Source organism: Cheilinus undulatus, linkage group 6 (assembly GCF_018320785.1).
Source record: "Cheilinus undulatus linkage group 6, ASM1832078v1, whole genome shotgun sequence".
NCBI lineage: Eukaryota > Metazoa > Chordata > Actinopteri > Labriformes > Labridae > Cheilinus > Cheilinus undulatus.
Genome location: NC_054870.1, coordinates 42,826,059 through 42,887,006, shown reverse-complemented (window position 1 = coordinate 42,887,006; position 60,948 = coordinate 42,826,059). Strand labels below are relative to the sequence as shown.

The 60,948-nt window shown below is 39.7% G+C and overlaps 2 protein-coding genes across 3 annotated transcripts; one reads left to right on the top strand and one right to left on the bottom strand.

Moving 5' to 3' along the window:
- The first annotated feature begins 707 nt into the window (after positions 1–707).
- Positions 708–14,139, top strand: msh6 (mutS homolog 6 (E. coli)). Its single transcript, XM_041790132.1, has 10 exons — positions 708–1,090; positions 3,275–3,480; positions 3,570–3,748; positions 5,020–7,588; positions 9,311–9,594; positions 9,687–9,804; positions 10,051–10,140; positions 10,254–10,408; positions 12,439–12,638; positions 14,002–14,139. The coding sequence occupies exons 1-10, from the start codon at positions 834–836 to the stop codon at positions 14,081–14,083; spliced, it is 4,140 nt and encodes a 1,379-aa protein (XP_041646066.1). The 5' UTR covers positions 708–833; the 3' UTR covers positions 14,084–14,139.
- A 7-nt stretch (positions 14,140–14,146) lies between these two features.
- On the bottom strand, positions 14,147–37,161 carry fbxo11a (F-box protein 11a). 2 transcript variants are annotated; one of them, XM_041790133.1, is made up of 22 exons: positions 36,839–37,161; positions 30,916–31,040; positions 30,717–30,798; positions 29,243–29,387; positions 28,133–28,262; positions 26,091–26,174; positions 25,879–26,011; positions 25,687–25,793; positions 25,433–25,544; positions 23,524–23,630; positions 23,185–23,322; positions 22,868–23,085; positions 22,079–22,259; positions 21,817–21,939; positions 21,063–21,148; positions 20,898–20,974; positions 20,406–20,549; positions 18,335–18,445; positions 18,098–18,205; positions 17,897–18,005; positions 17,712–17,810; positions 14,147–15,708 (listed from the first exon to the last, which is right to left on the bottom strand). In XM_041790133.1, exons 1-22 carry the CDS (start codon positions 36,930–36,932, stop codon positions 15,579–15,581), a joined length of 2,643 nt encoding a protein of 880 aa, XP_041646067.1. In that variant the 5' UTR covers positions 36,933–37,161; the 3' UTR covers positions 14,147–15,578. The 2 variants fall into 2 exon arrangements, with proteins under 2 accessions (XP_041646067.1, XP_041646068.1); XM_041790134.1 differs by having other exon boundaries at positions 29,243–29,384.
- Between the last annotated feature and the right edge of the window lie 23,787 nt (positions 37,162–60,948).

Here is a 60,948-nt window from a genome sequence, read left to right as displayed (position 1 = left end):
TCCAGACATCGTCTCTTTCAGGGAAGGCCCTGCGTATTTCAGGAGGACAATGCTAAACTACATACCACATCCATCTCAACGGCATGGTTTCACAGTAGTAGAGTCCAGGTGCTGAACTAGCCTGCCTGTGGTACAGACCTTTCACCAACAGAAAACATTTGGAGAATCATGAAAAGAAAAACCCAGCAAAGAGGACCGAAGACTGCTGAACAGCTGGAATCCTACATCAGAGTAGAGTGGGATAACATCCTCCTCCCAGAATTCCAGCAACTGTGTCCTTTCTTCCCAGACGTTTACACACTTTTTTTTTTAACAGAGGATGCTCTACAATGGCAAACATGGCCTTACTCCTAATTTGTTGAGATGTGCTGTTGCCATCTAATTCAAAATAAGCTAATATATTTCATTAAATGGTAAAATGTCTCACTTTCAACATCTGATATGTTGTTCATGTTCTACTGTGCATCAACTTCTGAAAGTAGTACAACGCTGCAGGATGTTAACGGTAGAAAAAAATGGCACCACTTGCAGTTCCTTATATTTTTGTATCCTCTGTATTACAAATAAAGTTGAGATAAAAAATAAAACACTTAGCGCCAAGAAAGGCCACCTGACCACACGTAACGTCCGTATTGAAGCACACTGCCCGGTGATTGGTGGAGCGTCTTGTCCCCGCCCACCACGTTCCTTGCGTCTCTTTCCCGCGAACAGGATGCGCTCGCGCCGTGTGGCTGTGGTGCTGAGTGCCAGGTGACGCAGGGAGGCAGAGAGAGCTAGTACACAGACGTTAGCCCAGATTCAACGGTTAAAAATCAACTTTTACATTCGCTAACATGGCGAAACAAAGCTCCCTCTTCAACTTCTTCACCAAGTCTCCTCCGCCGGTGTCCAAGCCGAAGCCGAGCCCTTCTCCGGCCGAGGCAGACCTGCCTTCCGCGGTGGAAAAGTCCAACTCCTCTCCGAAGGAAGAAGCTAAACAGACTCAGCAACAACAGCCAGCCGTGACCAAGAAACCGAAAAGTAATTCCAGCAATGCTAAAGGAGGATTTAAGAAGCTATTTGGAGATAAAGCACCTCCAGCTAAACAGAGGTGAGTTAGCTATTTTGATGTTGGGAGCTGTGTAATTCCTGGAGAGACGTTTGTACACTTTAATTCCTGCTGTAGAGGGAAGTGTGCAAGGCCACCAACTGAATTACCTTAATAAGACAACTCTATTAGTTTGTTGACAGATGCATTGATGTAATTTCTTGATGATACAGTCAATCTATAAATAAAATAAGTATCTTAAAACTTGTGACACCTTGCAGACCATGCTGCACGAGGTTTTGGTTCTTGCTAATGTCTCCAGGTGAGCAGTGTGCTATAATAATGCGTGACAGTGACCAACCTTGAATGATTAAACGAATGTATTTATCATAAGAGAAGCTGTCTGGAGTTGTTCCCATGTGAGCTGCTGTGGTTGCTTATTTCAGTGAAAGCTCTTACGAAGAGCTTTTACTTTGTATTGGATTTGGGCCCCCCTGTGGTCAACGAGGGGCAAGTATTTCTTGATTATATCTTGCTCAAGTATAAGAGGTGTTGTCCTTTAGTAGTCCGAAATGTCACGTTGCCAGAATTTTGATATGATCCTAGTAAAACTTGTTTGCATACAACGGCAACAAAAAAGAGGGCCAGGCACCAAATACTGGGTAATTTCTTGTTTTTAATAATCAGACAATGCAAACTGAGTGCTAAAATCAGATCCAGCCTCGCACAGCCCTGAACAGGATAAGAGGTGTAGATCATGGATTTCCAGACTCTCCATCCTGTAAAGATAACAATGCAAGGAGCTGGGAACCCAAACTGTCTCTTGGGGGTGGACAAAGCATATAATGTTGTGCATGTGCACAGCTGTGCACGATCACTAATCAGCCTTTCCAAACTAGGGATGCACAACATTGGATTTTATCCTATTTGCAGGTTAGTGTTAGCTGATGCCCATATCAGGGCATCAGGATCCACCACCACCTCTTTATGAGAACTCAGTCACTACCCAAATAATTAAAGAAAGGTCAACCAGACATGGAACAAAGGATGATTGAACAGAGATGGGATAAAAATAAACATGTAAAGAAAAAAAATTATTCAGCATCACGGAAAACCTAAACCATGGCTGTACTGTTTGTCCACTCAGGACTTCAGTACATCATAGACATATTTGTCAATTTTTTTTCTCTAGCACACATTCGCAACCCACTATGAAAAGCTTTGCATCCCACCTTTTGGTCCAGATCCACAAGTTGAGAACCACTGCTTTAAAATGTAAGGAATGATGATAAATAAATGAAAAGACTTGAGGTGATGGCGGTCTATTGGTCCAGCCTAAAACTCCTCTGACTTGTTCTCACAGGCAATATTTACAACTGATAAAGGCAGATTTTTATTGCCAAAATATCAGCAGAAATGTTCAGATCTGCCAATACCAATATTATATGCGTCCCTACTCCTCTAACACTTTCATAAGAACAAGAAAAGAAACACAACAGCCCTAAAACAATACCTAGATTATGTGGGTGCACAGTATCATTGGCATGGTATTGGTATCTGCAAATATTTGATTAAAGAGTGTTTATTTGTGTCAGCAGATATGAAAATTTCAGTTTATATTTACTACCGATATATTTGCGGTGAATGTCAGCCTAATCTGCTGTAAAATGCTGCAGCCAGACTACTTAACAAGTCTCCAAAAACGTCACGTATAACACCATTTCTGTAAACTCTCCACTGGCTTCTGGTACGTTTCAGAATCCATTTGAAGATTCTTGTCTTGTCTTTGAAAGCCCTGCATGGATAGGCACAAGCCTGCCTGACAGACTTAGAACCAAAGGAGACTGTGTGTTTGTGTGGTTTGCCTTTTTTAATCTGTTTTGTGTTGTGTGATGTTCCATTTTTTATCGTGCCTTGTATCATTGCCTGTGTTTGTTTTATCATCTTTGTAAAGCACTATGTTTACATTGTCATTGTAAAGTTATGATTGTTATTGTTAAAGATAAGTCTTAGGTATGAATAAGTTTGTCTAACTTCAGGCAGCTGAACTGCACCATGTTAAGTCTTTTTCTTCATTCAGCCTGATACAATATCGCCATGTTGTTTGCATTCATCTAAATTGGTCTTAAACATGTTGAAGTTTAACTTAATTTCTTTGTTTTACTGCACTAATTTGCATTGGTGAAATAAAATACTGGATTCCTTAAATGTAGATGTGAAAACAAATTTGTTTATACCTTCCTGCAGCAGCCCCTCATGCTCATTTAATGCTGGGGCTCTTGTGTGGACCAAACTGGAGGGACACCCCTGGTGGCCGTGCATGGTCGTACCTCAGCCTCTGACGGGGCAGCAGATGAGAGGCCGGGGGCGGGACCAGCGCCTGCATGTCCATTTCTTTGATGAACCCCCAACAAGAGGATGGGTCAGCACCAAATACGTCAGAGAGTACCAAGGTTTACAACAAATTCTTCCCTCTCATTTATTATTATGCTATTATGATGTGCTTCTTCTAAAAATGTTTTGTTTTTTTTTTGTTTCACAGGCTCTAACCATAGTGATTCTAAACCAGGAGGAGTCTTTTTCTGTGGCAAACCTGTGATCCGCCGGGCGATGGAGCTCGCTGATGCAGTTATGTCTGACAGCCCTGAAAAAAGAATGAAGATGCCGATCTGTATGGAGCCTTCTGATGAGGAAGAGGATGAGGAGGATGAAGAAATGGAGGTGACATTGTGATCATATTTAATTACTTTGTTGACAATATGCCAATTCTGATCAAATTCATTTAAACTTCCAATAGTTCCAAAAATCTGTGTTCGGCAATTATATTCCTCTGAGGTTTGTGCTTTAGGATTGAAGCAAAATTTGCTTGTACAAAATGATTCTTGTTGTGAGAAGAATCATTAAAACACTGTTTGGAAAAAAATCAATACGTTTTTCTTAACAGTCATAAGACCAACGTTATGTATACCACAAGAAGAGGCACTTGTTATTTTAAGTTAAATAACATTTGATCCATAAATCATAGCCACTTACTTTTTCCCTTTTGGAAGCCCTCCTTATTGATGTTCTGATGATGTTACCCATGCCATCATAGCTCTCAGGGATTCTTTTCTAGCAAGTCTGACTTTCCAAACATTTAAAGATGAGATCCACACTAGGAATTCGGACACTGAATGTCTTTTTTTTTATCAGTTTTTGAATTTGTTTTTCAATCATTCCTGCATTCCTATAGTATAAGCCACCAGGTATTTCCTGCAGGTGGTTACAACCGATGGCCGGCTGTTCCATCGTTACATCATGCTCTGTAAAAGCTGTGCATGCTGCAGCACTTTGAAACTTGATGAGACAGCCTAAGCAGTTTATTATGGCGAGAAAGAGACACAGAGAGCCTGTGATGTGTCCCTCTGTGACACTGTGGACAGGAACTGCTTTGAGTAATGACTCCAGCAGCACAAAACTCCCAAGGACTTCAGGATTATGAATCAAATTAAACAAAGATGTAAGACTTTTTACTTGATTAAGATAAGAAAAAACTCCGGCTGTTGCTCCAAGTACTTGGCAGATTTACAACATTGGGTTCTGCTGCTGCAGGAGTGCAATCCTCATTTTCCACTCCAAATAGCTGTAAAAAAAAAAAAAAAACTCACTGACACTCCTTAGCCGGTTCTGTTTGATAAAAATAGTAATCCAGTGTTCAAATCTGACTTTAAATTGGTAAGATGTAAGCAAATTAATCAGCTTAATGAGGCAACATAAGGTTATGTTAAGAGTTCAAAGTCAACTCAGTAAAATAAGTATTAGGCAGAAGCAAATTTAAAAAACATCATCATAGACATTAACATAAAATTCTGAATATCCCTCTATGTGACCACCAATATTTCAGTGTTGTAAAAATTTAAATACCTTACAGGGTTTTTGTCTTAAATCACCTATTCAGATGACATGTTTTTATGTCTTACGTCTCCTTGTTTGTGTTTTGTTTCCTTTTTTAGCTTGATAAGTCAACGCTGTCTGACGAAGAGCTCAGTGATGAGGATGAGTATAAAAACGAGGCCAAAAAATCTCCCAAAGTCGGCCGCCGTTCGTCTCGTGCTGCCAAAGAAAAAGGAAACAAGGCCAAACGCCGCCGCATCATTGTAGCCTCAGACAGCGAAGGATCAGACGAGGACTTCAAACCAGATCAAGCTGCATCCAGCAGTGAGGATGAAGAGGAGGAGGGCGTGGTGAGCAGTGAAGAGGAGGAGGCAGAGAGCATGGAAGAGTCGGAAGCCGATAGTCCTGTTAAACCAGCAAAGCGCAAGCGTCCTGCTGAAAAGTCCACAAAGGCAAAAGCACCCTCGATTCCAGCTATTACACCAAAAAGAGCTCCTGCAGCCGTCACAGCTGACACAAAATCTCGTCTGTCAGCCTTCTCTGCTCCTGACACCTTCGAGAGCCAGACGAATGGATCAGGAACAAGCGGAGGAGCAACGATCTGGGACCATGAGAAGCTGGATTGGCTGCAGGATGGCAGGAGGAAAGATGGCAACAGGCGCAGACAGTCAGAGGATGATTATGATCCCACAAGCTTATACGTGCCTGAAGACTTTCTGAACAGAAACACTCCTGGGATGCGTCGCTGGTGGCAGCTCAAGTCTACGATGTTTGATACTGTCGTTTTCTACAAGGTGGGCAAGTTTTACGAGCTCTACCACATGGACGCAGTGATTGGAGTAAATGAGCTGGGACTGACGTTTATGAAGGGCACATGGGCACACTCGGGCTTTCCTGAGATCGGCTTTGCCCGTTTCTCAGACGTGCTGGTTCAGAAAGGTTACAAGGTGGCTCGTGTGGAGCAGACGGAGACCCCTGAGATGATGGAAGCCCGCTGTAAGACGATGTTAAAACCCACAAAGTTTGACAAGGTTGTGAGGCGAGAGGTGTGCAGGATTATCACAAAGGGAACCCAGACGTACAGTGTGCTGGATGGTGCTCCCTCTGAGAGCCAGAGCAAGTTCCTGCTGAGTCTGAAGGAAAAAGCTGAAGAAGAAAGCTCTGGTCGCTGCCGCACGTACGGGGTCTGTTTTGTCGACACCTCTGTGGGGTACTTCCATGTTGGTCAGTTCCCAGATGATCGTCACTGCTCTCGTTTGCGCACCCTGATTGCACACTTTGCTCCTGCAGAAGTGCTCTTTGAAAAGGGGAACCTATCTGTTGAAACACGTAAAATACTCAAAGCTTCTCTGTCATCTGCACTCCAGGAAGGACTGAACGCAGGCACTCAGTTCTGGGACGCTCAGAAGACTCTTAAAACTTTCTCCGAAGAGGATTACTTCAGAGAGACGGCTGGGAAAGATCAGGAGAAGGGGAACAGTTTTCTTCCTACTCTTCTTAAAAAGATGACGTCTGAAAGTGACTCTCTGGGTTTAACTCCTAAAGAAGGCTACGAGCTGGCTCTGTCAGCGCTGGGCAGCTGCATTTTCTACCTGAAGAAATGTCTGGTCGATCAAGAACTACTCTCCATGGCTAACTTTGAAGAGTACATCCCTGTTGATGTGGAATTGGAGAAAGCTGCAGGACCTGCTAGTTTCTTTGCCCAGACTCGTCAGCGCATGGTCCTAGATGGAGTGACTCTAGCAAACTTGGAGATCTTTCAGAATGGCTCAGGAGGAACAGAAGGGACACTGCTGGAGAGATTGGACACCTGCTCTACTCCATTTGGTAAGAGGCTGCTGAAGCAGTGGCTCTGTGCTCCTCTGTGTAACCCCACATCCATAAATGATAGACTGGACGCAGTGGAGGACTTCATGGGATCACCAGCTCAGGCTACAGAGGTGTCAGACCTGCTCAAGAAGCTCCCAGATTTGGAGCGCCTTCTAAGTAAAATCCACAGCATTGGCACTCCTCTGAAGGGCCAGGATCACCCCGACAGCAGAGCCGTTCTCTATGAGGAGGTCACCTACAGTAAGCGCAAGATTGCAGACTTCCTCTCAGCACTGGAAGGATTCAAAACAATGCAGGAGATCATTTCTGTTCTCACTCCTGTAGCAGAGGAGTCTCGATCCACACTGCTCCGCCAAGTTGTCACATTAAAAAATGAAAAAGGCGGCCTTTTCCCCGACCTCACTGCTGAGCTGAGACGCTGGGAAACCGCCTTTGACCACCAGAAAGCTCGCACAACAGGCGTCATAACCCCTAAAACTGGCTTTGACCCAGAGTATGACCATGCTCTGACTGCTATCAAAAGCTGTGAGCGTGAGCTGCAGGAATACTTGGACAGGCAGAAGAAGAGACTGGGTTGTAAAAACATGGCTTACTGGGGGACTGGAAAGAACCGCTACCAGATGGAGGTGCCAGACAGCGTCTCAGAGAGGAATATTCCTGAGGAGTACGAGGTGAAGTCCACAAAGAAGGGGTGGAAGCGTTACGTGACAAAGGAGAGCGAGCGGCTGTTTGCAGAGCTGCAGGGATTTGAGGAGAAGAGAGACGCCGCCCTGAGAGACTGCATGAGAAGACTTTTCTACAACTTTGACAAAAACTACAAAGACTGGAAGACAGGGGTGGAGTGCATGGCAGTGCTGGGTAAATACTCTCCTTTTATTCCTTCAAGTGAGCAATATTTTATCCACCATGCATACAGTCTGTCTAGACATACAATCAAATGACTAGTTTTGTTTTTCTGGTACTTGCTGGGGTTTTTTCTCGTTGTTCTGAGTAGAGACAGGTGTCTGCTCTGAATTCATTTCCTGCAGATGTTCCCATATATCTCCATAATGTGAGCTATGTGATTGTTGGCTGTGTCTGAGCTCTTCAGAGAAAATTTTCCCTCATTTAGTGTCTTTTTCATCCCAGGCTTAGCTTGATTGACGCTTACAAGTTTGATTCAGCTGTCCGGAAATTTTCGTCTTTTTTTAATTCATGATTTATAGGTTAAACCTTAGAAACATTTTCTGTGGTAAATGGTATTACTGCTAGGTATTAAAAAACCACATTATTCAGGTTTTAACAAGCACTAGTAGCCAGCGAGCACGGGCCACAGCTATCATTGCACACACCTCTACTCATGCTTTGCTACCTTTATAAAATGCTGGAGTCGTTGCCACACACTACAGCATTTGTAGCCCGAGCTAATTGCAATGCCCGTCTCCGGTCATATTTTGATTATCATGATGACCATTGGCAATAACCGTACTTTAATATCATGGTAAAAAAAAGTGTTCTTACAGCATGCTACGAAGGTTTTTTAACTGAGGTGAATGGGATAAAGATGTTTATGGGTCAGCCTAAGAGATGTAAAACACATCAGAGAGGAGAAGGCATTCCTGTGTCCCCTCTCTCTCGCTTGCATGCATCACTGACTGACTGTCTATCAGTGGCAGAGACACAGACGAAGACAAGTAGGCCTAAAGAGCATGTTAGCCATAGGATAATCAATTTATAAGCTCAGAACACTTCAGCATTATGAATCAATTTAAACCAAAACACACCAGCCTACCTTCAACTGTCAGCTTGACATTTTAAAAAACACTCAGGCTGTAGGAGAAGCATACACTCGCTGGCTTTAGCTTTTCCTTTTCTGCTCCGAAAGTCCATGAAAAACATTCCCAAACTTTAGAGCAGCTCGCTTTACTTAAAAATATTTATCCAATGTAAAAAGTCATTAAAACGGCAGAAAAGAAGTTAACTGGCTTACTTAACGAGCCAACCTTGTTGTAATATGATGCATTCAAGGACGGTAGGATTGTCTGATTGTAGAATAAAGTGTATGAAAAGTCATGATGTGTTCACGTGTCACAACAAGAAATGTAATTTAGCTTTTTGAAGACCTTTTCAACAATCTTCTAATCTTATACCACTTCTGTCTTGTCTTTGTCTTTCCACCAAACAAAAGAAAGGTCTCAGTAGTGGTAGTGATAAGGATCCAGATTGATGAGGAACCTTGGGTTGATTTATGTTGTCATCACTTGTTGACCAGGGTGATCTTGATCGGGCAAAAGCTCTTGGACCAAACAACCAACCCAAATACAAGCTGTCAGCCCTAAAAGAGACAAAAAAATTACATAGACAATGAAAAAAAAAGTACAAAAAGAAAAAATCTGTTTTGCAGGCAGCATAGAAAAGGTCTGTTGTCATTCCATCTCAGAAATGTGTGATGCTTGTTGCAGCTTTGTTAATCTGTTAATTTCCTCCACCAGTTTTAATCTCAAAGATCCCATCAGCCAGCTTCTAGTTCATCCCATCATTTGTTTTAATTTTTGACCAATTTTTTTCTGTACAGTTTTTATGTTTTTTGTTTTATTTCAGACGTGCTCCTGGCTCTGTCTCGATACAGCCAGGGTGGAGACGGGCCAATGGCGAGGCCACAGGTGGTTCTCCCTGAGGGTGAGGACCAGGCAGCACCCTTCATTGACCTCACAGGATCCCGACACCCTTGTGTCACAAAGACCTTTTTTGGCGATGATTTCATTCCTAACGACATTTACATTGGCTGTCCTGGAAGCAGCGAGAACAAGGAGGAAAACATTACCGCCTCATGTGTCCTAGTAACCGGACCAAACATGGGAGGAAAGTCTACTCTCATGAGACAGGTGAGTCATTTTTAGATCCACATTTTATTGATATTTTAGATTTTGTTTGGGGAATTTTAAGCTTTTCTACTAATGTTGCATTTTTCTTATAGTGTGGACTGGTGATCATCCTCGCTCAGCTCGGGTGTTACGTTCCAGCTGAGAGCCTTCGTTTCTCTCCAGTCGACAGGGTCTTCACTCGGCTGGGAGCCTCAGATCGTATCATGGCAGGTACATGAGCTACGTTTGCTATAGTAAAGGGGTATCGTTGTAGTCTGTAACCTTCTTTGGCTTCTGTTCATTTCTTCCTGGTTCATAAGTGGTTAGCAGTAAATGGCTGTGTTAACACTGAGACACAGGTACTGGCTGTAACTTCAGGGAGTTAAAATACTATCAGAACATCTGTTTATGTGACACTGACTTATTCCTCTACCTCATGGATAATGCTTTTATTATTATCCTATAAATCTTGTGTAGGAGAGAGTACCTTCTTTGTGGAGCTGAGTGAGACAGCCAGCATCCTTCACCACGCCACCAAACACTCCCTTGTGCTCCTGGATGAATTGGGTGAGTCTGTGCTGGTTTAAATGATAGTCATAATGTTACTGTGTATCTTAGGATTTTTCTCAGCATTGTTCTGTTTCTGCTGTGTTTTCATGTCGTTTCCTCTCCTTTTCTAGGACGGGGCACAGCCACATATGATGGCACAGCGATCGCCAGCGCTGTCGTGAAGGAGCTTGCTGAGAAAGTCTGCTGCCGCACGCTCTTCTCCACACATTACCACTCCCTGGTGGAAGACTATGCCAACAACCCTGCCGTGCGACTCGGACACATGGTGAGTACAACAATGCCAAGAACTCACAATACTGCTGTGTATAGACCCAAAGTTAAAATCTGTATGAGCTTGTGTTTGAGAGTAATCTTTAAAATGATGTTGAATTACTGCTTACGTTGTTTTTGTTTGTTTTTTTAAGTTTAGTGTAATCAAGGTAAATTAATTTTTTTGGATTCTTTGGTTTCCAGGAGTAAAATCTTTGTTTTTGTTCATTATCCTGTTTCAAACAGCACTTTGGGGAACTTTTTGGGGCATTCTTCTCATAAAAATTAGCTAATTTTGGTGCAAAAACTGCCAAATTCCCAAATAAAACAAAAATAATAGTTCACTGTCAAGGTTGTGCTGTAGCAACGCCGCTACATACTTGTGCTTTGGCGTGTCCTCGTCAGTCTGCAGTACTCCTAAACTGACTAAGCGCCCCTTAGCAGTCTGATTTTCATGCCAGTTCCCAGCCTCGCTGCCACATTTCCTGCTTGTTTGTGTACAGGCAGACCATGGCAACTGAAACAGCGCTCATTATACCAGAGTTGGAGCAGATAAGTATTGAGCAGCAGTTGTCTTAATTGCAGTTATTGGAATTAAAAAAAGACATTGGGGGAGGTGGAAAGTTTGGTAGATGAACCAGCTGAGGCCGAAAAGTCTCATTCAGCCACTCAAAGACAAGAATGAGAAAATGTGAGCTTGATTATTTAGGGTAGCGGTTTGTATTAAAAGCATAAACCTAGATTTAAGCATAATCTACTGTGATAAATCTAAGTCCTGATGGAAAAGGTTTAGACTTTTTTTGCACTCACCTTCAATAAGGTAACAGTTTTCTGGCTCTGTATTCCAAAGCAGCAAGTTTGCACTGTCAGTAAGGAGCTGCAAGTTAAATCATTTTCAGTGAAGCATTATATCTGTTAATGGTTCTGCAAAGAGTGCAAAGACAAACTCATGACAATTTCACTCATGACAGAGAGTAACTTCTCCAGTCTGCATACAGAGCTTCTGCACAGCTGCTTCCTTGGGGGGCCTGATTTTGGGTGCATGCTCCACCACAACCTGCAGCTTAGGGTGTCTTTCTGCGGTCAAAAGCTGTATGCAACTAATTTTGTCAGTTGTGCCAGAGTTAGCTGTTAAACCAAAATATTCGACAATTTATCATTGCTTTATTTTAGTTCGATATTATACAAAGTTAGGCCTGATGTAGCCATATTTTTAACTGTAAAACAGGACAATCATACATGACAACAATCAGGGAAACAGAAACTGTCCACCAGCGTGCCCTCACAGCTTGTGAGGTGCTGCACTGAACACTCACCTTTCATACGGCATCCATCAGCTCACTTCTCTACTCAGTAAATTTCAGTTTCCCTTTGTAAGTACATCTAGTACTTTAATTTCAAAGTTGAAGATGTGGAAGCATGATGCTGAGCGGAGTGAAGGTTTTGTATATGTGGTAGAGAAGTTAGGACTCAGCATCCCTACTGGTAAATGATGTTGATGTAAATGCGTATTTCCTTAAGAAAAGCTAGTAAAGCTAGCATCCACTGACTCTATGTTAGTGCACAGCCTCTAAAATATTGATTTTTCTCTTAAATATAAAATTTTGTGTTCAGTTTCAGATTAATAGCAATGATCCTAGTTTACTGGACTTTTATTTCTTTTTCTTTCATTTTTTTTTTTTTTTTTGCTTCAGTGAGGATGTGTGGATAATCAGTTCCTGGTTAGGAGGGTCATTTTGAGACTTTGTTGAGGTTTTCATCATGCTACTGCTTCGTCATTGTTGTTTGTACAATAACCCTGCCCAAAACAAACCAAAGTGCAGAGATTCAACAGACTAAATTCACACCAGCTTTAGTTCCTCTGACTAGATGATCCACAGTTCACCTCTAGAGGGCAGCCTTTCTCCTGTAGCAGGGTAAATAACTAAAGGACTTTAGTGATTGACAGTGCAGGAAATCCCAACTTTTCTGATGTTTTTGTGTATTCCTTTATCATGTTTAGAGACCTAGTGTGAAGTTTTATGTTCCTGTTTTGTCCCTTTCCAGGCATGCATGGTGGAGAACGAATGCGAGGATCCAAGTCAAGAGACCATCACGTTCCTCTACAAGTTCATCTCCGGCGCCTGTCCCAAGAGTTACGGCTTCAACGCTGCTCGACTCGCCAGCCTACCTGAGGAGGTCATCCAATCAGGACACAAGAAGGCTCGAGAGTTTGAGAAGAGCACCATCAGCCTCCGTCTTTTCAAGTATGTTTAAAGACAGTGCCTAGAAAAATATACATCCCCTTTGATGTTTTGCCCTTTTATTGATTTTATAAATCGATCATGGTCAATATAATTTGGCTTTTCTAACAAAAAAAACCCAATCCTCTTTAACGTCAAAGTGAAAACAGATTTCTACAAAGTAATGTCAATTAAACAAAAAACCTGCAATGTGAGTGCATAAATATCCACTCCCTACATGTCAGTATTTAGTAGGGTTAGTAGCCTCAGTTAGGTTTGCACGTCTTGAAACTGAAATTTTACACCAGTCTTCTTAGCAAAACTGCTGAAGTCTCAGTCTGGTTGCACACAGATTGGGCATGAACAGCCCTGTTCAAGTCCAGCCACAAATTCTCTGTTGGATTGAGTTGTGGGCTTTGACTTGTCCATTCCAGAACATTCACTTTGCTGTCTTTCAACCATGTCTGTGGAGCTTTCTCTGTATGTTTCAGGTCATTGTCTTGCTGGAAGATGAATCTTTTCCCAAGGTGTAGTTCTCTTGCAGACTGAATAAGATTGTCCTCCAGGATTTTCCTGTGTTTAGCTGCATTTATTTTACTCTCTACCTTTACACGCCTTTAAGGGCCAGCTGCTGACAATCATCCCCAAAGCATGATGCTGCCACATGCCTTTTGGTGAACTCTAGTCAAGATTTGACGAGTTTTCCTCAACAGTGGCTTTCTCTTTGCCACTCTCCCAATAAGCTATGGCTGGTGAAGAACCTAATCAACAGATGCTGTATGCATTGTCTCTCCCATCTCAGCGGCCGAAGCTTGTAACTCCCTCAGATTAGTCCTAGGTATCTTGGTGACCTCGCTCACTAGTCTCCTCCTTGCTCAGTGACTGTGAGGATGACCTGATCTAGGCAGATTTACACGTGTCATATTCATTCCAATTTTTGATGATGGATTTAATTGAACTCTGGGGGATGTTCAGTGCATTGGAATTTTTTTTGAATCCATCCCCTTACTAATACTTTTCAACAACCTTTTCTCTGAGTTGCTTGGAGTGTTATTTTGTCTTCATGGTGTAATGGTAGCCAGGAATACTGAATTCGGTCAGTCACTTTAAAGAGGGAGAATATTTAAGCAGTCACTTATTTTACATGACATTTTTGTTAGATTGACATTACTTTGTAGAAATCTGCTTTCACTTTGACATTAAAGAGGGTTTTTTGTGTATTTTTTGTTAAAAATATATTCACAATTTCTTTTTTTTTTTAAATCAATGAAAGGATGAAACATCCAAGGGGGTGAATACTGTTAATAGGCATTGTCTATGGTAAATAACACCTAAAAAAAGGATTTAAGGTTGGTATTAATGCGTTGTGATCTTTCTTCTCATGCAGGAAGCTGTGCCAGTTTGCTGAAGACACCACTCTGGGAAAAACCCACTTTTCTTCTCTGGTTCAGATGCTCAACACACTGTAGTTTGTACCCAAACCCTTTGGTTCTGCTGATTTTGTTTTCTCAGCACTTGAAAAAACACTACTGTTATGATCTAATAAAGTTTATTTTTAAAAAATGACAATGTTTCATCTAGGAAATTAAACCCTTTTAATTCACGCTAGCGCCTACATAACGGTTATTGAATACTTCACAATATATTAAGTCTAGATGTTATGATACATGCATACATTTCAGTCTGTATGAGAACCCACAATCACCAGTACACATGAATGGGGAGGAGGGGAGGGGGCAATGAAACCATATAGCGCTGTATATAGATACTTGTCTCAGCTTCAGTAGAGTAAAAGCATTTTTAAATTCTCCAGCAACATTGGCATTAAAAAAAAAATACACATCAACATTACAGGTGCTTTCACAAAACTTTGTTCTGTTTTCTTTCAGAAATACTTAAATTGAAATAAGTTTTAATGGTATAAAAAAATACAAGTAAAAAGGCAGTGTCTTAATTGAAATAAAATGGGTTCAACTTTCCTTTAAACACCAAACTAATGCTTGATTTTGCACAACTTACCCATAAGCCTGCAATGTAAATCGGCTTTAATGAGACAAATAAGAACAGAAATTATGCATAGATAATATAAAACACTAAAAAGTCACTGTAACTGCATAAATAGACACATTTATGGTCCTATTCCAAACAGAAAATGCTGACAAAGTCCTGTGAAAGCACATTCAGCATCTCTTATTTTCTATATTGCAAATGTAAATGAGTCAACATTGCTGGAGAAAGTGTTTTAGTGTTTTCCTCTCTTTTCTCTGATCTCTTTCACAGAAAGAAGTTAGATACTGCGACATGTATAATTACAGCAATTCTAGGGTATAATAACCAAAAAAATTTAAACACATTTAATAAAATAAAGACATTCAAGTACAGTAAGATTTTTGCATGAAAATACAAAACTACACAAAAAGCATTAAAATCAAATCTCAACAGTTGTCTTGAGGGGGAAAAAAAAAGCTGAAGTGCTAGGTCGTTTTTGTCGCACGCTTGCGTACGAGCTTGTTGGTTGCTCAGTGATGGAAGCATTGTTGAATTTGGGGCTTTTTTTTGCCTCAACATGAATAAATTGTGCCTCTTGTGACTGAGCGTCCATCCGTCTGTCCACGGTGGGTCTGTACATGACTGCGGGATCGTCCTCTTCTTTAAAAGCAGGCGAGCCTCGGCGGCTTTTTTGTCTCTTACTCACAAAACCAACACACCCACAAACCCTGAGTCAGCTGCTCGTCCAGCTCCGTCCCACTGCTGTCGTCTTTTTTTTTTTGTCAAATAACCGAGGGAAAGGAAAAAGCGAGGCATCCTTAATCAGGCCTTTTTTCTCTAAATGTCTCCTCTGAGCATATCCACGTCTTTTTAAAGTCACTGTATATGCTCTGTGAAAGTGAATCTGTTTGAGTTTCCTCCACTGCACATCCTAAAGTGTCTCGTGTTCGTTACTGCAGGAGCACAAACTGCAGCTCAGTTGTGCTGCAGCGTGTTGGACTCTATAGGAGGAGCCGAGTCATACAGTGTGTCCGTGTCGTGAGTCGGCTCTCCAGCTAACGTGCAAGGATTTGACAGCGTCCCTGCACCACAGTCACAGAAGAATCTGCAGGAAGGGAGAGGAGAGTTTTTTGATTAAACTCACAGAAAAGGTACAAACATAGAAAGCATTATACTTCTGCAGGTCATAGTATTAAAAAAAGACAAGTTCTTCTATAAACTTGGTCATGCAGCAGCAGTATTAAAGGTGGATGGTATGCTTACACCAAAGACAGTTCTGAGCAGTGAAGCTGCAAGTATGCAATATGTAATCAATAAAGTGAGTTTTTTAGTCACGCAAGGTCTCCTTCAATGTGTGATGGTGACAGAGGTGGAAAGTAACTAAATAGATTTACTCAGGTTAGTGTAATTGAGTAGCTTTTTAAGGTCCTTGTACTTTGAGTATATTTTGAAATGAATAATTTTACTTAAATACAGGTGCATCTAAAAAATAAACCATGAAAAAAATCATTTTTTTCCTCTGATTTAATTCAATATTCTAGATAAATCTCATACAAAATAAAATATTTCAAGAAAAAAAAATCCACTATCTCAAAATATTAGAATGCCACAAAACATCAGTCCAAGAAAAGATTTAACATATGGAACTGTTGACTTTCTGGACAAGTATGCTCATTTATGCACTTAGTGGTTGGTTGGCGCTCCTTTGGCACAAGTTACTGCATTTATGCAATGTGGCATGGAGGCGCCCAGCCTGTGGCACTGCTGGGGTGTTATGAAGCCCAGGTTGCTCTGCTAGCAGCCTTCAGCTCGTCTGCATTTTTGAGTCTAGTATCTCTTCCTCTTGCCATTTCCCCAGAGATTCTCTGCAGGGTTCAGGTCAGACCAGTTGGCTGGAAAATCAAACTGAGTAACACCATGGTCAGCAAACCAGTTTTCTGGTAGTCCTGCTGGAAAAGGAAATTAGTATCTATAAAGCTTCTCAGCAGATGGAAGCATTAAGTGCTCTAAAATCTCTTGGTACATGGCTGACAGCGTTGACTCTGGACTCGATAAAGCACGCTGAACCAACAGCAGCAAATGACATGGTACCCCAAACCATCAATGACTGTGGAGACTGAAAACACTGGACTTCAAGCCCCTTGAACTCTGTGCATCTCTGATCATCCTTCAGACTACAGGACCTTGATTTCCAAATGAAATTAAAAATGTACTTTCATGAGGGGTGCAGATGGCCTGGCGGTTAAAGGCACGCATGTCCCATGCAGGCAGGTAACCCAGGTTCAAGTCTGGACTGTGGCTACTTTGCCAGATGTCTGACCCCACTCTCTCATCCTTATTTCCAACTCTATCCACTTTCCTTCCCTGTCAATGAAAGTCTAAAAATTTGCTTCATCTGGAAACAGGACTTAGGACCATTGAGCAATGATCAAGGAATTTTTCTCCATAGTCCAGGGGAGACATTTCTGATGTCTGTGGTTCAGGATTGGCTCGACACTGGGAAAACAGCACATTAGAGCTCTAAGCTCAACATTAAAACAAAAATGTCTTGAAAAGGTTTCACTTTGAATGAGACTGATCTAGAATTTATACAATTTATAAAAATTTTGCGTTTTCTGTTTGTTTTTAATCTTCTGTAAAACACATTGAGTTTACACCTGTATGAAATATGCTATACAAATAAAGTTGAATTGAATTAAAAATAAAAAATGGTCTTTTACATTATGTATTTTTTTTAAGATCCTCCTGTATTTAATCTAGGGATGCATAATACTGGATTATGGTGATAACCTATATGGTGATACTAACATTCATTTTGGCTGATACTATCAATGTAGTTCAAATGTAAAACTTCACTCCTTAAAACCAATTAAAAGTTTAATTGAGGATTAAAAAGACAATTTCAGCTGATGTAGGTATGTTGGTCCTACACATACCTCCAGAAACATATCTGTAAATATGGCTGATATTTACAGCTGATATCTCAGCTGAAATATTTACATCCAAATATTCAATGTCTAACTTTTTAATCATAATTTGTGTTGCTATCATACCCACAGTATTTTGCAGCACTAATGTAAGTGTAATGAAAACTGAGTCAACACTGACCTATCATGTCTGATGAACTCCACGTCGTGTCCTTGGTGACACTTCTTGATGCAGTTCACACAGATGGCGTTTCGGTCTGTCGTGTTACAGGTGTGACACCTGTGGGAGCCAAAAAGGTGAGTTTATTACAGATCACAGAAGAGACAAAATGCTTTCAGTCTCCTTTATGATAAACATTAAATTACCTGTAGAAATCGTGCATTGGGTAGCTGGTGTAACTTGAAATCTTGTACAGGCACTGACCTCTGCTCACAGCTTTCTCAATGGCATCCTGATTGTTCAGAATTTTGTTATCTGGAAGAAAGAGCACGAATCTGTTAGTTGTGGCATTAATTTTTATACAGGAAGTCCAGTTTTGATCGTGAGGATCTGTGACCTAAGCGCACCTTTCATTGTAACGTTGACACCGGATGCAAGAAACAATCCTCCAAAGCGATTGTTGAAGATCTGATTGCCCTCGAGAGTCGCTGTGGCATGATTGGTGATCTCAATACCTGAAGGGGGGATAAAATTAGTTTGTACTCCTGATGTTTACTCTAACTACTCTTACACAGGCATATCTGAAAGAACACAACTTCAAATGACTAATGAATACATTCTTCCAGTTCACATCTCTCCTCTACCTGCAGCAAAGCCGTCAAATATCCTGTTTTTCCTCAGGACCGGGTGGCTGTTGGTGCTGATGAGGACTCCTGCCTGGGCGTTTCTAAAGATGTCGTTTTCTTCTAACAAACCTGAAGATGGAAAATCAGACTTTTAAGACCATAAACTACAAGTATGTAAATCAAACCAAAAAGATACACCAAGTGTTTTTGTAAAGGACAGACCAATCCAACAATCATTTCAAGACTTTCTGGACTCAGGTTATGACCATTAACAGGACTTGTGGGCCAATAAAACTCTAGTAAAGCTCTTAGCATTCTTTGGCTTTATGGTAGCACAGAATAGTTCTACAAACGTGAACAGTAGTGGGTTTGCACTCCAAAGCCTCTGAGAACAGCCTGCCCTTTCAGCAATGACCTTCTGTGGCTTACCCTCCTTGTGAAGGATACCAGTGGTTGTCTTCTGGACGACTGTCAAGTCAGCAGTCTTTCCCATGAATGTGGTTGTGTGCACTAAACCAGAGCTAAGATACGGCTCAGGAAACCAAATTGGACTTTTCCACAATATTCTAATATTTTGAGATTGTGGACTTTAGATTTTCATGAGCTGTTAGTGGTAATCATTCAGAGTAAAACAAATCAAGTCTTGGAATGTTTCTCTTTATATGAGATAAATCTAGAAATTATGGAAGTTTAATTTTTTCAATTAAATCACAGCAAAAAATTAACTTTTGCATGATATTCTAATTTTTAAGATGCACCAGTATGTGCTCTAGGAAGAGTGTTTAGGTTAAGCCTGTTGATCTAAATGTCATCCGCACTTCCCAAAAGTGTTCCCTCTGCAAAATTGTACACTTTCTCTCTTGATACGCCAACTTTCATGGTTCCTTCAAGCGCAAAAACTTTTTTTTAAGATATTCCAACTTATGTTTACTAATTTGCTATTAATCCAGACAGGTGTCTTTATGCCTGAATTGAAAATGTGCACAAAGATTTGGTGGATGGAAAGCCCACTCATCTTCAGAGGGGGCTGTAAAACTCACCAAGATGTGCCAGAAAAATTACAGAAGAGTGAGATTGAATCATTCCACTTATAAAACAAGTATTACTTCCTTTGTATTTTATATATGTCTGACATATTCAAACAAAGCCTCTGCACTGAAAGTTTAAAAAAGAAAAGTAGGCTAACCAACCACCAATTCTGAATTAATGATGCTTTTTCAAATAATCAGTGTCTCAAATGTTGCATTTATCCATTTGTCAAAGTTTTAAAACAAAATGGACAAAACCAATCAGTTCTGTTGATGGGACAAAACGATATAAACAAGTTTTGTTTATAAGAAAAGTCCACAGATTTCCAAATTAATTACTGTGACAAGTTTTCCCCCTAAAGATGTTGATTAATGAAGAGGCTTCTGGCAAGGACAAAGGACCATTTAGAGTTTAGCTAAGTTCATTACTGGAGCGAAATCTACAACAATAAACACATGCCTTTAATTACTGTGCAGTAATTGGCTAATACAGAAGCACACAACTCTAGAAACACTTGACAAGCCCACAGCAGCAGAAGAGACCCAAACCTCCTCATGTCATGTTGATATAGTACTATTACAAGTGATGGAATAAACTTCATTAAAAATGGGTTTCAGAGTTATTTCTTCATGACTGTGCCCTTAAAAGAAAGCTATAAAATACTTACAGAGCTAATCAGACAGTTTTCTGCAACATCTGGGATCTTTACAGATGTTAGAGGGGTCAAACTTAGCCCAGACAATGGAAGTTTAAGAAAGCAGCTCGCTTTAAATATCAAAATGAGTCACAGATTTTAGAATAAAAGTACTTAATCTGAAGGATACGATTCATAACATGTTTTTTGTGCAGCGTCTTCAATGGGCTAGGGTCTACATTATATGTTGAAATTCAGCATTATGTGAGAGTGTTATTAGTTTTGACTTGGCAATTTTGTCATGCATTATGTTGTGTATGAATACAACATGAACATAAAGTTGTGTTTTTATACGTGACTATCATCAGACAAGTGTAGTATATTTAGAAATTTACTTGTTAAAATAAAACAAAGTTGATAAGTTACCTCTTCCTCCGTTGAATATACAGATGCCACCGTCTCGCCCGTCATGGATCTTATTCCTCCGTAGGGTCGGGTTACTGTCCGTCTTTATCCACACTCCTGCCATGGCGTTGTCAAAGATCTCATTGTCCTCAATGAAGCCTAAGCCTGCAACACAGAACATGCATAATGATTAATGAGGACAGAAGACTCCAGCAATGCTTGCAGTTTCGAGAACGACTTTATCACAGCAACACATGTCAGCTCATGGCCTTCATCAGGGTCATCAAAAAACACACTTAACTGTAAGGACTATTTTCATCCTCCGTTAACCTTGAAAGTTGGCAAAGTTGTAGGAAACCCTACTTTAGTTTAGTGATTATTACAGCAAATACCAACAGCTGATTTCTTGGTTAAAAAATGCATAATCAAATGCCTAACAGCTGTCTAGGAAAACTTCACAAAAAAAGGCAGTCTAGACTAAATCAAAGCAAAAATGTTTCCAATGCCTCTCACCTGAGTTGTAAACCAAAATGCCGCCGTTCTGCCCACCCCAGATCTTGTTCCGCCTGATCTTGGGATTGCTGCCGGTCCTGTCAAAAAGAGCACACAGAGCATAGCTTTATCCACTGCTTCAAAGTTGCATTAAATAGTTGAATACTAAAGTCATTCTGCACAAACCTTATCTGAACTCCAGAGTACATGTGATTGTAGATATCGTTGTCTTCCAGCACACCATGGCCATTGTCGTAGAAGTAGACTCCAACCTATTAAAAAAAGGTGCAAATACATTAGTGTTCTGTTCTTCCTGATGTCAAAATGCACACTTTCAGTCTGGCATTTCATTTGGCAAACATATCAGTCTTGCGACAGAAAAATAAAATTGTTACTTTATGCAATTAGATAACAGCAGTTTCTGTTATAAGCATTATTTAGATTGGAGGATTCTCACTAGGGTGCAAAAACACCTACAGAGAAGCGAAAGTTAAGAAAGCACAAAAAAGACCAACACCAGACTACAGCTGAAAGACATTCACTTAACGTGCAGCATGGCTCAGCTACAAGGCGTGCATGAATGCATGACTGAGGTTATCAAAAGTAATACTTTTTAATGCCTTGTGTTTTACAACAGCCGAAAAAAAACCCCCAAATCTTCAGGCTTATATTTAACCAAAAGCTGCATAACTAGTTAGAGACAGTAACGTCTAAATTGCACAAATGCAATGCAATTTAGATAAGACTGTGTGCAGAAGTTCAGAAAGTTTAGCAATAGTGTGCTGCCAAGTTCTGGCAACTATCAAAGAAATTTTAAAGTATTAGTTGCCTAGAACTTCTGTTTTGTTCTGTTATCATGACATCTTTACATCTGGTGGACATGTTTATGGGATTTTTTAAACTTAGCATTTATTTCTCATCCATAAACTTGTAACCTTACCTGCTTCCCGCTGTGTATCCTGTTCCTCCGCAGCACTGGCGTACTGCCCGTCGTCACCCACACACCCGCCAGCGTGTTGCTGTACACCTCGTTCTCCTCTATGACACCCTGCCCTTTTTCATGCTGCATGGAGAGAAGGAAGAACATGCTATGTTTGCAAATGACTCGAGAGTGCATGATATGTGGAATATTCTGAGGTGTAAGACTGTTTTTGTGAAAGAAAGTGATGTGATGTCATGAATAAGTTTATGAAAATACTGACCACATAAATGCCACCATGCTGTCCGTCATGGATCTTGTTGTGTCTGACGATGGGGCAGCTGTTTGTCCTGATCTGGATTCCTGCCAGGGCGTTTCCGTAGATGTCGTTTCCTTCAATGAGGCCTCGACCATCACCGAAAATGTAAACGCCACCTTGGTTGCCATTAAAAATTGCATTGCCCCTGTAATTAGACAATCAAAAATGTTATAGAAATGATGCAGCTGTGTAGGGAACAGTGCAGAACAACAGCCTTTTCAAGCATGCAGAAAATACAAAAATTACAGATATTTGGTTGAGCTGCGTGTACAAAAGGGCCAAATTTTTCATCCAAATTTATCCACACTTTCCTACCAGCACTCTAGCAAAATTTCCACATGAATGCTAGAACCAAACAAAAATGCATCAGGAAATATTGAGGACAATTCACTGCAAGCACTTTGATGTGGTGATGATGCGTTCATCCTGTCTGCCTAGCAACAGGTTCAGTCTTTGGCCAACGGGCATGTCATGAAGCTGTTATTACTCTCTGTTTTCCATTGTTTTTCCCCATTCTTTAGCTGATATAGTGAATACTTCCAAATTCACATTGCATTTATATAAGGCGAGAAACTGTCATCAGACTTCATTGCCTTGTCTGCCATGTAAAAATGTCCCACTTCAAAAGAAACCTGTGCAAAACAGCAACTAATGAAGATTTCTGAGGTTGATTTTTAGAAAATAAATATTTCAAGGAATGTTTGTTAAAAAAATGACACCCAGCTTAGTATTGTTAAAACTCTCTCTACTGACCTTATTGTTGGATCACTGTTCGATGTTATCCACACCCCGGCAAAGTTATTTGCATAGATCTTGTTTTCGATGAACTGGCCTCGACCCTTTTCGTGCACGTAGATGCCTCCCGTCTGACCGTGATGGATCTCACATCTAACCACTGTTGGGTTGGCGTACGCCTTCACCTCAAAGCCGGCGATACGGTTCCTATGGATGTTACAGCTCTCAAAGTAACCCTGATAATGTAAAGAGTAGCACAAAATTATCTCACATGGCATTGCAATGACACTCTTACCAGAGCTTTCAAAAATTAACCGCTTTAAACCGTAGCTTACCATGCCGTGGTCAAATGTGAACACACCCACGTCTCTGCCGTGGTGGATGTGATTACGTCTGATGATCGGGTTGCCATGGTTTTTCACCCAGATCCCTGCTAGAGCGTTGTTTGAGATCTCGTTGTCTTCATATATTCCCTAAACAATGAAAAATGCAAAAGTTTAAGACTGAACTTAATGTCCACTATCTTCACATTTTGTCAGAATTATTTCAGCCTTACATGTAAAAAGTAAGGCTCCCTGCACTAGATTGACATCTTTTTACTTTAAACATTTGCTAAAATGTGCCGTTGAGTGTAAATGTAATGCTCAAAAAGCATCAGATGAGATGTTGATTACCTGTGCATGGTCTGTGATGTAAAGACCAACATTTTCACAGTCGCTAATGTTGCAGTGCTTGATCGTGGGACAAGCACCCTGGCCGCTGACACACACCGCTGACCCAACTGAAACAGACAGCAAGAAGATTTATTAGTGCAACATCAGTCAAAATAAGGGATGCACAATATCGGTATCTGCGGATATCAAAATTTCAGCCCAAATGTGCAAATGATGTTTAGGCTGTAAAAATCTGCCTTCATTGGCTGTAAATATCAGCTGTACTAACAAACAGGTAAGAGGAGTTGCAGGCTGTGCCAACAGACCTACATCAGCTGAAGTCTCTTCTTTATTCATCATCATTCCTTATACTTAAAAGTGTTTTAAGGACCAAAATTTGTTAATATCCATTTGAGCTAATTAAAAGTCATAAAATGCAGATTTTTATCAGTTTGGGTCAAATGTCAGAAATAACGCCAGCATTGATGTGTATTATCATTGTTCAGTCAGATACTTCAGTGTACAGCTGAAAAAAATGTTACAGTGTTCACTACTTCTTTAAATATTGTGTTTTAAGGACTTCGGTTTTGGGTCTGAGCTAAATTTGAATATCGGTATTGGCTCAAATTATTTGTAAATATCGGCAAATTGGATATCACCAAAAATCTAATATTGTGTAGGCATGGGAAGTATCCGTTTTTTAATACTGTCAAACCTCTAAATTTGAACTGTGTATACAGTATTACTGCCAGGTGTCTAAAACCACATTGTACAAGCACTTGCCAATGTGCCCGCATAAGCACGGCAAGCAGAGCTTGCACCTCTGCAGACGCTTCATTCCTTTAACAATGCTTTGAGTCTTGAAAAAGGACTCTGATTACTGGGACACTGGAGGTGATTTACAGTTAAAGCATTATTTCCACACTTTACAGGTAAACTGAGTTACATCGAACTTCCATACTCTTTCTTTCCTCCCTTTCTCCCTGTGCATTATTGCTCCTATGCATTACCACCCCCCGTTCAAAGTAAATATGAATATAATAATTTACGACCATCATTGGACAGGATTTGGGAATATAAATTAATGTTTCCTGTGCTTTTAAACAGAGAAAGTGGACCTTAAATATTTGTTTTCGCATTATGCAAAAATGGCAGCAGCAAAACGAACAAAATATGTTCACGCTCTACTGAAATAAAATGAGTATAGGACTACATGAATTGCATGAAGTCCAAGGTATTTTGTGCCTTCCATTTAGACTGGAGAGAAGGAAGGATGTGCTGAAATGCAGCTGTACCTAAATAAACCACCAAATCTTTGTCTTGATTTAGTTCCGTAGGTATCAGACGTGTTGGCACTGGTGCCATGTTTGTATTGGATTCCAGTACTTATTCCTGTGTTAAACTTAGACTCACGTGAATGATAAACAGATGTTACTCTGGGATATTATGGAGAAAGAAAGGAAGGTGTGCATGTCTGCAATGTAGACGCTACAAGAGAAAGAAAGTCTTGGCTGCAACTCACTGAATGCCACCAACTCAGTACATGGGAATTATTGAGAAACTGGCACCAGCTCCTGCTGACATTTAACGCTATCAGATGATGACTGCTGCTAGGTTTTCAGAATGGAGAATGGTGGATAAAGCTACACTTGTTTTGATTCCTATCATTACTAAAACCCTCCAGGAATTAAAAGGAGACTAATTAAATCACTTTATCCCCTGCCCTTTCTTTGTGCTCTGTTTTTATGCAGTTTAACATGTAGAAGAGGAAAATACCCTCAGTAAGTTTGGGCCATGCACTTGAAATTACACACTTTAAACTGTTTACATGGCATCATCATACAGACATGAAACAGAGCAGTAATTTATCTTTTCTCTTTTCCTGTTCTTTTAAAGCTAGGAAACACTAATAAAGGAGGAGCAGCATTACCTGTACACGTGCTGCGTATGATGCAGTGGTCAATGATGGGGCTGCAGTTAACTGTAATCTCCAAGCAGTGGTGTGCGTTGTGGTGCTGAGCAGATTTATCATCAGGATTGAACTGTATGAGACAAAACAAAAAACAGTTCTTAGTGTTTATGTCAGCCATGATTAAATTAAAGCAAAGAAGAAAAATAAGGTTATCTTCAATAACATGGATTTATGTTTGGCCTTTATGAAATATAATAAGAGGATAATCTTACCCTAATGGTCATGTATCCAACATAAGCGTCTTCAGACCCCTCCATGAACACAAACGTAGAGTCTCTGGTGTTCTCAATGATGACTTTCTCTGCTACTTTCCCAGGAGCTACAAAATAAAACCAAAGACTACATCAGTAAGGATTTGGCATGGATGCATTTAAAGTGAAAGGGTTGCGGCAGATGAAACATACCAGCTCCGATCATTGTGATCGGCGACTCAATGTAGATCCATTCATCTGTGTAAATACCAGAGTGGACGAATATCAGGCCGTCAAAGTGAGGCTCCTGACCACCTCCGAGAGCGTCCTCAATGGTGTCATAATACTGTACAAAAGTCACAAATCAGGTTAATGACTGGAGCATTAATGTAGTAGGAAATAAAAGACAGAAACTGCTGACTTACAAACATGTTATCTCTCCCTTTGTATCTGGCAGGATTACTGTAGAAGTGCTCTGCAAAGCCTGGCTTCACATGTGCTCCTTTATACTGAAAAGAAACAATAACATGAATATTAACAAGCCAACTAATAATCTTAGACAACAAGGAGATGCACTTTAAACAAGACTGCACAAAAAGTCAGGAAAAGAAACCATCGTGGAGATCAATAAATCACAAAGGAATACAATTTTAACAAAAAGCTCTTTGTTTGCCTGTTTGAATGTCACCATGATGGCCTGTGGTGTTGCCCTTTCACATGACATTAGCTCTCTGTAAACCAGATGCTTAAAGCTGCAAATTGAAAACACTGATGTAAAGATTAAAAGGAAGCAGAGAGGGTCTGCTTCAGTGAACCCCAAATGCGGGCGCGTTGGGGAGGTCTGGCAAACCAGTGCCAATTAGTGCTTCTGTGCAATGTGATGTGACGTCTGCACGCTGTTAGGACATGAACTGACGTCTCGGCTTTGACTCGGCCACTTCAGAACATTCACCTTGATGTCTTAAACCGTTACTGTGTAGCTTTTGCTGTATGCCTCGAGTCACTGTCATGATGTAAAATAAATCTAAAATAATTCTCTTGCAGACTGAATAAGATTGTCTTCCAGGATTTTCCTATATTTTGCCACATTCGTTTACTCTCTACAAGCTTTTCAGGACTGGCTGCTGAGAAGCATCCCCACAGCATGATGCTGCCACCACCATGCTTCACAGTAGGGGTGATGTGTTTGTGGTGATGTGCAGTTTTTGATGTCTGCCAAATCATGCGTTTTGTCTGGTGGCGAAAAAGAAACGTTTTATTCTGACAACACCAAAATGTTTCTTCCACTTGAACATGTAGTCTCCCACATGCCTTTTGGGAACTCTAGTCAAGATTTAATTTGAGTTTTCTTCGACAGTGGCTTTCTCTTTGCCATTCTCCGATAAAGCTTTGACTAGTGAAGAACTCGGGAAACAGTTGTATGCACAGTTTCTCCCATCTCAGCTGACGAAGCTTGTAACTCCATTAGAGTAGTCATAGGAGTCTAGGTGGCCTTCTCACTAATCTCCCTCTTGCACAGTCACTCAGTTTGTGAGGACGGCCTGATCTAGGCAGATTCACACGTGGTATAATCCTCCCATTTCTTGATTATGGATTTAACTGAACTCTAGGGGATGTTCAGTGCCTTGGAATTGTTTTGAATCCGTCCCCTGACTAATACTTTTCAACAGCCTTTTCTCTGAGTGGCCTGGAGTGTTCTTTTGTCTTCATGGAGTAATGGTAGCCAGGAATACTGACTAACCAATGACTGGTCCTTCCAGACACGGGTGTCTTTATTCTTCAATCACTTGAGACACATTCACTGCACTCAGGGGATCCCCATTTCACTAATTGTAAGACAACTACCACCAGTTGGTTGGACCTCTGTTGAATTAGTTCAGGGTGTCACTTTAAATGGAGTGAATATTTATGTAGTAACATCACATATTTTTGTTTGATTTGCATTAATCTGTAGAGATCTGTTTTCACTCTGACAGTTTATTGTTAGATAAAATTGTCATGAAAGCCAAGTCTTATAGACTAAAATTTATTTACAAAATCAATAAAAAGTCAAAACATCTAAGAGGTGAATACATTTTATAGGCACTGTATATATTGGTGTCTGTATAGGCCAAGAAAGTTTGAAATATTTCCATGTAGGATATCGACTTTGTGATGCAGTGACATTACAACCCTTGACCTGATAATCACAACACAACTTGAACCTTAAAATATACTAATTGGAGAACCAGTATTTTCTCTGTCTCCTCACTACATCTTTTAAAGTTGAAGAAATCATCACAACTGAAGGGGAAACATTATTATCTACCCTCATATACCTTGTCCTAAGAATCCATGTTCACATTATACAAGTCTACTTTTTAGACCTGTATAACCATAACAACAGTTAAAGAATGTAAGAATTATGTGTCTGTGTTTAAGACATTATACAAAATATCATTCAGTAAGTTCCCATGAGTTTTTTTACCAGCTGCTGAAAGCTCTCTTTCCATGGGTTTGGCTGCTCATAGTCCTCTGGGTTTATCTGGTAAAATTTCCCCGCCTCAGGGTGCATCATGGGTCGTGTGTATTCAAACACTTCCATGTACAGCCTTTTCCTGAAAGACAAAAGCAACACAATGACTGGAGCATTAATGTAGTAGGAAATAAAAGAAGTAAAATAAAAAAAGAGGATGTACTTGCCACATTTTTTGGTAATAAAAGAAGCACTGGGGTAATTCTTTCTATGCAAGAATGTCAAAGATTTGTGGGTTTCAACTTTTTAAAAGTCAGAATTTCTTGTTTATACGGACTTGTCTATGGTCTTTTTAACTTATATGTTAATATTTTAATAGAAAATTTAAAAGCTTAGGAATGTAAAAGCTCATATTTTATTATCTCCTCATTAACAGACATCAACCTGCGCTCTGGAAAACAATGATGTCAAACTTAAGACATATTGGTGATCAGATGATTAAAGAACTAATGGTAAAATTATAAGCAGACCAAAAAATTATGCAAGCATTGTATTTAAGACACCTCCAGGGTTCATACACCTTTTTCAACGTGAAATTTAAGTACATTTTCTGCACTTTTAAGGTGCATTCACACGCTTTTCCAGGGCCTTACAACTGTGGCAAAGGAAAACACAATTAAGTTGATATAAAACATTTACCAGAAAAAATAACACCATCTCAAGAAAATACATATAAAACGTGAATGCGAGGATCCATTAAAAACAATCACTGTCACCTTGATTTTACCTGGTTACTGCCTGACATTCTACTTAAAAGAACCAGTGTTTCTCTCTGACATTAATTGATTAATTTTTTCCCCATGAAAGACTCTGACTTCTCCTATTTCTCTTTTTTATCCCCAACTTTATCTATATTTTTACAGTGAGATCCATACAATTTCAATCGCAAGTATGCATCTAAAATCAAAGACATTTTGAAACACAATAATATCATTCAAGCATTTTTAGGGACTTCACGCATGAACAGGAACCCTGAGCCTCACTAGTAGTGAAGACTACGACACATTTTAATGACAGATTATTTATATAAATTTAGTAATATTTATTATTAAAGAGTCTCACCAGAGAATGGGGTCATTGGCCAGCTCACTGAAGCGTTTACACACACATGCTGCGCGACACAAGTCCTGCTCCAACAGGTACGAGAAGATCTTCAGCACCACCTCGTCTGGAAGCTTCTCCTGCAAATATTGCTCTGCTGGAGCTGCTGGAGCATGGATGACAAGACAATGGATTCAGAATAAAGCTTCTAGACATGCATATTTATACTTAGACTTAATGAGGAACCGGACCTAAATCTGGAGTCACAATAAAGCAATAAATCTCTGGAGCAATGACTGAGGCACTGAAATATCTAAATGTAGTGCTTTGCAAAGGATATAGCACTATCAGGTACGGTTGGTCAACTATATATCAGTAAACTGTGTCTCTGACTGACTGACAGGACTGTTTTCCAAAACAAGCTCTTTCTGGGGGCTGAAATATGACTCACAAAAATTCATAAAGAGGCAGATAATTTTGTTACACCCTGACAAAAAAACAGCAGATTCTGTGGATGTATGCAGCAGATCTGTGTGGAGGAAGTCGTATTTTCAATTGAGGTCACCCTGCTTTTCAAGCAGACCAGCTAGAGAAGTACTGCATGAACTGATAATGTCAGTAATTCAGTATTTCTGAGATTATCCTTGTAATCACAAGAGTAATATGTTAATGAACACTTCTGCATTTCAAAACAGAGAAGAGAAAAAGAAAAAAAATCCCCCAAAAATGTAAAAGACAAGATCAGGCGTGCTATATTGAACATGCTCCCTGAAAAAAAAGATGTCCATACAACTGTGGGATTAACCAGCAGAGAGATAAAAATGTATTTGTGGTAATGTGAAAACAAGGCCCGAAGTGTCAAACTGCAAGTTTGTACACAAACATATGCTCTTTGTTCAAGAGTAATAACACTACATGCATTACACACAGCACTGTAAACATCGAAGGCATTGGTGTATAAAACTGCTTTAATAATTTTTACTGCTAAGTTCCTGCTAAGGAATCAGAGCTTCTGTGTGCTCATAACAAGTCGATGTGACCTTTTACTTTGACACCACAAAGCCTGAACCAAATGCCATCTTATGGTGCAAACATCTATTTCTGATTCTTTGGCAGAGCTTCAGAGTATAAGACTTTCAATTGCCCACTTCAAATCTTAAGAAAAGATGCTTTTAACAGACATAAACACTGCTCTTGACATGTAATAGACACCATTACACCACTACATTTCCTATGTCATCATCCCATAATTTGCCAGAATGAATAAGAGACTAGCCTCTCATACTGAAAGTGAAAGCAAAATTGTACAAGTTGCTTTCAAATTCATGTTTTCAAAAAAGACTTTGTGAACAGAAACTTGACCTGTTGCATGCAAAAGAAAAAACCTGCAAATTTTCCCCTGATTGCAGAAAGAAGCAATTGGAATTGCCTTACTAAAATAACCCCTCACCACCATAATGATGAATGCACCTTTGTGGAATGTGTTTCTCATTACCTGGTAAATCTTGACATTTTCCCGAAACTCTGGGGCGCTTAGGTCGGTGTCCAAAGTTTTCTGTGGTTGAAGTGGAAGCACCCTGTAGAATAAAGAAAGGCAAAGAAAACTTAACATTAATTCTTGTGCTATGTCATACCCAAATCCTAATTTATGTGACACATTTGTACTTTTATCTTTTTATTTGTGATGTACGTGCCTCCATGTTTGTCTTCGTCGGACACACTGTTCTCTTGGGTAGAGACTTCCTTCTAAGTTGGTAGGGACTATTCTGAGCTCCTGGACCGGATTCTTCTGCGACCATATCTGCAGGAACGTCCTCATCTGGAAGGGACAGGTATACAAAAATCAGTGATGTTTTGGCAGTGATTTTTATTTACATAACACAATAAATTACCGTAAGCGATGGAAATAAAAAATACAAGCTTTTTTGGATGATTCATAGCTGACAAACACAGGAAAATGTCATACACATTTGAGTTTCAAACAATGCTGGTGAAAGCTCTTTGAAATGTGTTTAAAGACAATACAGTATAGTAACAACATTTTAAAAAAAACACATATTCCATAAAGCAAGTGCTTAGGAGAGAAATGAATCCAATCAAACTTCAAGTAAACTACACCAACATTGGCATGGTTTCAGTACTGACAAGGTGCCACTATATTTGTACAAAAATGCAGGAGTTAGCTTGGCATTTTTGGTGCTTAAAACAAAGAAATGATTTAATGTTGGGCTTCTAGGACCTCTGGTTTTGTTGCTGTGGTATAAAACAATAACTTGACAGCCCTACTTCAAACATCTTTTGTGAGTTAGTAACCAAATATCCTGATTTAACTCTGAACAGAGGCTTTGTAACTTACAGCATTGTATTTTTGGTTTTGCTATGAAGATGTACAGCAGTCTCTCATGGAGCAAAGCCTGCATTTATGATGTGCATCTTTAGTGAAACAAAGGGCATGCATTCAAACCTTTAACTTACTGTTTATCATACCAGTATGTAAGAAGAAGTGTGTAATGGCACTTTTCAGTAACCATAGATTGCAATCATCATAACTCTGTCAAACATTTTTTACCAAAAAATACAGAAGACCTCTTAATTACCTGCTAAGATGTTAAAGTTTGATAACAGTTCATATCAACGCAGGATTCAATCAAGAGACGAACAAAAGCACCAACCCTGGGCTGAACCTGACGTCTTTTTAAAAGGCCATTCACCACAGCATGATGAGTTGATAGCTGCTACTCCAGATGGAAGATGCAAACTCCCTGTTTGTTGCTCTGGTTGCAAATATGACTCCACGGCTACTATCCCAGTAACCACTACAAACACTGTCTGTCTAACACACCAGTCCGCTAAAGGCAAATTCTCTATGGTTGTAAACTAACATAATGTAGGCTGATTTGACAGTCACAGCTTAACATTGAATCCCTGTGCATCAGACAGTTTCAGAGAAAAGTTGACCCTATATCAAATAATGATTCAAACCATTTAAATGGCAAATTTAAGCTTCTCCTGTCTGGACATAGGTACAAAGTAGCCACCTTTAAAACTAAGGGATATCAAAAGACTAAACAAGACAACATAAAACAGCACCAATGCTGTAAGAGCATAAATAATCCTGTATCATTTATTGACTATTAATGATCTTTCTTATCTTCTTTTAACTGATGACACGTTTGATTTGTTTTTAATTACTTTGTTTCCATTGATTGATGGTAAATTTTTATCCCCATCTGTTTTTAATCCACTTGTCTTTCACTTTTTTTTATCTTATTCAGCTAAAGGTTATCTTTTAAGTCTTGCGCACTGTCGTGTTTTTGATTGTTGTGGCTTGTCCTATGCTGTTTGTTTGTGGAAAAGGCCAACTCATTCATTAGAAAGTAACCCAACCTTATCTAACCTATCCAAATACATAGGTTCTCCTGTGACCAAAAAAATACTCCTGATGACAAGAAATGAATATATCAATTTCCGGGTACCTGCATGCTTAATGTAAGGAAATAGAAAGGACACTGTTGCAGTTCTGTTACCAACTATTTATTCATTTAACGACAATTCAGCGCGACAGCTGAGCTTTGCTGTGACATCTAGATGGGCAGCCATGACTGATTAAATTAATGAGGACAAAAGAAAAGAACAAAAACTGATAATCCATTCATTAGGATGAGCATTATGTGTAAGTAGTTGAGTTTTCCTTTGCCACATGCCTTTCAAATACTCCTGACAGAGCCTCTTGGTTCCTCATGGGCGAAAGTAAAGTGTCAAGTATTACATTTGTGTGTGTGATAATTTGTGCGCAAGTGCGCTTTGACTAACAACCACTGTAGTTATCACTTTTGTGGGTGTGAAGTAGGGTTGGGCATTGTTTGGGTTTTTTCCAGTACCGATGAAAAATCTTTTTAAAAGGTACTGGTACCTAAACAATGCCTGAATCTATACCTTTAAGAGGAAATGGGTATTTTAAAATTCGGCAGCTCAATAAAAGCTATTTTGTAAATAATTCAGAAATAGGATGCCAATAGAACATATGTGTGAAGGAAACAGTTGCAACTTCTCCACATATTGTATTTTTCTGCCTTTCCTTTGGTATGACGAAACTGCTTTGGGGTGATGAGGTACTGAAATGAAGCATTTAAATCTGTCATGTAATACAGAACAGTGGATATCAGGTGAGTTGGTGCCGGTACTATGCTGGTACCAGATGTTGATACTCATCCCTAGTAGGGCTGAATGATTTGCAAAAATAATCTAATTGTCATTTTTTCCCCCCTAAATATTGCGATTGCGATTTAATATGTGATTATTCTTGGATTAATCGTATGTATTTTTCCCCAAATTCAAGCAACAAATAATTCCATAAATAAGACCATGTGTATTTAAAACAACGGAACTATTCCTGATACATTAGTAGCATGAATCTGAATATGGGGGTGCAACCAGCTTTAAGCTATAAAGGAGGCAGCTGGAGTGGAGGAAGGCTGGCTACCAGCTAATCGCAGCTGGGACATGACTTTGGTGAAGTAACGCTAGGCTTCATCAGTTTTAGATAGAATGAGCAAACTATTTTTGCATTATCCTTTTTATGTCACTCATTTTGATTAAGAAATACATAATACACAAAAAGGAGGATTTTTGTAAAACAATAAAAAAATGGCATTTGAATGTTTGCATAGTGTACATAAAATCTCTGCTGCAAAAAATATATATACATATTATACTGGTATTTTCACACATTTCAAGTTAAAGAAATATTGCAACTTCTGCGATTTGAAAATTGCAGCAGGCCATAGTGTGATTTAATCTAATTTGCAATTAATTGTCCAGCTCAAATCCCTAGGGTGAAGGTGTCAATATTTTCAGTACTCTGGTAGAAATGTTTTAAACAATACAATTTATGTCATTTCAATCAACAATGCAAATGTTAAAAAACAAAGACTCTTGTCATATTTTACACCCTAAGAATCGAGTATATATTGGAAATGTGGCATTATTAAAAAGCTGCCTAAGTACTTGTTCAAATCAGACACTGCAGGACTTGGCTGACAATTTTAGTCGGGGAAAATGAGACACAGTCACGTATTTGGTGCCTAGGACTTCTAGTCTTGGCATTATGGCAGGAAAATTCATCAAAAATTAGATTACATCACAACATAGCCAGCTGCAAAAATCGAAAAATGGGGCGTGATTTCTTTAACCTAAAAAGTTTGTTGAAATACCAGTTTTAAACATTTCTTTCAGCAGAGAATTATGCCCTACACATTACGCAAACATTTAAGTGTCTTTTTTAATAGTGTGGAAAAAATCAGACTTTCATCATTACTGTATACATAATTTTTGTCAAAGTGAGAATGACATAACAATGATCACTGCTTAAATACAAAAATTTATATTGAATTTTCAATATGAGTCTAAATAATCCCAATTGGATATTTCATTCAAAATTGATCAGTCTGAGTTTGTATCTAATATGGCATTGTTATAATGTAACAATGAAAGATGAGGAACTTAAAAAATAACCGTATATTAATCTGCAATGTTGGGGGAGAAAAATGCAATTACATTATTTTCCAAAATCATTCAGCCCTATTGGGCATCTAAGTAAGTATCCATATTGTTTACTTTTGCAAGTATGTACTAGTCTAGGAAATTAAGCTCAGTGTTAGTTCATGCAGGACACAGCAGTCATACACCAGGCTGTAATCAGCTGACAGCCAGCTGATCATAATTATAATATGACATACTGCTCACTAATCCCTGCTTGCATTAATGTTGATGCACCATGCTGCTGGCAAAGCTTAACCTCCTCCACCCCAGCCTTCTCCTTTATAGCAGAAAGCTCACTGCACCCTCATATTCAGATTCATGCTACTATGGATTTATTGCTTTGAACTAATTTTATTTTATTCAATATGCACTGTCATAAATGTATCTATCCATATGGGGTTTTCTAGCAGTGTGCTCCCTGGAAAATCAAAGCATGCTGCTTGAATAACCCTGGGTGCGTCTTTTAAGCAGAGCCTCCTCCAACAAGTAAAACACTATATCCATTTGCAATAAAATGCGATAAAGTGGTTAAACGTATGAGCAGAGTGTTCCTGTCTGAAGTAAAATTTGTTAAAGTGGCAATCTTCATGGATATGTGTCAGTTGAACTGAAAACAAATCAAGCCTTTATCTGTATTCCCTTGCAGTATCAATCTCTATTCTTGGTGGTAAACCTCTAAATCAAGCTTTCAGTAGTAGAAAGTATGTGTTTATCAAGTAAGAAGTTTATCAAGTTTAAAAGCTGTTGCATTTGCTTGCTGTTTACATTCACTTATCTCAAATCTACTCGTATGCATCTAATGCCACTTAATTGATGCTGTGAGAGCCAACGTCAGTCCATTTCACTTCTCAGCCTAATGGGGTCAAATCAGACTCAAACATTCACCTGACCAGTGTCCTCATATTCCTCAGTCATGGCAACAGTGACTAAAAAATAAGTGGTTAATGTTTACTTTGAAAAATTACAGTCAGTATTCTGTGTGTAACACTACACCTTCTGTTGTCACACATCATTACCGTAGGGAAGAAAAACTAAAAACACAGATTTATTGTTACAGTTACGTGACTACTATCGTAAAAACGAATTTAACCACCACTTGGCATTTAAACCTCGTAAAATCGACAAAAGCTCAAGATTTATAAAAGCAGAAACGCCAGCACGCAGATAGCTAGCCAAACATGCTAACGAAACATTCATGTGATGTCGGAAAATCGGAAAAAATGTACCCTTTGGGAAAATCCACACAAGAGCAAACTTAATTCTAAAAATCGATCAAAATGGAGAATTAACGGAAACAGTGTTTATCAAAGTTAGCGTTGACTCAACGGTATTTGATTTATACGCAATCCATTTCCTTTAAATAAATTCGCTGTCTCTTTTGTTAAATGTCATGTAGTATAAAACTGTAAGTGTCAGTTTCCGCACGCGCAGTCACACAATTTATTTAAGAAAAAGATAGATGCAGATGATAAACTCATATCTGGTCGAATTATGTTTCCGAACCACACTCTACAGCTCATTTAAATCAGCATAGGCTTAGGAATGACTTTCTTACTTGGGAACTCCGAGCATTCAGCGAGAATGTAAATGCAACATAATAATAACAGCTAGCCAATGCTAGGTTCGCTTAGCATGCTACGACAACTGGCGAACCCACTTTGTGTACCCTTTCCTGCGTTTGTCAACCATGAATCAAACAGCCGTTGCCACCCTCTAGTATTTAATTCCATAAAAATAACGTAACATAGCAAAAATTAATATAGTTAAGAGCGACAAGAGGTCAGCGAAGCAAGAAAAAAGGCCAACTCGGGGCAATAATCAAGCAAAACAAAGCGCGGCCTATATGCTAGGTGCTAACACAAAAGCCTCGGTATTTCCTGATTGCACAGCGACACTTTGAGAATAATGCTAGAGCCATACCGTTTGAGCACAACATTGCACTTACGTTTATGTATATATACGCCCTAAATGAGATCATAACGATACAAAAATAATCCAATTAAGTAAAAAATCAACCCTAGCACCAGTCTATGACAAGACGTCCAGGAAAGCTAAAGCTACTTGAGCTAGCATTACCTCTTTCCTGGTGGTTCCTCTCCGGCTGCACCGGGCGCGGCCTCGACACTCGCCTGGGTCTTCTGCTAACGTTACTTGCTCTGACGGAGTTCATTTGGGGTGTTGTTAATCTTGAAGAAACGTCGAAGCCTTCACAGCAGAAGAGGCTGCTCCAGGTACATAATCTATGTCTTTTTGTCAAGCATTGCACGGTCTGCCATGTTTAGCCGTTGCTCCTGAAAACCGTCTCTCCGTGTGTTATTCCCGTTCCCCTGCACTGCTGTTACGTCTCTCCCCGTTCTACTGAAGCAGGAGGAGCCATAACAGACAGGCACCGTCCGTCAGGCTTCAGTCACATCACATGGGAGGACCTCTCGCGGTCACGTCGACTCAAAGGTGATGTCTTCTACTTTTCTAGCTTTGCTATTCAAGCATCCTCCATTAGACAAGTTGCATTTCGCATTAGGGGTATTTTATTTCCTTTATATGTTTAAAAAGCATTAACAAACAGCAATTAAATAATAATAAGCATGTAAATAGGCAAATCAGAATAAAATGTTTGATATAGCCCACAATGTAAAAAGCACATTGTAATTAAACACATTTCTCTGAAGAAGAAAAAAACTAAGAGTAGGCAACAGTTAAAAATTATATCTTTATGCTGACGTACAAAATACCTGAATGAAACTGGGAAAAAATACTCTAAAAGAGAATACATGACACAACAGTTGAACTTATTTTGTAACACAGACAGCAAACAATAAAAAGCTTAAATAAACCATGATCAAGACAGAGAAAAATCTGATAACTTTTACTATCCCTCAAGGAGTGGTTCAATTCTACACTCCATCACTCCATATAAGCTGAAATACATGCACATTTGTTAATTTACCAGTAGGCAAAGGTAGGCAATTGCCTGGGACCTCATGTTCCAAAGGGCCTCAAGATATAGTCACTGCACAATGCAGTGCATACGTTTTAGGCATGTATAGCACTAAGGATTCATCACAGGGCCACAACCTGGGACTGGAGGAGGGGCCAGTCAAGCTCAAAACATGTCGACACGCATGGCAGCCAACGTCAAGCTCAACAGCATCTCTTTTTTCTGGGTTTTTATATATATATATATATATATATATATATATATATATATATATATATATATATATATATATATGTGGAGATCACTGGTGGTTTTCAGGGCCCTTTGGATATTCACAGCATGTTCAGGGGCCAGTGGTGCCCAACCCCTTTTTCCTTTGAGCCCACCTTTTGTATCTAAATACCCCCCTCCCCCTTTTTTATTTTTTTAGAAAACTAAAAGTTAGGTGCATGCAGAATGTACTCTTAATTCATGTACTCTTTAGTGGGTATACTCTTTATTTAGAGGTGGGTATCCTTTATGAAGGATAAAATAATGGGTATACTCCATATACCTACATACACCCTGCATGACACCACTGCCCACAGACATATTGAAACAATGAACTGGTAAAGTACAGTGGTAAACTGGCATGCAGTGAATACAAATGTTTGATTTGTGGCAGAAGAACCAATATTGCACCAATTAGCATATATTTTCTTAAGTTTGGGGGGTTACAACTGACCTGGAGACATGTTGAAATGTACCAATGTGGTGAGTTTGAGTTCTGATGTTCCCCAAAGAGATGATGGTGGACTAGATAAGATAGGGTATTACTTTATTATTCACAGAGGAGAAATTCTGGCATTGCAGCAACACAAAAAAGGGAAAGAAGATGTTGAAAATGCAATAGAATTCAAACCAGAATAAGCACCGTTAATCAACTAAATTATATTGAATTATATTAAAAAGGACAGGAGGTATATACCAGTGTGTACTGTTGGGTATTTTGGCATATATTTACAGTTGAGATTAAGGTATGTCCTCTAGCTATATTACCTAAAAAGAGATATGTTGAAATATTTTGTTGCATACCTTTAGCCAAATAATTAAGGGTCTCATATTGGTCTTGGCCTGTGGCCCCCAAATTGCCTCTGCACATGCCTAAATAGGATCCTATGATCACACATTATTATTATTTCTTTTTTTCATGGTTTATTTTGTTCAATCAACGAATCAGTCAGTGTTTGCTTGCATACTGCCATTTCATTGCTGGATTTATCTCAAGAGACTTTACAAAGAAGGCAGGTCTTGTTACAGACAGATATATGGACAAGCTGAAAACAGCCACCTCACACTTTATCAAAGCGTTTATAGCAGAAATTAATTTTCAACATATGTCCCTACAAAAACATTTATGAGAATACAAGCTTAAACCACAGATTAAAAAGAAAGAAAAGATGAACTGGGTACAGCACCAAACACATTGGTGTTTGTGACAGTGGTACAGAACATCACACAAGTGCAGCTTTGGTAGCTCTTTTAAAAGTGGTGGCTTTTGTAATAAATTAAATGATCAGTGAGTTCCAGGATTTGACTCCTTGAACAGAAAAAAGTTGCCTGAGCAAATGAATGAAGGGATAGTTTCCACTAGAAGCTGCTTTGGTGGATCTGCTGCAGCTCTGTGGTCTCTTTATGTATGAGTGGTATACAGGGGAACAAGTCCCTTTAAACATTTGATTACATAAGAGAAATTAACAAAATAATTTTAACTTAAATCTTGTAATTACTTAAAACATGGCAGTGATGATGTCTAACTGACACACCTGGCTGCAGATTTTTATGTTTATTTATGATTGTGGGCAATTTTGGCATATATTTGAGGTTTAAATTTATTGCTTAGTTTCTCTTAAAGTCCCTGTAAAATGATTTTTAAAAAATCGTTATTTTAGGTTCGTTGTATGAAAGGCTACTGTGTTATTAACCTCCAGGCCAAATTTCAGTCATGATAAACATCAAGTTTATAAAATCAGGACTTGAAATCAAGCTTCAAAATGAGGCCTTAAAAGCTGCTCTAGGATGGTGTGGGCGTGTTAGTTAAATGAGCTAAAGCCACACCCACTCACGAGAAATACATCCTCTCAAATTAAAAAAAAGTAGTTCTGATCAGAGTGCAGCTACCTGGCTCTGTGCCAAAGCAGAGAGACAGGAGTTGAGGTTTAAGTTTACTGTTTTCTGGTACAAATCTTTCTGATACTTTAATGATCGGTAGGTCACTGTGGCTGATAGATTTTGGGAAATTTACCTCACAGTGAACAAAAACACAGCATGTAGCTGGCTGTGACATCAGCCTACAACAGACTGTACTGAGATGGACTGCTCTGTGACTTTATGTCATTGTAGCTTAAGGGGGCAGGGTAATTCCTCATCCAGACCGGTAATGTCATAGGCTCCTACATTTGTCCTGCTCTAATAAAACCATGCCTGAAAAGAGGTAAACAACTTACTGACGGTCTAATTCAAAATCAGTTACACATAGATTTCAGTGTTTTCACATGTTTACAGCAACCTTATGCCAACATATCTGTGGGGTTAAGACACAAAGTTTGGATTTCCCTCTACAGGGACTTTAATGCATTTTAGTTTAGTATCTTATGTTTTCTGTGCACAGCTGCTGACTGTCTAAAACTCTGTTGACTGCTGCTGCCTGTCCTCAAAAAGAGAGCTTTAATCACAGTTGGAAAGTGACAAAATCAATGTGGTTCCAATGGTCTGATGCATGGACAGCCACAGTATGTTAATTAAAGTGTTTTTAAATCTTCTTTTAGTTTTACTAAATTATCTTTTAGTGTAACATTGTCCAAATCATTTACATTTCTTTTACTTTTGTTAACCCTACCTTCTGTTTCCTCATGTATTCTTTCTTTTTTTTGCTTGCTTGTATGTGCAACACTTTGAACTTCATTATTTTTGTATCAAACTTATGTATAAATACAGTTAAACTGATGATTTCAGTGAGCCTTTCTGATCAAATTAGGGTTGCTGTTTTACTACATTGCAATTTTTCTGTTTTTTTCTAGCTTGCAAACTAGACAGAATGTTTTTTTTAAAGGAGACATATCATGAAATAATACTGAACCTTTATTATTTTTGCACTCTTTTGACAGCATTAGTTGGCCACATCTGGCAATTTTTGAATGCAGGTGTTTCAATCAGTCTTTTTGCTTCAGGTGTATAAAATAAAGCACATAGCCATGCTGTCTACATTTGCAAACATTTGTGATATAAAATGGTAACTTCAAGCATGATACTGTGATGGATACCACCTTTGCAATAAGGTGGAATAAGACGGTTGGTGAAATTTCATCCCTGCTAGATAGTCCAAAGTCAACTGTAAGTGATAATATTAGAAAAGGGAAGCGTTTAGAACAACAGCAACTCATCCGTGAAGTGGAAGACAATGTACTATCACAGAGCAGGGTCAATGACGGCTAAGGTGCTTGGTGCGTAAAAGTTGCTACCACTCTGCTGACTCCATGGCTGAAAGGTTCTGAACTTCCACTGACATTAAATTAAGAACAATAACTGTGCAGTTGGAGTTTCATGAATGGCTTTCCATGTCCGACAGCTGTGTACAAGCCTCACATCACCAAGTCCAATGCCTGACTGACTGTAGAGAAATGTTGGGTTTTTATTAAAGGGGGCATATTTTTACCCTTTTAAGACAAGTTTATATTGTTCTCAGAGGTCCCCAAAACATGCCTGTGAAGTTTGTTGCTAAAAAAAGACTCTAGTATTGGATATTTGCCTGTCTAAAAACCACTCTGTTTCAGCCCTGCTAAGAACGAGCCATTTCTGTGTCTGTGGCTTTAAATGGTAATTAGCTGTCTGACTCTGCCCCTGACCACAGGAAATTGGATGTGATGTTACAATGTTACAGACATTTTTATCCAAAGTTAATAACCTGACTGGGATTTAAACTTTCAATATCCCAGATCAGAAGTCAGCAGAGTAACCCACTGAGCTATCAGCATCTCAGCTTGCACCTTAGAGGGAGATCAGCAGAGGAGTGCGGAACTTTCTTCCAAGCGGGGTGGGCCAACCAAACCTGGAGGCGGGTGCTTACTCCCCACGTGACATCATGAGGGTAAAATCTGAGAACGGCTTGTTTTAGCGCACATTTTCTGAAAGGTGGAGAAAGAGATGGTGGAAGGGAATGGATTTTTCTGGTATTTGAGGGGATTATGGCCAGGCCAGGAGCACATACTTTTGTTAGAAAAGCCTGATAAAGTGATTTTTGCATAATATGTCCCCTTTAATAGATTACTGACCTGGACTAGATATGTGCACAATCTCTGTAGCAGAATACAACAACCGTTACATTTTTAAGCGGCTGCCTTTCCAGGTGATTGGAAATATTTGTGTGCCGTTCGCTGCAGTGGAGAATTGTTTGTGGCCTGGGCATGGTTTACACTTCACCGTCACATTCTTGTCCTTTTGTGCAACAAATCCAACGTAGTGTTAATATTGTCTTATTATCTTATATCTTCACATATCTCAAGATGTCCTTATTTGTTCCACTCTGCCGTTTTTCTCTCCCTCCTCCACAGACTGATGTGTCAGTCACCTGAATCCACAAAGGCGTGAACAAGCATTAAAAGTGACACTTGATTTTTTTTTTTCTGTGCTCCTATTTTACAAGTAGTTAAGAGATGTTTTACAGTAGCTCCAGTGACCAGATTATTATTTTACAGTAATGTAAACTAAAGTAGAAGCACTTACACATCACACAATTACACTGACAAGTGTAATGTGATAACAATTCCTTGTTACTTTGTATCCATTCCTACTGTGAGATACTTCAATACACATAAAGTGCTGTTAAAAAGTATTTGCCCCCTTCCTGATTCCTTTTTTGCATATTTGTCGAATTTAAATGTTTCAGATCATCAAACCAGGCCTGTAGAACAAAGAAATCCCTTAGAACCTGTCTGACAAAGTGGAGTAGGCTAAAAGATCTCAAAAAGCAACACATCATGCGGCCATCGAAAGAAATTCAAGAACAGATGAGAAACAGTCATTTACATCTATCAGCCTGGAAAGGGTTACAAAGCCAACCCTAAGCTTTTGGGATTATAGCCATTATCCACAAATAGAGAAAACTTGGAACAGTGGTGAACCTTCCCAGGATTTACTGGCCTACCAAAATGACTCCAAGAGCGCGTGGATGACTCATCCAAGAGGTCCCAAAAGAACCAGAACAACATCTAAAGACCTGCAGGTCTCACTTGACTCAGTTAAGGTCAGTGTTCATTCAATAATCAGAAAGAGACTTGGCAAAAATGACTGGAGAGTTCCAAGGCCAAAATCACTGCTGACCAAAAAGAACACAAACGCTTGTCTCACATTTACCTAAAAACATCCAGATGATCCCCAAGACTTTGGGGAAAAATAATCTGGAAAATATTATGTGGACTGACAAGACAACAGCTGAACTTTGTTGAAGATGTCTTATTAAATCTTAAGTAACAGCATTTCATAAAAACAACAGCATAGCAGTCAAACATGGTGGTAGTGTAATGGTCTGGGACTGCTTTGCTGCTTCATGACTTGTTGTAGTTGATGAAACCATAAATTCTGCACTGTACCAGAAAATCCTGAAGGAGAATGTTCATGACGTCAAGCTCAAGCACACTTGGGTTGTGACACATGACAATGATCCGAAACACACCAGCAAGTCAGCCTCTGAATGGCTTTTTAAAAAATGAAGGTTTTGGTGTAGCCTAGTCAAAATCTGGACTTTAATCTGATTGAGATGCATGACCTTAAACAGGCCATTCATGCTCAAAAATCCTCCGCTCTGTCTGAATTAACACAGTTCTGCAAAGAGAAGTGGGTCAAAAATACTCCACAGTGAACTGAAAGACCAATTGCCAGTTATCACAAATGCTTGAAGTTGTTGCCGTTAAGGATGGCCAACCAGTTATTAGGTTTAGGGGGCAATTACTTTTTCACATAAAAAGAATCATCATTCAAAAACTGCATTTTGTATTTACGTGGTTGTTTTCATCTAATATTAGAAATTGTTTGCTGATCTGAAACATTTAAGTGTGACAAAAATGCAGAAAAGACATCAGGAAGGGGGCAAACTTTTCACAGCACTGAAGGTTTTTGTCTCTCGCAAATGCTTTATAGTAGAATGGGAAAATGTAAGTGAACCAAGCATTTACCAATACAAATGATCTTTCAGCATCCGTGGCTATATGAAAACTAACACACAAACATCATTTTTGAAAAAAAAAACCAAAAATACAAAGATGATTAATGGATGCTCCTAAGTTAACTAATGGTGAAATACGGTCTGTGGTGGGGACAGAGAATAAAACCTTAATAATTTTATTTTTTCCTCTGGTTTGGTTTTTAAAATGTTTTGTTGTTTAATTACATTCTCTTCTTATTTGGGTCCATAAGTTTGGGTTTAATGTCAGTCCTCTTTAACTAAATTAAGAGGCACTTAAACTTGTGACTCACTCTCCCATGCAGTACAGCTTTTGTCCACTAGATGTCTCCTCATCTCTACCTCTGAGCTTTCACTTCCTGCTGTGTGTAGGATGAGCATCACACAGCATGTCATTTTCCCTTTAGGTCTTTGTGTCATTGTCTTTATGCTGAAAAGAACAGCTTGAAACTGTATGAAAAATATGACTTTTCCTTCATTAGTAGTCACTTTATACCTTTGTACCTTTTGCTCCAACTGCTGCCATGACAACCTTGTTGTTTGTCATAATGATTGTGTAAAATTGCCCAATCAATGACAAATAATCTTGATAAGCTGAAACCAGTCTTTTTGCGCTGCTCAGCGCTGTGATTATGTCAGTATTTGCTTGTAGGATATCAATATTGCCTGCATGCGCTGACAACATGCTAATTAATTAGCATATTCCTGGCTGATCTTAATTAATACAGCTCCACTGACTAATTAACTACCTACAAGAAAATGTGTCACACCGAGCTGAAAACCTCCCCGTCACTGCCTTTAGATGGCAGCCTCCTCACAACAGATGATTTCTCAGTTTCCAGATTCATTCATACTGTTTATATTTCCTGTTTATGCATCTGTTTGCTCTCATAATGTTGTGTTTTATGTCCCCAATCAACCCAACACTTATCAGCAGGACCATCTGTGAGGAGCTGCTGTGTGGTCATTGACCCATCTGTGAGCTGCTCTGTCTGTCTGTTGGTCTGATGAGGTTAATAGTGATTGACCTCAGGAAAGCAGTCAACTGGGAGTCTCGTGTCTGTCATTGTATTCTGTGAAGCCCTATTAGTTACTGTCCTGAATTAAAGCTGCTGTGAGAAGTTTTTATCTTGTTATAAAACACACTGGAATGGATATTTGTGACTTTCTATGGCCTACAAAAGCAAACAAAGACCATCAGGGACACGACTGATCATATCTTTGTGGTGATTTTTAATGCCTGTGATCATTGCTGCAGGGTAAGTGTCAAGCACAGTGAATTGACCCATCGTAAAGCTCCACCCCCTTAGCTGTCTTGGACAAATGCTGCCAAAGTTAGCATTAAGTTGGGCGAGCTTAACTACAACCCTTCACTACAGTCAACACTGATGTCTGATCAACAAAGAACAAAAATTAAACAGATGAGAAAGCTGAAGTTGGCCAAAATGTCAGCAGCGAGGTTAAATGTACTCATCACTTTGGAGCAAACTTTGCCTTACATTAGAAAAAGAGTAGACATCCTTGATTTCTCTATTCTCTAACCTCTCAGAATACCACGCATCAGTGTTGGCTCTGCCCCATACACATCGTTTGACCATTTTTCTAAGTAACAACTGTGTGAATTTCAGTAAAACCACAGAAGAGTTCATTTCTAATGCTTTTCTTTGAAGGTCCAAGACTGGGATTTCCACATGCAAAAAATGTCATTGGCATGTGCTGTTGGAGGGCAGGGCTTAGTAATAGGTCATTTATAGCTAGAATGAGCTTCTAACCTTTTCACACATGCACAAAACTCCCCAAATAGGGTAAGCTGCATCTATGAATGCAAACAGATGATTTATTTTTTTTAACCTTACTTTATCTGGACTTTTTCTAGCCAATCTCACTTGCAAAATTTCTGATGACATGTGAATGCAGCAGTTAATGCTCACAGAAATCCACTACAAGTAAGCAAGCAGGGTGATGACCCTGTAACCTCTGCACAACCATTACGATCTATGTGCGCGTAATCAAACTAAATCACAGAGCATTTTCGCATTAGGCATTAGCCATGCCCAGGCTTAATTGCTGCCCCCTCCCGTCTCACTTGCTGGTCTCAAGCCGGAAACACACCGTCATCATAGTGTTGCATCGCATCATAAGGCGTACCTCAATTGCCACCCCAGGTGGGTCAGGCACCTGATAACAGAGTCAAGATCGCTCTCCTCCTTGCCTCACAGAATAAGTGAGAAAAGAGCCGTGGCATTTCACCAGCGCCCTAGGCCTCCCATTTATTCTACATCTCAAATGGAAGATGGTGCTAAATTTCTTCTTCTGTGCTCTCAAACAGAGCTGCTAGCTGGTAGCCAAGATGTGCAAATCCTGATTCATCAGGACTACACTTCCATAGCCAGGGTTGGTCTCATTGGAAATAGAGCAGTGGCATGAATTGCCACTGTGTGTCGCTTCCAGGTGCATCAGTGTTGGATGGTGCCATTGTGTTTTGGGCTTTACCCTATTGTTCTGCACCAAAGCACCTCTAGTATGTAGTCTGTCAGATACAGAAGGTGGCAGAATGTGCATAGTTGGCTTGCAAATCCACCAAGAAGAAGAGCCACCCATGTGAATATATGTTTATGCTCTGTGCAGCAAAGAAGACATGGACTGCACAGATATGATGGTTTTTGAAGAGACGGATGTTTAGATTTGACCTTACAACTCAACTCACTGACAAGTACCTTGCATTCAGACATGCTTGTGTTCACATCTCCCAAGTCTCCATAAAGAGGTGGATTCAGGTGTGGTGCCCATGTATGATACATTTGTATTCAAAGTGATCAAATAGAACTGGACTTTGGGGTCAAATTCAGGTCTGAATATTTCAATTACGCATAGTATTTATAGAAAGGCAAAAACCGCCTCCCTTTTTCTTTAACCACCATCTTTAACAGCAGGGCCTGTCGTAAGCCTGGCACATAGCGTCATGACTCGCAGTACAGCTTTCTTTTCTATTTTACACCTGATGCAGTTATCATTATTTATGCCCAGTGCTATTTTTGCTGAAATTGCAAATTAACTTGGACAGATTTGTCTTAAAATGAGGAATATTCAGGTGCAAAGCTGGCACATTCCTGTCTTGTAGATGCAGAAAAATATTGCATCCTTAACCACCTAAAACCTGTTCCACTGTCTAAAATCTGTGCCGCAGTGTGTTCCTGATATTTAGAGAAAATGTTAGAAAAATGGACATACGTTCACAAATTCACAAACTACTTCCACTGAGCTTGTAACCCATACTATAGTTGCTCAATGACGCACCTACTCCACGGATTAATATCAGTGCATCAGCTGATAAATTCAAACATTTCTAATGGACAGAGGGATGAGAGATGGCGTGCCTCTGTTTCTCTCCAAGCTCTCCTCCATGCACACTCTCAAGTGTGCATTCTGTTTAATACACATGTAGAAGTGCACATGCTAGAACACTCTCATGCAACAGAGAGATGGAGATATAGTAATACTTAAACTGGGAGTGTCATAACAATATATTACACAGACATTTAAAAATAATTTCCATTACAGCATACGGCCATGGACTCCTGCAGAGAAAATAGTGAGTAAATTCAGTGCATTTATACAGTCTACCTTTATTTGATATTGAGCGAACACAATATTATTCAACATAATATTGTTTGTTCCCACAGTTCACAGAACTGTGTCTAAAGTTTCCAAACCGGTTTCAACAGTTCATGAAACTGTGAAATAATTTGAGTCTCTGCTTCAAGTAAAGAAGCTCAAGTTTCTGAGGGTTTTGTTCATGATTGAGGGTAAAGTGGAGCCTGAGACTGACAGGCAGATTGGTGCAGCATCAGCGGTACTGCAGGTGATGTGTGGTGAAGAGGGAGCTGAGACGGAAGGCTTTTGAGTAACCGGTCGATCCGTGCTCCAACCCTCACCTATGGTCACAAGCTTTGGGTAGTGACCAAAATAATGAGATCATGGATACAAGTGGCTGAAATGAGGATGGCTGAGCTCAGTCTGAGAGATAAGATGAGGAATTTAAACATCCCTAGAGAACTAATGTAGAGCTTCTACTCCTAAAGCTCTTGGGCATCTGATCAGAATGCCATTCAGGCCCCTTCTTTTGGAGGTCTTCTGGGCACGTCCGATGAGGTGGAGAACTAAGGGTAGACTCTGAGACTCTGGGATAATACATCCCATCTGGTCTTGAAATGCCTCGGATCCCGACCATTTGTTACAGAGAGGTTGAATATTTTGTGGTTAAATGTTAAATTTGAAGTTATGAAGTTAATCATTTTGACTATTAAAACATGCTTAATTTAGCCACCTGCTGTTAAATGTTGAGTTACAGACAAACTTTTTTTTTAACATGGAGAGCCTGGCTTCAATAACTGGTAAGTAACATGTGGTTTGGGCATCTGATCAGAATGCTTCTCGGGCACCTCCCTTTGGAGGTCTTCTGAGCAGGTCCGACTGGGTGAAGGACTTGAGGTAAACCCAGAACTTCTGGAGGGATAATACATTCCTGGGAATGCCTAGGGATCCTCAAGGAGAAGCAAAAAAATTTTGCTTGGTAGAAGAATGTCTGGGTTGACTTCCTTAGTCTGCTGCAACCAAGACCCAGCCCAGAATAAGTGGGAGAAAATGGATGGATGGATGGACGGACGGACGGACGGACGGACGGATGGATGGATGGATGGATGGATGGAAACATTTGTTAACAGAGAGTACAGACTTGCACATGGTTCTATTTCTCAGTTGACACCAGGAGCTCCATATTGTGTCTTTAACTGTTAAATTTGAAGTTATTTGTTAATTATTATTTTGTAGTGTTGCACTCAAGACCACAGTATCTGAGCCTAAAACTTGCCTGAGACCAGAGTGCACTGAGACCAAGACAGGACCAAGACTTTTGGGGTCGAGACCGAGTCAAGACAGAGACCAAGACAAGCAGAGACAAAGACAAGACCAAGACCATAAAAATCTATTTTAAAAAAACATGACAAGGTTGAACAGTTTAAGAGCCTTCTCTCTTTGATTTTAGTTTTCTTTTTAATAAATATGACAGATAAAAACGAGGTGTCTGCAACTCTTTCAAAGCACAAAATGCAAAAATTTCAAGTCTTAACAAATATGTGCAACTAATTTCTTGTAAAAAAATAAATCCTTGTATGTAGTTAAAAGCCACTGACAAGTGTGGAATTATTTCAAATATCTGAAAATGAGATGTTTATCTAGATTTGTCAGGGGAATGAGGCCTAAAGTAAGTGTTCAGAGGTTTTTCTGATTAGAAATAAGATTTTCAGAGTTTTTGCAGGTGTTGCTATTTGTAATTTTTTTTTATTGTCACATTAATGAGGTCGAAGAAGAGCAGATCAGTGCTGGTCTCGACTGGTCTTGATGGAAAATCCAGAATTCGCTCAGTCCGAGACAAGACCAAGACATTCAAAATGTGGTCTTGAGACCAAGACTGTTCTCGAGTACTACAACACTATTATTTTAACTAATCAAACATGCGTAATTTAGCCCCTGATTTTTAATGTTGAGAAATAACACAAACTTTCTTTAAAGCATGAAGACGTTGGCTGCTATAATTGATAAATAACGTGACTGATCATGGACCTTTCCCTTAAACTTAAATCAAAAATCTAATGGAGGATTCAAACTGATTTAAATGTTACGTCTAACTACCACCCAACCCTCAAACAGACAAAAACACTCACCATTTAAAGACTACCAATCAGCAGTGATTTATCAATGACCTAATTTATCAATGACTCTCAGTTATCATTGATTAAATCAGCCTTGTCTCTTTCCTGAATGGACTTTCTTTGCCCTTTGTCAGTGATAAACTGATTGCTTCTCTGTTCATGATGCTCTCGCTGTTTTCCTCTATGATAAAAAGCTTTGACTCAGTGTTGCCATGGCTAGAAGGAACAATTTGCGCATCATCTTACATAATCTTCACTTTTTATTTCAATTTTTCTGTCATAACCTCCCTGAAAAAATACACAAAATTACACCCAAATACATGACTGTAAGTGAGCACAAAATGCAGAGCTTAAATGTAAAGCTTTCTGTGGTTTTCTGCACTAATCTTCCAGAGATACGACGGTGAGGAACATGTGTTGGCTTGGTAACCAATCTAGTATCCAGTGGCAACAGAGGTGTATTGAATGCTGGGTGGGTGTGTGCCCACCACTCTCCTGTGTCACCAAGTCACCGAGGCTCATCCTTATAACAGCTCTGAATAATGGAGGGGGTTGTGTAACATGCAGGAGTCAGAATTATGTGTGCGTGTTCATTTATGTGAGTGTCTGTGTGCGTCTTCGTGATCAGGGAGGGGTCAACCATGCACTGATAATACAAATGGTCTTTGTGTTGATCTGCTTAATGTACTGACCTGCAGGTGGTAGCACTCAGTCTGGGTCACTTTCACAGCCACGCAAACAGATGTAGAGATGAGCTAGATAGATGGATGGATGGATGGATGGATGGATGGATAGATAGATAGATAGATAGATAGATAGATAGATAGATAGATAGATAGATAGATAGATAGATAGATAGATAGATAGATAGATAGATAGATAGATAGATGGGATCTATTGTTTTATGCCAATAACTGGCAATGAGTCTTTCACATTGCTGTGGAGGATTTTTAGGCCAACTCTTCTTTGCAGAATGATTGTAATTCAGCCACATTCGAGGGTTTTCGAGCATGGATGGCCTGTTTAAGGTCATACCACAGCACCTCAATCAGACCTTGACTAGACCTCTCCAAAACCTTTAATTTTGTCTTTTGAAGCTATTCAGAGGTGGACTTGCTGGTGTGTTTTAAAGTCAGAGTCTTTCAGTCCTTGGTCTTTCTATTCTCTTGTGAGGCCTGGATGTTGACTGATGGCCCCTGGTGCCAACTGGACTCCTTTGTGACAACTTTGACAGCTGCATTCCCACTTTCCCGGGCCTGATCCAGGTCACCCTGTACTAGATACCCAGGACCCTGTGGGTTGATCTAGACGCTGAGGGCAACCTCATGCATCGTGGAGGGGGCAGCTGGGAGGATACCTGGGGCATGGGCCTGGCACAGGCCTGGATGGTCATCAGGAGGCCAGAGCAGTACAGGACCAAGGTTGACTTGGCTGAACTGGTATATGCTGTAGCATGATGACTTTTAGGTCCACAATAAACATTAAAATTTTCAAATTATGCTTCACATGAAGCTACCATAGCAGTGCAGTAGCTGGATGCTACTCACTTAAGCATCTTCCTGCTGTCACAGTGATAGGCAAATGGCTCAGTGAACTAGTCAGAAGTAATCTGCATCTCGTGATATCAAACATTTCACTTTTTTGCCTTTCCTTTGGTTATTTTCATTTATGTTTCTATCCATTACAAGTTCTTTTTTCTGTGATAAAACTACTAATATTAATTTTGATTCAGGAGAAGTTCCCTATTTCTTTCAAAATAAAAGCAGGGTTAAAATAACAAACATTGCTGGGATTTTGTAGTGTCACATACAGGTGATATTTGAGAACTCTGAGTTTGCTTTGCTTTGTTTATCTTTTGAAAAGGTGATTGCATGAGTAAAACTAGAAAAGCACTCAGAGAGCACAGACCTCCGCCATAAGCCCTATCTCCCAATAGTAAAGCATCCAGTTAAAAAATTCCTAGATCCAGACAGTGATCCTGATCACTGCCAAAATCTAATAAATTCTTCTTTATGCCATTTCCTGAAAATTTCATCAAAATCCATCCATGAGTTTTGAGTTATGTTGCTAACAAATTAACAAACAAACTAACACACCCTGCTGATCACATAACCTCCTTGGCGGAGGTAAAAATATCAGCTGAATCAAAAAAGGAAATCAAAAATATACACTTCAACTGCCCTTCAAATGAGCAATCCAAGGCACACTGTAGGATATGTGTAAAAAGAAAATCAGGGTTGTTTTGTATTTTTGGTTGCAATTAATCTTGGACTTCTTGAGGTTAATTGTGACTGATCGCTACCTTTTAAAAAATCAGCTATTTGCATTGTAAACTGTTTTTGTTTCATTTTGTATTTTTGTCTTAAACTAAGGGTAATTGACTTCCTGCTTGAATGCAGACCTGCTTTTATTTTGAAAGAAAATAAGGAACTTCAGGTAGATCTTAGATTATGACATGAACTTAACCTTGGGAAAGGAATTTGTCACGGATTGTAGAGGACAGAGGATAACAGTAAAATGTGAAATGTGTGATATTACAAGGTCTAGATAACTCACAACTAAACGAGAAGTCCCAAAAAGTGTAAATGCAGCTGCATTAGTCCAACCTTGCAAAGCAGATGGATTTGCCTGTTTTTGTGTTTCTTACCGGCAAATCCATCTTGCAAAGCTCCCGTCTGAAACGTTTGGGCCCAGTTAGAAAGTTACAGGACCAACCAGTGTCAGGGGGCAGTGCTTTCGGGTGCGGCAGAGTTGTGATGTGTGCAAGCAGCGTGAAGAGACCAATGCAATAGTTGTGGAAGAGATTAGCGTGGGTGCTGCTAAAGCGTCAGTTTTATCAGAACTTGATGACATTTCTTCATTAAAAGAAGAACAAAGAACAGCATTGAGTTGTATTCTCATAAAAAAAAGCATAAAAGTCTTGTACTGACATGTCTACAGTCACCATGGTTCACATTATGCAGCCATCTATGGAGTTTATTCGTCAGTGGCTGCGCACCTCGGTTTGAGGCTATGACGTCACGTGCTTTGTTCATCTGATTGGCCCGTGAAGATGTGACAGACAGGACATTCATCCAGTCACCCTCCGAGTTTTTTTTTTTTTTTCCAAACGCTGTGTATGGAAGGTTTTCCAGATGGCATGCCAGGTTAGCATTAGTCTGGATTCACGAGATGCCAGTGAGTCATTTTGTACATGTCCTACATGCATATTTCCTTATTCCTAATAGTGTTAAACAGTGTTTTTGACAGACTAAGTACTTTGAGGCCCTCTGCTACCTCTGAGTCATGGTTTCAGACCACACCAGTGTAGCAGTGCAGCACTCATTCAAATAACAAATCTAAAAGTCAGCATCAAAAAATACATCGGTTTGCATTCATTTGATCCCAAATGAAGACATTGGTAGGAACTGCAATCAAAATGCTAATAAGTTGCAATTAACTATCAAAATTATGTGATTAGTCATGATTATAAAATGTAATCATTTAACAGCCCTAGTCTAGACACATTACTATAAAAATACACTTAAATTATCTGTGGATAAATAAGAAATATAACCATTGTATCTCGTTTATAATGTAAACCAACTTATGAAATATAATAATAGAACAAATGCAGATTTTTTTCTGATTTCCTTTTAGTTTTACATCCCACTCTGTTATAAAAACAGTGAATGTTTCCATTCTTGCTCATCATTGAGTCGATATCTGAAGGCATCCACTGGGGCAGAGGCAGACACAACAGGATAAGCGTCTTTGTCTCAGACTCCTGTCTGTCAGAGACCCCCCCCCTTCCCTCAGCCTCTCCTCTATTTGGGCGGCTGTTACAGAGAGGGCAGATGGCTCATTACCATAAATAGGACAGAGAGAGAGTGAGTGAGGGGGCCGCGCACACCGACCGTCAGGACCAGGCTGCCCAAAAAACCAAGGAAATGGGAGGCCGTTGCTAGGAGAGAGGAAAGACAGCTTTATGGCAACACAAAGCTGATTCCCCCCATCCGACCTCATCTACCTCCCGCCCCCTCGCTCCCTGCTCTGGGGACCGAGCGTTGAATCTGCTGGTCGGGGACAGATGGCCGATGGGCCCCACTGTCTCTACAGCTGGACGCAGGCTACATGGACACAGTGGGACCTGGCAGGAGTGAATCACACCTCATCCTGTCCAACCTATGAGGAGCAGGAGCAGAAAGTGCTGAAGCCCAGGCCATCAGCTAAAAATACATCCACACTTGTTGCCCACAGGAAATGTGTGGCTGCACAATAGATGATGATAGGTTAAGAGTTTGTCTTTGTAACAGCGTAATGCTCTCTGTAATATAAAAATTACTCACTGAGGATAATCATAGGCTGTTTATTGATGCTGTATAGTGTCTAAACATCAATGACAATAAGTTCATACAACCATAATATCCTAAAATGACTGACATAGTGGATTTTCCAGCACGCCAAAAAAAAAAAAGAAAAGAAACATAACTAGTGTTGTACTCAAGACCACACTGTCCGAGACCAAGACTTGCCTGAAACCTGAGGGCACTGAGGGCAAGACAGTAAACTTTGACTATTAGTGAAGCTTTTTGTTTCCACACTGGTAGAATATGTTACAGGAAAGGTGAACAAAGTATTTTTAGGCTTTTGTTTTGAAAAGTTTCAGACACATTTCCACTGTTCACTGAATCAAGTCACCTGTATGTGGTTTATTGAGATTAAACTTATGAAGAATGACAGGGCTTTGACAGCAGGGAGGTGGCCAACATGTGCCAAGCACACGCCTGGTGTGAAAGCCGTACTGGCAGGAACCATGAACGGACACGCAGCCAGTCTGAAATATGCCATTGCATGTGTGATACAAACTAAGTTCATTGTATGTAATTTTGTGTTTGACTGGCTGGCATTTTTAAGTATGAAACAGTTGCACACTGGACCACCCCACAATACATTGTGAGCTTGTCGCCAGCCAATGAGCTGTGTGAAAACAGGAGTGACCATACTGAGACACATTTTTAGAGCAGGTCAGGTGTGGAAGCATGTGCCGTTTGGCCCTGTACTGCTCTGGCTCACTGATGGCCGTCGTCCAGGCCTGTGCCAGGCCTATACTCCATCTCTCCAGGTATCTTCTCAGCTAGCTGCAGACATATGAGAGCCCCCCTTAAGGGAAGTCACATTATAGGTGCCAGCCTGGACAGACCACCACAGGTTGGGCCCATTTCAGTCAAGAACTGGTCATCTACACCTCTGCACCACCAGCAATGTTCAACCTACGTTTGCTGTGCAAGGATTTCCTGAGGGCTTGGCCCTGCTGAGGCTATACTGCAAACAGCTCATCTTATGGCTGCAGCGTCAAGACTACTCCTCTACGTGGGTCCTTCATAGGTGTCTACATGCAATGCAGTTTAAGGCTGTGAGACCCCAGAAAAGAAATAGAATATGGAATGGAATACTGTTTGCTTAGTGTATACATATATGTATAATACTGTATGTTTGAGTATGAGGTGGTTATGAGGTATGACTATGGGACTGCGCTTATGAGGACAAAACCACATGGTTCACAGTCAAACCGAGTTTTATATATTAAAAGTTGGGTATTGACGCACAACTGCTGTAAGTTTCCAGTGAGTGCCGTCTTTAGTTCACTGCTAGCTACTGATCAAAGTGCACGTCTTTTCGCTAAGGCATCGGGAAATGATGGGGAACACTTTCAGGTGTGTTTGAATGGAACAAAAGATTTTGTGAAGGCAGAGAGGATGTCCAAGACGATGAACGTTCATTAAAACATTCAACAAATTGAGAAACAGTTATTCTGAAAATTATTTTGTCAGCATCTGAATCTTCATGTACAAAGATTATCTCTTAACTCTATATAGACATACTCCATTCCAAGTCAGAAAAAAACAGGTCTATAAAAGAAAAGTGGGAAAATGAAGGACATTTCAACATCTCAGAGGAGGCCTGGAAAAGAATATGTCTTTAAAGTGAATTTCAACATGTTCCACTCCATGGCGAGAATTCTGTTGGAAAAATGTTATACAATTTTTTATTACACCTTTAAAAAAGAGATATGGGGGTGGTGGTACCAGTTGCTGGCGACTATGTGGGATAGATGATGCCAATCATTACCATGTTTTCTTGAACTGCGCAGCCATCATCATTAAATTAAAAAAAAAAAATTAAAAATCAATTTTTGTGGGGTGTTGTGTTTTTTGGAGGCTGCCATCTAATACAGTGAATTAAACTTCAAAAAATAAAATTTTCATATATAAAGTTGAGGTAGTGCCGAAAAAGATTATACCAAACATAAGCATGGGATACATTTTCTGAGTGTTTTGTTTTTTTTTTTTTTGGTCAAAAGAAAATTAACAAAATGGCAAAATAGCCAGTGGACCTCTAAGGGTTAACTCATTATCATGAGAACTTGATGTAAAATTACCTGTACTAATGCATGTCCTCTTAGAGCATCTGTAACTTAGTCTAAAATATAAACATGCCTCAGATAACCTTTCTATTATGTATGGTTAGGAAGACATTGAATTTCTTGCCAGTCCTGTCTTATATTTAATGTTCCTAATTTGAGCATTCAAGTCATTGCTTTTACATTTATGACCACCATGTTTGTGAAATCTATTTGTTCACATGCAAATATGAGAGGCGCATTAAAAATAGGAGGGGTGGGGGGCTAACTTGAGGCCCTTGGAAAGTATATCAGTCAGGACACCACCTTTGAAACAAAAGCACATCTGTTCTCACTGGACCTCTGGTTTAAAGAGTCCCACCCACATGAAGGAGGAGGAATCAACAGAGAAAATACCAGTTTAATCTAAATGGATGAAAAATTACCCCTAACTCTGGCAGCAATTGAATTATTAGATTGCTGTTCTGTCATTGTTTGATTTGAAATTTATAACAATAATTAATGTTTGTTCATTAGATGTGGGAGAGATTTTACATAAAATGTCTTCAGGGAGGTGGAGCTGCATGTTTGACAGCCTCCTACTTGCCATATTTACACACATCCATTTCCCTCAAACATCTTGAACAAGGTGAAAAGCTTCGATAAAGCTTGAGATATATAACCCCAGTTCGAAAAAAGTTGGGACGCTGTGTAAAACGTAAATAAAAACAGAACGCGATTAATTGTAAATCGCAACCCATATTTTATTCACAATAGAACTTAAACAACATATCAGATGTTGAAACTGAGACATTTGAACATTTTCTTTAAACATTTTTGTTTATTTTGAATAGGATGGCAGCAAAACATCTCAAAAAAGTAGGGACAGGGCCATGTTAACTTCTGTGTAACATCCCCTCTAACAACAGTTTGTCTGATTCTGAAGAGGAATGTTGTCCCATTCTTGTCTGATGTAGGATTCAAGCTGCTCAACAGTTCTGGGTCTTCTTTGCCAGATTTTTTACTTTATGGTGCTCCACATGTTTTCTATTGGCAGGCCAGTTCAGCACTCTTCTAATGCCAAGCCATGCTGTTGTGATGGATGCGGTACGCCAAAAGCACTGATGCAACCCCATGCCATCAGAGATGCAGGCTTTTGAACTGTGCTTTGATAACAAGCTGGATGGGCTAACTTCTCGTATGTCTGCAGGACACTGCATCCTTAGTTTCCAAAAAGAATTTCAAATTTGATTAATCCGACCACAGAACAGTTTTCCAAATTTTCCTCAGCTCAATTTTAAATGAGCTTTGACCCTGAGAAGGCAGCAGTGTTTCTAAATCATGTTCACTTTAGGCTGGAAGTGGAAGTGTTCCCGGGCCCATGCAGGGATTTCCAGGACAGAATCATGCCTGTTTTTAATGCAGTGCTGCCTGAGGGCCCAACGATCATGAGTATCCCATACTGACCTTCGGTCTTTCTCCAGATTCTCTGAATCTTTAGATGATATATAATGTAGATGGTGAACGTTCTAAGTCTTTGCAACGTTTTTCTGAAATTGTTTCACAATTTTTGAAAACAGGTTTTGGCAGATTGGTGAACCTCTGCCCATCTTTAATTCTAAGAGACTTTGCCTCTATAAAATGCTCCTTTCATACCCAGTCATGTCACTGACCTGTTACCAATGAACCTGATCACACAATCCTCCTCCAGCTGTTTTCATTAATCCCACATACTTTTTCAGCTTTGTTGCCCTGTCACTACTTTTTTGAGATGTTTCAAAATGAGCCAATATTTTGCATGAAATGGTAAAATGTGTCAGTTTCAACATCTGATATGTTAAGTTCTATTGTGAAGAAATACGGGTTTATGATTTTGCAAATCATTGCATTCTGCTTTTTATTTACATTTTACACAGTGCCCCAACTTTTTTGAATTGGGGTTAAAGGTTTATTCCAATTAAGGGAATTATATAAACATTACTCAGGTGCAAGGCTATTAAAGAAATGTCATAAAAGAAAAGGTAATGTCTGCACACTTACTCCTTTCCACAAAAGTGTTAATAGACGATTGGTTCGATACCTCTTTGATCTTCATCAGGTCCAGTAACAATCGTAGAAGCAGGTTTCCCCCACTGTCAAATGTGTGTTATGCAATAATTTTTTATTGTCACTGAACATTTCTTTAATTTTTATCCTGGAATGTATCAACACAGCATTATTTGGTTTCTGTATGTGTGACTGGATTTGGGCTTCCTGCCCTGAGTGTGTTTTTAGAGGAAAATGGCCACTGTGTAAATGTGGTGAATGCATATGCTAGGAGACAAGAAGGATGTAAAAGGAGGGAGCGTAAGGACATCTAACCACAGGGAAGCGTAACAGCAGCATGACAAGTGAGCAGAATAGAGGCGCTCCTGCTTCACCTAGACATCCACCCTGGTTGCATAGGAACACGAGGGCCATGCCTACCCTGCAGACACTCTCCTTTCCTCTCTCCTCTGCCATGCTTCATTACCCAGTGCTCAGCCAGGCACAGAGAGGCACTGCACCACTTTCCCCACACAACAGACGTGTGCCCGCTCACAGCCTCACAGCCAGGCTCCCCTCAGACCCAGGCAGGGTATATACTGCCCCTCGGGCATCGGGTCACACTCACTTTGCATGCACAGTTCAAAGACAACACTGAGAGGTTTGTGGCAGTGAATGGGTTCCCAGTTGTTTTTGGCGGACATACCCCCAGAACATGTTAAACAAAGTCAAGTAGGCTTTTATTTACACTGCATGTCATGCTCCAAATGTTTTGTTTTAATTCTCCATGTTGACATGGGAGATATTTTCCTCCAGTGTGGAAAACTCAAATGCCAAATACTGGGATTCAGGTTTAAGCTATCGGGGATATAATAAAGTGTTGCAATATTGCCATTTTTTGAGCAATTAGTTATTTAAAAGACAAAGGAAATTGAATTTAGAACATTTTAGGCTTATATTGTGAATTCTGTAGCCAAAATAACACAAAGCATGGTCATTTTATGTACCCTTTGGAGACATCATATGAAAAACATCCTTTAAGTACTACAACGTAACTTTTGGATTAATCCTAGTAGGCCACCAGAAGCCTCTCAACTGGGATTTTATTACTGTATGCTGATCCATTCATTTCAGCCACAGTTTATTTTAAATTAAGCTAATGACGTAGCTGCTTTTTGCATTTATCCATTTACTTTAGTTGTATCAACAATATAGTTAATTTTTGGCCAGCCTATTGTTAGCAAAACATCCAGCTTGCTAACTACTCACCACATTAGCATCTTTAAAAACAGCATTAGCCTACTAGCCCACTGTTCACCAACTTTATACTAAGCTCACCTGCTAGCTTAGTAACAACTTTCAACATGCTTTTTCACTTTAAGTAACCAAATTAGCATGCTAGCAAAGCCTTTGCCAAGATTTTTAGCTAGCTTTACTACAGGCATGTTAAATAGTTCAACCAATTTTTAGTTACGAGTATCAACATCAAGGCTACTTTAATCCAACATTGTAGTTCTCTTTCAACACTCCTTTCGGTATCTCACTATGGGATACGCTCCCCGCACTGTCCCCCAGAAGCAATATTACATTACGCCAGTCTTGACTGGTAGACAGGCGTGATGTCTGCTACAAGAGGAGGGACTTCCTCTTACTATAAAGGCCTGATGCACCGCTTCCTCTTCAGTCTTTTACCTCTTCTTGCTCTTAGAAGCAACCTCTCAGATGGTAGTGTAAGCTAACAGGCTAGCTTAACTGTTCACAGAACGAGCTAACTCCTCAGTCGCCGAACGCTAGCTTAAAGCTGCGTAGCCAACTGAGTCTAGTAGCTGAACTGTCACCAAGCAGTGGCTACCACGACTAGCCACCAAGCTAGCTGCTACAGTTAGCCACCAAGCTAACTTTTTCTCTGACGGAGCTTACCCTCGCCATGGACAGGGGCAAGCTACCGGCCAGGCAGCGTGTCTGCAGTAACAAGATAGCCAGGGTGGATATCCATTCCACATGGGGTTCATGCCTCGGGCTGCAACACGCCCAGGACGCGCTAGCACCCCAGGTTACTTGTGAGCCAGGGCTCTCAAGTTTTGATCTCTGGTCAGAGAGAGATTTATTACGGCTTGTGAGGGGGGAGGTAGGTTATTTTCAGGTTATGGCAGCGCCAGAGGTTAATTTAACAATTAACTAAATTTAACTAACTACATTTTTTAATTAAATTAAACAATTTAAATGTGTACATCCAAAACAATTGTTTTGTTGCTTTTAATTGTTAGATGTTTCATATACATTTAAATTGTTTTGGACATTTTTTTTTCACTCTTTTTCCTCCCATTGTGGGCATGCCCACGGTACAAAATTAATACAGGCCGAAATATTTTCATATAAAAATGTGGTCTATAGGCTACTATAGGGATGAACTTTACTAGGCTATACAATGAATTTCAATGGCCTTTCGGACTCTGTTCAACAGTTTGAGTGCAGTGTAAGCCACGTTGGCAGGGCTGCCCCTGGCCAAAGTGAGGCCCTAAGCCTGATATGAGGCCCCCAAATTCGTTTTGCTTCTGTATCTCCCTCACTATGTTTCTTTTTCTATGTCATCATCAGTAGGCTTTATTTTATTATATCACCTTAAAATGTTCGCTGTCTTTATTTGTTTTCACCCACGATCTGATTTTAAAACAGCTGATCAGCGCAGGGACGTTCAACAACATAATTCCTGGTCAGAACCAACGTGGGAGCTTTACGTAGTTTTACCATAAAAGCTGACTTTTGACAAGAGAGGTTGCAGAATTACAGGTGGATATACAGGACAGACGTGATTGGAGTTTCTGCAAGCATTGGCTGCAAGCATCAGGAGAGAGAGAGGGAGAGCTAGTGCACACTGCGCACACTTCATTGATCACAAATGCATTGATTCCC

Bases quoted from the DNA above. Each gene is read 5' to 3' on its own strand.
- msh6 (XM_041790132.1), top strand. From the start codon at position 834: ATGGCGAAACAAAGCTCCCTCTTCAACTTCTTCACCAAGTCTCCTCCG. The intron at 1,091-3,274 runs GTGAGTTAGCTA...ACCTTCCTGCAG, and splicing joins GCACCTCCAGCTAAACAGAG to CAGCCCCTCATGCTCATTTA. The intron at 12,639-14,001 runs GTATGTTTAAAG...CTTCTCATGCAG, and splicing joins ATCAGCCTCCGTCTTTTCAA to GAAGCTGTGCCAGTTTGCTG.
- fbxo11a (XM_041790133.1), bottom strand. From the start codon at position 36,932: ATGAACTCCGTCAGAGCAAGTAACGTTAGCAGAAGACCCAGGCGAGTG. The intron at 26,175-28,132 runs GTAAAAAAACTC...GTTTCTTTTCAG, and splicing joins AAGAGAGCTTTCAGCAGCTG to TATAAAGGAGCACATGTGAA. The intron at 18,206-18,334 runs GTAGAGGAGAGA...TCCCCCCTTCAG, and splicing joins ATTTGACGGCTTTGCTGCAG to GTATTGAGATCACCAATCAT.